The following is a 72,089-nucleotide window of genomic DNA, read 5'->3' as shown; positions in this document are numbered from 1 at the left end:
TGCCAGCCTCATTCCCATGAAGGCTTTGCGACCTGGCTTACCAGACCCAGTGGCAATTCCCCAGATGTGGCCACTTATAGATTTAAAAGACTGCTTTTTCAACATTTCTTTGTGGCTGACTGACCAACCTCAATTTGCCTTTTATTGGATTAGGCCTAAAATAGGGATAGCAGGTTTTCAATTGCTGAATTTATATGAAATATCACAGGGAGATTTGGATCTTAATTCCCCTCAAAGATTAACTCCAGAGGCACAAAAGGAGTTACAATTAATAGAACAAAGCATACATACCTGGCAGGTTTTTCTTATCAACTCTTAATTATCCAGTTCATTTGTTTGTGCTTAGCACCCCTCATTCACCTACAGGTTTAATAGGACAGTGGTATGAGAAACAGGTCTTTCCCATGGAATGGTGGTTTTTGTCTAACCAGTTAGTGAAATCTCTACAATTATATCTAGAGCAAATTGCAAAAATAGTTTTCTTGGGACATAATTGTACCTGACAGTTATTTGGTGCTGACCCTCATTTCATCATTATCCCAATTGATAAGGCTCAAATGCAGATGCTGCTACAAACTGCTTTGTATTGCCAAGTAGCCTTTGCAGATTTCATTGGACAGATAGATAATTATCATTCTAGTGATCACTGTTTCAGTTTTTTGCACAACATGAATTTATTCTCCCCAAGGTTACTCAATTTCAGCCATTGCAAGGTACCTCAACCTATTTCACTGATGGCTCCTCTCAGGGCCAAGCAGCAGTTTGGAGCTCTTCCTTTAGTTATGTGTTGCCTACACCTGGTCTCTCTGCTCAGAGGCCAGAGTTGCTAGCTATTTTATTTGTGATCAAAAACCTTCCCTCCCAACCTCTTAATATTTTAAGTAATTCCTCTTATGCAGTTTGTTTGACTCGGAGACTGGAAGGAGCTATGGTCCCCTCTACCTTAGAACCTAAATTATTGAACTTGCTTTTAAGATTACAAAAGGCAATATGTCAAAAAATTGCTCCTGCCTTAATAACTTGGGGGAGAGATTTTGCCTGTGTCCTGATAGATAAGGATGAAACCTTGTGGCTGCCCACCCAAAACGTGTCATCATGGGTCATGCTGGTGGAACCGCCAACATCTCGGAGACCAGGGATAGCACCCCTGCTGAGAGTGATGAGCCAGTAGCGCCTGAGTGACCCACCTCACCAGCAACGACCAACAAATCCACAGCAGGGTCCAGGACTGAGCTGATGCCCCCAGAGGGAGAATAATTATAGATTGATGGTAAAAACTAAAAAAGGGGGGGGACAACTTCAAAATGTTCTTTTTACATTTACAAGTATAAAAGCACTTGCATTCCTTTTGATTCTAATCTCAAGAGATCTCTGTTAATTGACTACAAAAGTTTTGGCCAGTCATATACAATTATAAACCTAAATATAATAAAAGGGATATTATAATTCAATGTGGGCAAATATATTTGAGTGGACTCTAGTTTTATAAATTGTTTTATATGTTTGTCTATTGTGTTTGTCCATTTGTACAGTTGAGCTCAAATTTTTTTCCTGTCTTTTCTTTTTCACCTTTTGAAAAGAATTATTTTTTTCCTTAAAAGATATTCACTTATTATTAAATTGGCTTACAGATAAATGTTATTAAGTTAATGGCATGGCTGGGAATTTATCTCAGTGGTTCTGCCACCTGCCCTGCAAGCCCAAGGACCCAAGTTTGACCCCCAGTACCAAAAAAATAAAAAATAAAAAAATAAAGGCATGCCCTTCCCCCAGATTGCTAACTCATCAAAATGCCATCATGATTTATTTTACAAAAGTAATGTGTATTGTTGCTTACTTGCAATAAACAAATTCCAATAAGTAGTTGTAAAAATAAAAAAATATATATTTTTATTATTTGTTTGTCAAAGTAAACAGAGGACATGGGTACTCCCTTTGGTGAATAAAGAAGTGGCCACATAGAAAATAATTATTCTGTTCTTAATTCACTAAACAGATCTGCTAATAATTTTCCTAATCTTATGGGAGATATCACAATAAATATTGTCTCAATATGTTATTATAAATTGATTATATTGGTTATCATTGAAATTTAAGTTCTAAATATGTTATTATAACATGTTTACATTGGTTAAGTGCTAAAAATGTTATTGTGATATGTCTAGATTGGTCATCTTCAAAAGATTAATTTCTGTGGCACAAACGAAAGAGTGTTATTAGAAAGATGCTTTTGGTATCAAACTACACTGAAGAACAAAAGGTTTTATATAATTGTGATATTTATGACTGCTCCTTTTCTGGTGTGCAAAGTGTATTCATGCCCTCTAATTGTATGGGTCTTCCAACATATTGTTTATGATAATAGCCTTTTGATTCAGATATTTGCCTTTCTCTTATGCTCCAGCCACCTATGATAATAAGCACACTTGTAGGCTGATTTATTTTCCTTAGATGACATCCTATAAAAAGATAGCTACTTAGGGATTCAACCACAAGAACAACCATAACTGGCAATAATAACAGACTTTTAACTATATTTTTATTCCAAAATGCTTAATATCCAGGTAGAATTATAATAGTTGAGTTCACTACTCCTCTTATAATGCTAATGTTATTGATCTTCTCTTTTGGTTCAACAACCAAAGTTTAGAGACAAAAACTAAAAAGGTATCTGGGCTAAGAAGGCAGCCAATATTGTGGCCCTGGCCCTACAAGGTCAACAACAATAACAACAAAAACATTCAGGTCATGAGGGAATCTTCTCCAAGGTCCTGCATCTTTTGGGAGTTACTCAAACTCCTGAGCAGGGAGGTTGCTAACATCAAAACAGTAAGATCCAACAAAAAGTGTGCCAGAGGACTTGTACCTGGAGGAAAAAAATCTCCCATGCTTTTGCAGAAAGCAACATGGTCAAGCAAGTCCATGACATATCCTGATGGCTGACACTGACAGAGGAGTTAAGAGGCTCTATGAATGGTTCCAAGACAGTGCATGTGGAGACTTAATTGGCCTTGTTAGATATCAAGAGGTTGATTTTATTTAATACAGGTCTCACTGTAACTTGGTCTTAAACACCCAGTAGAAAAGTATAACAGAAGATAATATTTATTTGAGTTTAACAAAAGTTTAAAGCTTTTTAGCCAACATTGCTTAAAAAATTATTAGAGTTTTAATCCTTTTACAGCCCCAATTAAGAGAAATTATGATTATTGTAGACAGCTAAGCCAGTCAAACACACTATAGATCCTCACAAAATATAGGGACAAGCCATTGTTGGGTGTGCTCACTTTTCCTAAAAACACCCTCACATAAAATAAAAAGAAAGGGAGATATGTCAGGAGCAATGCTATACAATATTAGGGAAAAATCCTAGTTCTCCTGCCTACAGGCCAGCTATGGGATTTTGAGACATAATTCCATTTTGACCTTCACTCACAACTGAGACCTCAAAGGTCCAGTGATGCTGTGATGCTCCAGGACAAGATTACATCAGCTGAAGACATCCTGGGAGGAACAAAATCTTCATCTACTCAGTTCCTCATTGTTCTTGGATTGTTACACTTTGTTTAACCTCTGATGTACTTAACTCTCTGTCCTGAGTCATTTATCACATCTTTTTGTCCTGATGTACTGAATAAAAGGTGCGGTAAACTGGGGGCTTTCATCTTTGCCACCCAGAGCAGCACGGTTCAGACCCAAAGCTCAGCTTCTTCTCAAAGTGTCATTTTTCTACATTTCCTATATAAATTAATTCACCTTGTGCTGCCATGGGTTGCAGGAGACTAGGACTCACTGCAGAGGTCCTAGTAACATCCCCTTTCCCTGTTCCCTACAGGCATTGACTTCATTAGATTCCTGGATAAGTGAGATTATCCTTTAATTGTTTTTCTAATTGAGTTTATTTACTTTATATAGTGACTTCTGGTTTCATCCGCATTGTCCCATGTGACAGGATTCCACAAATGACTAGTGCTCCACAGTGCACACACCACATTTGCTTGATCCATTCAGGATGGACACATAGTTTGTTTCCATTTCTCAGTACAAGGACTATGGAATCACTTTTGGCATACTGATTTCTTTTCTTTGAATCTGTACTTGGTAGTGGGACAGAGGATCATGTGGTAGTCCTATTCTTAATTTTTTGAGGAATATGATTTTGATTTCCATAATTTTTGTATCCATTTGCATTCCAACCAACAGTGTGCAAGACTCCCCTTTCTCCACACTCTTGTCACTCTCTTTTTAGACTTTTTGATAAAGCCATTCCTGCTGACCTGAGGAGATGTCTATATGTGGTTTGGATTTGATTTTCCTCAGTGAAACTGAGCATTTTTAATATATCATTGATCCATTGTATATTTTGTTTTGAGGAATGTGTACTTAGTTTGTTCATTACCACTAATCAGACTTCTTGTTTTTGTTATTGACTGTTTTGAAGTCCGTGTATATTCTGGAGATTAATTCCTTTTAAATAGTATAGTTTTCAGATATTTTCTCTCCTTCTCCAGGTCTGCAATCTGTTAGTTGTTTCCTAGGCAAGGCAGAGTATTTTTTGTATTCATGCTGGATGAAACCACTTTCTTGGCTTCTATTTCAGACAATTTGATATTGGAATCAGCCAATGTTATCTTTATTTTTATGCTGGGTTTTCATCCTGCAGTTTTGCTGAAATACTGTATTAGTACCAACAGTTTGTTTATTTCTGTAGCTTTAAGTCTCTCTCTCTCCCTTTCTGTTTCTCCCTCTCTGTGCTTCTCCTCCTGCCTCTGTTTCTCTCCCTCTCTGACTCCTCCCCATCTCTCATTGTCATTCAGGTGTTTTTCTTTTGATTTGTTGAATTGGTGTATGTGCTATTAATTTGCATGTGCTGAGCAATAATCCTTTCATCCCTGGGACAAATCTCACTTTGTCTTCCTGAATAAACTCACGAATGTGCTTCTAGGTTAGGCTTTTCAGAATTTTGCTGAGAAATTTTCCAGCTATGTTCTCAAGAATATCAAGCTTTTGTTCACTAATTTGTGTATCCTTATTTCATTTTGGTATCAAGGTAATGTTGTTCTGTTTTAACTGACATAAGGATGGCTCTCCAGGTGTTTTGGATTCTATTTGCAAAGCATGTCTTTCAGTGTGTGTGTGTTCTTCAGATTGAAGAAAATTTCAGTTTAACAAGATGTACTTGGATATTTTTAAAAAATCCAATCATTTTGTGCATTGTATTTGAAGAATTTATTGTACTTATTTTCATGTTAGTTCTTGACAGGGAGTGTATTACTACAGTCATTTTGTAACTTGTTTTCTCATTTTATATTATTTTTTCTTATTTCCCACCTTAGTTTAATGATTTATTATAAATAAATAATAAATCTGTGTGTGCCTTGATTCTTTGCCTATTATATTTGGTTTTTCTATTATAAATGTTTTATTTCTATATACTGCAAAGCTTATGAAAACCTACTTTTACTTATAACAAGTTGTTTTGAAATGATAGCACTCATGATTATTGTGAAAGTTAAGAACAGAGTAGAATTTCAGAAAACTTTGGATATGAAAGCTCTACACTAGCACTCCATTCCTTCTCATTTTATATTCTTGGTATCTCTTACTACTCATTTCAGTATTGTCCATCTTGTAAAATAGTAATGTAGTCAGCATTATTTTTAATTTTTCCAGGCTTCATGTAAAGATATGAGCAGAATTTATAAAATGTTTACAGTATTACAGCATTTTGAATTTGTTCCTATAATTACTAATGTCAGGGAATTTATTATAGTCTCATACTTTTTTCTTATTCACTGGTATATCTTTCAATTTGAGGAATATATGGACATTGATGGAGTATTTATTACAGTCTTCCAAATCTGATTTGAGTCATGTCCTGTCTATCTAGAAATTCTAAGCTGCTTATTTTCTCTGGGCCTGTGTCATTTTCCACATTTCAGCACTGGACCTCGTCTGACTTCTGTTATGCTAGAGGTGTGCTATTGCTGTGTTTTCACTGTTATAGAAGTAGAAGGCAAGCCAAGAACAGATTTTTCCCAACTCACATTTGGTGTCATTTTTAGCATGATGAGGGGACTGCCTGGAAAGAATACCCCATGCTGACAAGCCTTTCAGTAAGTATAAGGTAGCTACAAAGTCACTGTCCATACTCATCAGCTTATGGTGTTAAGGTTGTTCAGCATTCTACCTGGGTCCTAGAAGAGTCAGCATGGATGCACTGACTTAAGCATTTGGGCCAAAGTCTTGGCTACCACCATTGAAATTCTGTGGCCCACTCAAACCCCACAGTCTGCCAATATGAGCACAGCATTGAGAAGGAACAAAGGTTCACACTGCTGTTGACTCTCTATTGTTGAGTTGGACTTCAGTCCAAGACCAATGCTAACAGCCACAGGTTGTACTGGCTGGAAGAGATGTCTGAGAAACATGGGGCATGGGTCTCAGCCCTGTGGCTCTTTCAGATCCTCTGTCCACAGGCAGGCCCCATGGTGCTGTGTTTTACATCAGCCTGTCACATGTTTTCATGAGCTGGTGGCTAGATTCGTTTCAAAGTTCGGAGCTTACAATCTGTCTTAGTTATCTTTCCCTTGTTACTTAGACAAAATAGCCAACATCCAAAGCTAAAGGAAGAAAGGTTTATTTAGCTCACAGTTTTAGAGGTTTCAGTCCATAACTGGCTGGCTCCAAGGCAGGGTGGGACATAAAGGAGGGGCAACACTTCATGGAGTGGAAGAGAGTGAAAACAACAGGAATTTAACAGCACCCTTATGCCTCTTTTACCTTATCCAGACTACTTAGGGTTGGTAGCACTCCACTCTTCATCCAATTGCCCTTGAGCCCAGCATCACATCATGAATCAATTCCAGTGTCACACACTCTAGATCAAGTCACCTCTGAAAAAGCCCATGACCACAGGAGGCTTTGGGGAACATCCAGGGACAAACCCTGACATGACCCTAATCTACTGCCAGAGAATGGCATCTTGCTTTACACTATAAACTCTGAGTAATGGTAGTGTGGGTACAGGCAGTCTCTGGGACAGCCAGGCTGACACTAAACCTGGTTGTTCCTCAATATCACAGTTGTAAGGACAGGCAGTTTCAGGAGCCCACTGAAGCACACGAAGCAGCTAGTGTGTGTGCAGACCAGAGCTGTGCCTCCCATCATGTGCTAGTGTCTTCCTGGCCCTGGGACAATTCTAAGCTAATCTGTAAGTGCTGGCATGTGGGTTCTGCTTTCCCAAGGTTATCAGTCCTTTCTTGGTAGAGGAAAATGTCATGGTTAAATATTTGTTCTGTGTATTTGGGCTGCTTCACCTCAAATTCAGAAAATGGTTGATAACAAGTGCAGAGAATAACTGAGGAGGGGGAGACAGTGAGCTTGGTGACAGGACACTGAGCAGCTGAAGAAGGTGGTCAGGGAAGGGCTCCAGGACAGGGTCCACAGAGTCAGGGTTCTGAGTGGAGAGAGAACAACCACACTGGTCACAGCAAGATCAAAGGTCCTGAGGCACGAACTTGCTTGATGTGAAAAACAGCAAGAAAATCAGTGGAAAAGAAGAGGGGAAAAACAGGAGAATCAACTAAAGGGAGAATTAACAAAAGTAGTAGAAATGAATAGTAAACATTACAGTTTGAAGATCTTATGGAAAATAAAATGGGCAATATTATTAGCTTTTAGGTTGAATTCTTAATCTGAATGTGATATATGAATCAATTAAAAAGATGGCTGTATTTTCTGCATTTTCTTGTTCTCTTTTATCCTTTTGAAAATATGATCATGTTGGATGTTCAGAATGATGATATCAAAAATAAATATTAATTCACATCAGATGTAAGATTTAGTTATTGTTCATTAAATTCCAAAAAAATCTTTCATTCTTAATATATAAGCTGTTTTCTCAAATTAAGACTCTAAGAATATCATAAAAAATTGAAGAAATCTTAGTCAAAATTGTATACTATTACCTAAATCAAATATTAAACTTTTAAAGAGTAATATTTTATTTGTGGTTGTCAAGTGAATCAGAATTAACATAACAGGTATAAACTCGGAGGAGGACGTGTGTTGGAGGCACTGTGATGTATGCCAGGGAGGGGTGAAGTCCCAGGAAGCTCCCTCAGCAATCCTATGTCAAGGCTGGCAGGGGCTCACTGAGTCTGACATGAAGGCCTGGGAGAGAGGATGGGAGGGGCCTGGTGTGAGTGTGGGAGACTGGAGACCAAGAAGTGGTACAGGTCATTCCCTGGTGTCTGAGAGTGTCAGAAGGGAAATCCTCTAAAGGTGAGGGGTGGAGAGAGAGAGAGAGAAAGACAGAGAAAGAGAGAGAGAGAGAGAAAGAGAAACTTGCTCTCTCTTGACTTTTTGTGCTATTTCCAACAATGAAGAGCATAGACTTCCTTAATGATCAACTACATTAAATACCAGACTCTTTGCAAACACTCACAGAGACACACACAGAAAAAGTTAAAAATGTTTCCTGGTTACCTGAGTATCTCATTATTCAGCCAAATGAAGTCATAAAATTAACTGCCACCAATAACATATTCTATTCGAGTCTGATGAAACCTACCACATCCACTTTTGTTTGTCATCATGAGACCCCCATGGACGTTGCTTGTACTTATGGGCATCTTTGAGCCCATGATACACACATTTCCATTTCCATGAGGTACAAAAAAGAACACCTATGTAATGCATGCACACATCAATATCCTTAAGGTTCTTTTAGGCTGCAGACATGGGGATATCATAAGCATTGTCACTCTCTATTTATTTCTGGACATAGTAGCTTTTATCATGTTCATCGACTTTTCCACAAGTGAAAGAATCATTTCAATAATTTAATTTCAACATAGGCCTCAAAATGTAACACAATACCTAGAGGAAAGCTGAAAGAAAGAAACCCAGAGATGGTTCATCTCACAAACTTACAGTCAAAATCCTACTCCTGACTGGGCCTCCAAAAACTGACTGCACTCTTGACCTTTAAGAATGCACTCTTGACCTCCTTGCTCCTCAGGCTGTAGACCATAGGGTTCAGCATGGGGATCACCATGGTGTAGAACACAGAGGCAATTTTTTCAGTGTCCATGGAGTGACTGGAGCTGGGCTGCAGGTACATGGATATTGTAGTACCATAGAAGATGGAGACAGCAGTGAAGTGGGAGGCACAGGTGGACAGAGCCTTGCGATGTCCTGCAACTGAGCGCATTCTTAGAATGGTGCCAAAAATGAAGATGTAGGATGTTGTGATAATCAGGATGGCAAAACAGATATGAAAGCTTGTAAGATAAACAAGAACCAGCTCAGTAACTTTTTTGTCAGAGCAAGAGAGAGCCACGACTGCTGGACCATCACAGAAAAAGTGATGGACCACATTGGAGCTGCAAAAGGAAAGGCTGAAAATGTTGGCAACATGAATGCAGGCATTCAGGAATGAGCTGACATATCAGCCTATGAGGAGACCTACACACACATTTGTGGTCATGGTGGTGGTGTAGTGCAGGGGTTTGCACACTACTGCATAGCGGTCATAGGCCATTGTAGTCAAGAGATAGTTTTCTACACAAATGAGGGCTGCAAACAGGAACATCTGAGCAGCACAGGCATTGTAGGAAATGACCTTGTTTCCTGTCAGGAGCCCTGCCATGACTGAGGGAGTGACAGCTGAGGAGGAGCAAAAGTCCACAAGAGACAGGTTACCCAGGAAAAAGTACATGGGAGTGTGCAGACGAGGGTCCAGGAGGATCATCAGGATCATCCCCAGGTTCCCAGCCACAGTGATGGTGTAGATGAGGAGGAAGGTGATGAAGAGGGGAACCCGCAGGTGTGGGTCGTCAGTCAGTCCCAGGAGGAGGAACTCGGTCATCTGTGTCCTGTTCTCCAACAGTGCTGTCCAGAACCTCTACATGTGCTGTAGCAAAGGGAAAGAAGGTACAGAAAAATAAAGAAACTAAAGAAACTGAACTGAAATCAGAAGGTAAATGCACCATATGTAGTGTGTAATGTTAGATGGATTTGTAAATGAAGATTCTCCAGAAGTAATTTCTTGAAAATGTAGCTCATTCTATTAATTGTATGTCATTTTACAGACTTTAAAATCTTAAAAATTTAATGGATCATCTATGTCATCTCAAAATGTTTAAATATGTAAAATAAAATACAGATGGTTTAATACAGTAGCTTGATCAAAAATTCTTTGGATGAGTCTGTCAGCAGATTCACTCCCCCTGAACACAGTAAAATCTGACACTTTCAAGTTGTTCTCCTGCATAAAATCATCCCTCCACTTTAGATGTACATCCACTATCTCCCTCCAGTGATGTGTGGTTTGGATTTGTTGTGTCTCTCACGTAAATTATGAATCACAGAGCTTGGGTCACTCATCCACAGCTGCACAGATGTGGAATGGCAGTCTCTACTCCACACACACAGTGAACTGTGACCTATGCTGATGGGTTCCTAAGTGATTCAAGTCAAACTGAAATTAACTGAATTCATAATAAGTCATTTTCTCCTTTCTTTCAAACTCAGTGTTCAGTTTTTATAGTGAACTAACTTATAGGTTATGTGTGAACTTCATCTGGAGATAAATCTAACCAAAACATAAAAAACATGAAATGATCAATTCTTCAATGACAAAATGTCTCAGGCAGTTAAGTTCTGAATGAACCTGGAAATTTTTCTGCACTATCTCCTACTTGTTACCATGAGCACATCTATAAATGTTGACATTGATGTTGTTAACAGCATCATCTTTTGCTCAAGTTGAAGAGGAGTTTAACTCCTGACCCTCATGGCTTCTCTCTAGGTACAGGGCTGTGCTGAGGTCACCAGGGTGGAGCATGCACCCTGGCTCAGGGGATTCCAGGGAAGGAGGAACAGCAGATGCAGCAGAGCACAGAATTTAGGATCTGAAGGGACACAGGTCAGACCACACATTGACCATCCAGCAGTTTTTAGCCCTCCAGGAACCACAGTGAACATAACATTGGCATCTGGATAATAAACGGAGCAAGGACACTGACTTTCAGGCATTACTATGAGAATTAAAAAGTAACTAAAGGACAGTAAAATGGTGGGTGTAAAGCTAATCCTGATAAATGGCAGCTCTCATGTTATTATTAGGATGGAATAATGGTTTTGAAGAAGTTGTTAATCAGGTCTGTAACACTGAGGGCTCTGGTTGCAGGTGACCTGGAAGTCTTTAGTTTCCCTCCCCAGTTACCTTTCTCCCCACAGAGGACTCTTTGATTTTCTGTGTTCACCAGGACTTCAGGGTCTCGTTCTACTCCATGGATGTGATTGTGGCTGCTGGAACTCCACGTGGGACAGGCTTTGTCAAAATTTCTTCCTTGAAATCCATATTTCAGTTTGAGACAAATATCTTTTGTTCTTAAACTCAGTCTTTCAGTCATTACTGTCATCATATAGCAAATTTACAGAGAGCTAGGACTTAAAATTTTTATTTGAGTCTCTTTCTGTGTGGAAAGAGCATTTAATATTTGTAAATTTATATTGCAATCTTTGGAAGGAAATTATTATTTCCTATCATCTTGTTTTTCTCAGCTTTTTTCAAATTACATTTATCAACCATCTCAATGAAGATATTATTTCATCAAATTTGTCACACATGTCTACTTTTAACATATACTATGTTTTACAACATTTGGTAAGCAATTTGTATGGAAACAGTGTGGATGTATTACATATAATATGGTTACATATCCATGAATAAACAGCAGAACTGGGAATTTATGTTATCCTGCAAGATTATATAAGTAATAGGTAACTTGAGATTCAAGAGTGAAAGAAACCTACCAAGAATGAGCATTCAGGATTTTACTAATTCAGCTAGGCACCTTTTGCAAATTAAAGAAGTATCAGTTCACTATACTGAGTTTATGTTTGTGCTTTTTTGAAACTCCAGGTGAGATACAAATATATGGCAAGACAGATAATGTCAGTATCCACTCAAAGCATCATCGGTCTTCATTTTTGTTCATATTTTATGGCAAAGAAAAATTATTTGACTTATGAATGACCAAAGTCTCTATGAAAGCCATTTATACCACTGCCTCATTCAACATTTAAGCAATATTTAGAAAACATCTTTATTGTTTAATAATGTATCATATGTAGAGTTAGGACACATTGCATAAATTACATTTGCGACTAAAATGTTTGTGGCATGTAGAAGTTTACCTGTTTGCTAAGGGAGGAACAGCAGTCAGTACAGAATACTGCTCTGCGATCATAGAAATATTCCCTGAACATTGCTGATGTTCTAGAAGAGGAGCTCCTTTGTCTCAGACAGTAGTCACCCTTTCCAATGTCCCTAAGGCAAGGTTGGAAAAATGGAAAAGAGGATATTCACATGGATCATGATGCACAGGTACCATGAGTTCCTTCTGTGTTATTGGAAAAATGACGTCTTTTTTATCTGTAAAATAAACATTGTGATTACTTCTTTCACAGAAGTGTGTCTGTAAATAACGAGAGATCTTTAAATCTCCTCTCCAACAGTTCATCCTTTAAAAGTCCCTCCATGTCACTTCCCTTTCATAGATTTCCCTGGCTGCAGCTGCAGGCTCCCAGCCAGTCCTCAGGTGAGAATCTGTCCTGAACTGGTGACATGGACTTTCTCTCAGATGGGTCAGTGACATCCAATAGCAAAGGCAGCAACACATCCATTCTCAACTGCTGTCAGCTGGAGTCAGGTTCCCAGAGGCTTCTACATGAAGATTTGGAGACAATTATGAGCCACTGTGATCTCTGGAGATTTCCCCCTGAGGATACATACAGCTCCTCATCCCAGACTCTTAGGGAAGAAGACATTAAGCTGTCTGCAGGGACCAACATGGCTACATGTTTTAATTAAATGTATTTCACCCTGATAAATGAAGACTTATGTATTTTAAATATTACAGTTATTTTGAGATACATGGTTATATTAATAACTTTGTAGTACTTGAAGATAAACAAGTATGTTTCTTCAAATATTTATTGTGTACAGTGAACTCTGCTTTTCTTCTACCTACCTGAAGACTACAGTATATAATTGCTAGTGATTATCATCCTACTCTGTAATACACACAGGCGTTTCCATCCTCACAATGACTTAGTAACAACTCACTAACCTTCCCTATCCCTCCTTCTCCCTGCTCTCTCCAGCCCAACTCTGTTCACCTAGCAAATTTTTTTTCTTAAATTCTTTTACTGGTACATTTTAGGTATATGATACATTCACATTTATCATTGGGTGCTTGTACCTGTACATGATGTATCATGGTTTTTATTTTTTCCCCATTACCTCTGCACCCTTCACCCCCTCCACCCTTCCCTATTTACACAGACTTTGTTTCCATTTTTTTCTCATAATTTTTCCTTTCCCATTCCCCTCCCACTTCCTCTATCCCAAAGAACCTTTTCTTCCTATTTCATATTATCAATTATTCATTTAAATTGTTTTAATCCTTATTTACACTTTCAGTTTCTCACACAAGAGAAACTATTCAGTATTTACACGTGTATCCTATTTACTTTAGTTAAGAGTATGGCCTCAATATGCATCCATTTAGCTATAAATGTCTCTAGTTTCTCATTCTTTCTGATTGAGTAGTACTCGATTTTATTAAAAAAAGCACATCTTTATCCAGTTTCCAGTTGATGGACACTTGGTCTGTTTCCAAACTTTAGCTATTATGAACTGTGCCACTATAAACATGGGTGCACATATATCACTGTGGTATGATTCTTTTAATTCTTTTGGAAAGAAACCCAGAAGGGGAATAGCTGGGTCAAATGGGACTTCCAGCCCTAGTTCTTTGAGGTATCTCCATACGGATTTCTACAGTAGCTGCACCAGTCTGCACTCCCACCACCAATGGAGAAGGGTTCCTTTCTCCCCACAACCCCAGCTGCATTTGTTATTGATTGATTCTTTGATAGCAGCCATTCTTTCTGGAGTGAGGTGTAATCTCAGCATTGTTTTCATTTGCATCTCTCCAATGACCAGTGATGCTGAACATTTTTTCATCTGCATATTTGCTGCTTTTACTTCTTTTTAAAAAATAACTTTATTATCAAACACACACACATACAAAAAAATTAAAACCACTCAAAGAAGAAAAATGCAAGGGCAAAAATCTATAATAATATTCAAATACAGTGGAACTCAATAAAAAAAAAAACTGAAAAGCACTTAAACATTTTCCCATATAACTTAAAAAAGCATCTCTAGCACCAGCAAGACACCAGAGGATGTGATTTGTTTCAGAAAGATCCCCCAAATCAACATTAAACAAATAACGACCTGGAAAAAAAACTCCAGTTACTTAGCCGACTTCACATAAGCCAAACTTCTCCCTAATTTAAATTTCAATACAGTCATAAGACACGATGGAAACACAATCTGAGAAATATGTTATTAGACCATGTCATCCGTGTATATCCTTACTTACACTTTCAGTTTCTCACACCAGAGAAACTATTCGGTATTTACACATGTGTGTCCTATTTATTTCACTTAAGAGGATGGCCTCAATATGCATTCATTTAGCTATAAATGTCTGTAGTTTCTCATTCTTTATGGCTGAGTAGTACACCATTTTATAAAAAAACACATCTTCTTTATCTAGTCTCCAGTTGATGGGCACTTGGGCTGATTCCAACCTTTTTCTCTTATGAACTCTGCAGCTATAAACATGGGTGCACATTTATCGCTGTGGTAAGATTCTTTTAATTCTTTTGTGAAGATAAACGGCAGGGGGATAGCTGGGTCGAATGGAACCTCTAAGCCTAGTTCTTTCAGGTATCTCCATACTAATTTCCACAGTGGTTTGAATCAATCTGCACTCCAACCAGCAATGACCATTTTTGAATTGCATCTTTGAATTTGGGGTGTCTGATTTTTTTCAGTTCTTTATATATTCTAGATAGTAGTTCTTTGTCTAAGGTACTGTTGCTGAAAATTTTTTTCCACATTGTAGGTTGTCTCTTGGCTCTGTTGGTGGTTTCTCTTGAAGTGCAGAAGTTTTTTAATAAGATAAGATCCCAGTTGTTGATTCTTTGTGCAAGTTCCCATGCCATTGAGGTTTTGTTCATAAAATCTTTTCTTATACCAATATATTCAAGAATTCTACTTAACTTACCTTTCAGCAAATTAGATTCTCTCCTAATATTTAAATTTTTAATCCACTTTGATCTTAATTTAGTGCATGGTGATAGGCATGGGACAAGTTTTAATCTTTGGCAGATTGAAATCCAGTTTTTCCAACACCATTTATTAAAGAGGCTATCTTTCCTCCAGTGAGGATGGTTGGCTCCTTTGTCAAAGGTGAGGTGGCTGAGTATGTCTGGAGTTGTTTCTGCATCTTCTAATCTATTCCACTGATCTTTGGGTCTGTTTTTGCCAGTACCATGCTGTTTTTATCACAGTAGGTTTGTAGTATAGTTTCAAGTTGGTGATTGTGATACCCCTAGCCATGTCTCTGTTGCCTAGAATTGCTTTTGCTATTTTGGGTCTTCTTGTTCCAAATGAATTTTTGGATTGTTTTCTCTAATTCTGTGAAGTATATTGGTAGAATTTCAATCGGAATTACATTGAATCTATATAGTAGTTTTGGAAGTATGACCATTTTCACTATATTGGTTCTTCCTATCCAGGAGCAAGGGATGTCTTTCCATTTTCTCATGTCCTCTTTGATCTCTTTTTTCAGAGTGCTATAGTTTTCAGTGTAGAGTTCTTTTGCTTTCTTTGTTAGATTGATTCCTACATATTTCATTTTTTTGGATGCTATTGTAAAAGGAATTGCTTTCCTAATTTCTCTCTCAGTGAGTCTGTTATTTGTGTACAAGAAGGCTATTGTTTTTTGAGTGTTGACCTTGTATCCAGCTACTCTACTGAATCTGTCAATTAAGTCTACAAGTCTTTTTGCGGAGTTTTTTGGGTCTTCTATGTAAAGTATCATATCAGCAAATAACGACAGGTTAACTTCTTCCTTTCCTATCTTTATTCCTTTTATTTCTTTCTCTGTTCTAATTGCTGTGGCTAATATTTCCAGAACTATATTGAACAGGAGTGGTGATAGTGGGCATCCTTGTCTTGTTCCTGATTTTAATGTGAAAATTTTCAGTTTTTGACCATTTAGCATTATGTTGGCTATTGGTTTTTCATAGATAGCCTTAATCAAGTTGAGATAAAGACCTTCTATTCCAATTTTCTGTAGGTTTTTTTAAAAAATCATGAGTAGGTGTTGGATTTTGTCAAATCCTTTTTCTGTATCTGTTGAGATGATCATATGGTTTTTGTCCTTGAGTCTGTTAATATAGTGTATTATGTTTATTGATTTACGAATGTTGAACCATCCTTCCATCACTGGGATAAATCTGACTTGGTCAGGGTGTATGATCTTCTTGATGACCCTTTGTATTCTATTTGCCAGTATCTTGTTGAGGATTTTTGCATCAATATTTATTAGGGAGATTGGCCTGTAGTTTTCTTTTTGGGTTGTGTCTTTCCCTGGTTTTGGAATCAAAGTAATAATTGCTTCCAGGAATGAATTTGGAAGCTTTGTTTCTCTTTCAATTTCCTTAATGAGTTTAAAGAATAATGGTGATAGTTCTTTAAAACTCTTGTAGAATTCAGCAGTGAAGCCATTAGGACCTGGGTTTTTCTTTGTTGGTAAACTTTTTATTTTTCTTACATTTTTCCATTTCACTCATAATTGGGGTGTTTAAAATTTCTATATCTTCTTCATTTAACATTGGTAATTCTTATGTGTCTGGGAATCTGTCCATTTCTTCTGTGTTTTGCATTTTATTAGAGTACAGGTTCTTGAAGTAAGAATTGATGATGTTTTGGATATCTCCTGGATCTGTTGTGACTTCACCTTTTTAATTCTTGATTGCATGGATTTGAGCCTTTTCTTTCCTTTTTTTTTGATAAGGTTGGCTAATGGTTTATCTCTTTTATTTATTCTTTTGAAAAACCAACTCTTTGATTCATTAATTTTTTTGCATCCTTCTCTTAGTCTCCAGTGCATTGATTTCTGCTCTAATCTTTATAATTTCCTCTCTTGTATGAGCTTTGGGTTTGTTATGCTCTTTGTATTTTTATTTTTCTTTAATTCTTTAATTGGTATATTTTTGGTATACAATATATTTACATTTATCATTGGGAACTTGCACCTTTACATGATGTATCTTGGTTCTTTTTTTTTTTCCCTATTCCCTGCCCTCCCTTCACCCGATCTACCCTTCCCTATTTACAAAGACTTTGTTTCCATTTTTTTCATTTTCTCATATTAATTCCATTCCCTTCTTTCCTTTCCCCTACCCCTCCAACTTCCCCTTCCACTTCACTCCTTTTCTTCCTACTTCACATTATCTATTGTACTTTTTAGTCCTTATTTACACTTTCAGTTTCTCACACCAGAGAAACTATTCGGTATTTACACATGTGTGTCCTATTTATTTCCCTTAAGAGTATTGCCTCAATGTGCATCCACTTAGCTGTAAATGTCTCTAATTTCTCATTTTTTATGGCTGAGTAGTACTCCATTTTATACAAAAACAACATTTTCTTGATCCAGTCTCCAGTTGATGGGCATTTGGGCTGTTGCCAAGTTTTAGCTATCACAAACTGTGCTGCTATGAACATGGGTGCACATATATCCCTGTGGTATGATTCCTTTAATTTTGGGGGGAAGATACCCAGCAGGGGAATAGCTGGGTCAAATGGGACTTCCAGTCCTAGTTCTTTGAGGTATCTCCATACTGATTTCCACAGTGCTTGCACCAGTCTACACTCCCACCAGCAGTGTAGCAGGGTTCCTCTTTCCCCACAGCCCCGCCAGCATTTGTTGTTGGTTGATTTCATGATAGGAGCCATTTTCTGGGGTGAGGTGGAATCTCAGCATTGTTTTCATTTGCATCTCTAGAACGACCAGTGAAGTGGATCATTTTTTCATATGTGTATTTGGCATTCCTACTTCTTTGTCTGAGAAATGTCTGTTCATTTCAGACACCCATTTTTAGATTGGGTATTTAAATTTGGGAGGTCTGATCTTTTTAAGTTTTTTATAGATTCGAGATAGTAGACCTTTGTCTGAGGAACAGCAGGTGGAGATTTTTTTTCCCACATTATAGGTTGTCTCTTGACACTGCTGGTGATTTCTCTCGCTGTGCAGAAGCTTTTTAGTAAGAAGAGATCCCACTTGTTGATTGTTTGTGTTAGTTCATGGGCAACTGAGGTTTTGCTCATAAAATCTTTTCCTACACCAATGTCTTTTAAGAGTTTGACCTAACCTCTGTTCCAGCCAATTCAGAGTTTTTACTTTAATATTTAGATCTTTAATCCATTTGGAGTTCAGTTTAGTGCATGGTGAAAGATATAGGTCTAGTTTTAATATTTGACAAGCTGAAAGCCAATTTTTCCAGCACCATATATTAAAGAGGCTATCTTTTCTCCAGTGAGGATATTTGGCTCCTTTATCAAAGATGAGATGGCTGAATGTGTCTGGAGGTGTTTTGGCATCTTCTAATCTGTTCCACTGGTCCTGAGGTCTGTTTCTTTACCAATACCAAGCTGTTTTTATCACAGTAGCTTTGTAGTATAATTTCAAGTTGGGGATTGTGATCCCCCCTGCCATGTCTCTGTTATCTAGAATTCCTTTTGCTATCTGGGTCTCTTCTTATTTCAAATGAATTTTTTGATTGTTTTCTCAAGGTCCGTGAAATATGCTGCTGGGGTTTCAATTGGGATTGCACTGAATCTGTACAGTAGTTTTGGAAGTATAGCCATTTTCACTATGTTGATCCTTCCTACCCAGGAGCAGGGGATGTCTTTCCATTTTCTGACATTGTCTTCAATCTCTCTTTTCAGAGTGCTATAGTTTTCAGAAAAGAAGTATTTGATTTCTTTTGTTAGGTTGATTCCTAGGTACTTCAGTTCTTTGGATGCTATTGTGAATGGAATTGTTTGCCCTATTTCTGTCTCAGTGGGTGTGTTGTTCGTGTAGAGGAAAGCTATTGATTTTTGTGTGTTGACCTTGTATCCAGCTAGTCTGCTGAATTTGGTTATTAAGTCTAGAAGACTTTTGGTGGAGTTCTTGGGGTCTTCTATATAGTGTATCATGTCATCTGCAAATCATGACAACTTGACTTCTTCATTTCCTACCTTTATTCCTTTTATTTCTTTCTCTTTTCTAATTGTCATGGCTAATGTTTCCAGAATTATATTGAAGAAGAGTGGTGATAGTCGACATCCTTGTCTTGTTCCTGATTTTAGTGTGAAGGATTTCAGTTTTTGACCATGTCATATGATATTGGCTGTTGGTTTTTTATGGAGGGCTCTGATCAGATTGAGGTAGAAATCATCTATTCCAATTTTTTGTAGGTTTTTTTAAAATCATACATGCATGTTAGATTTTATCACATGCTTTTTCTGTATGTATGGAGATAATCACATGGTTTTTGTCCTTGGCTCTATTGCTATTACATTGATTGATTTACATATGTTGAACCATCCCTGCATCCCTGGGATGAATCCCACTTGATCAGGGTGTATGATCTTCTTGATGATCTTCTGCATTCTGTTTGCCATTATCTTAAGGATTTTTGCATCTATGTCCATTAGTGAGATTGGCCTATAGTTCTCTTTTTCAGTTGGGTCTTTCTCTGCTTTGGGGATCAAGGTGATGCTTGCTTCCAGGAATGAATTTGGGAGTATTGCTTCCCTTTTAATTTCATTGAAGAGTTTAGACAGTAGTGGCAGTAGTTCCTCTCTAAATGTCTTGTAGATTTCAACAGTGAAGCCATGAGGACCTGGGCTTTTCTTAGTAAGTTTTTAATTACATTTTCAATCTTATTGGGTGATATTGTGTCATTTAGACTTTTTAGGTCTTCTCCATTCAACTTTCATAATTCATATGTATCTAGGAATCTGTTTCTTCTGTGTTTTCCATCTTATTGGCATGCAGCTTCTTGAAGCAGGTATTGATGATCCTCTGTATTTCTGCTGATTCTGTGGTAATTTCACCTTTTTCATTTGTAACTGTATGAATTTCGGCCTTTTCTTTCCTTTTTCTGATAAGGCTTGGTAAGGGTTTGTCAATTTTGTTTATTCTTTTGAAGAACAAACTCTTGGCTTCATTAATTTTTTGTATCATTCTCTTTGTCTCCAATGAATTGATTTCTGCTCTGATCTTTGCAATTTTCTCCCTTGTATGAACTTTGGGTTTGTCCTGCTCTTCTTTTTGTAGAAGTTTGAGGTTCAGCATCAGGTAGTTACTTGGGTTCTCTCTGTTTTCCTTATATGTGTCTTCACTGCTATGAATTTCCCTCATAAGACTGCTTTCATTGTGTCCCATAGATTCCAATATATGTATTGTCATTGTCATTTAATTGTAGGAACAGTCTGATTTCTTCTTTAATTTCCTCTGTGACCCTTTGGTTATTCAGAAGTGTGTTGTTCAATTTCCATGTGTTTATGAAGTTTTTGCAGGTTCTTTTGCTATGGATCTCCAATTTCATTGCACTATGGTCTGATAATATACAGGGGATAACTTCAATTCCTTTGCACTTACCTAAATACATTCTATGAGTGAGTATGTGGTCTAGTTTGGAGAATGACCCATGTGTAGCCGAAAAGAATGTGTATTCTTATTTTATGGGGTGGAACACTCTGTAAACATCTGTTAATTTCATTTGTTGAAGAGTTCAATTGAGTTCTAGTATTTCATTACTTATTTTTTGTCTAGTTGATTTATCTCTTTGTGACAGTGGGGTATTGAGGTCCCCCACTACAATTGTATTAGTGCATATATGACTTTTCATGTCCATTAGTATTTGTTTTATCTAGTTGGGCGCACTAGTGTTTGGTGCATAGATATTTATGATTGTCATCTCTTCCTCTTGGATTCTTCCCTTTACAAGGATGTAGTGTCCTTCTTCATCTCTCTTAATCAGTGTTGGTTTGAAATCTACTTGGTCTGCAAAGAGGATAACTACTCCTGCTTTTTTTCGGGTTCCTGTCACATGGAGTATTGTTTTCTACCCTTTCTCTTTCAGTCTATGAGTTTCTTTTTGAATTAAGTGTGTTTCTTGTATGCAGCATATTGTTGGATTTTGCTTCTTGACCCATTCTGCCCATCTTTTTTTTTTGATTGATGAATTGAGACCATTAACATCTATGGTTTTAACTGATATGTATTGGCTTATCATTGTCATGAGTTTTTCTTTTTGTTGGATTATCCCCCTTTACATTTAATTTCCAGTCATGCCAGATGAGTTCATTCAGCTGTGCTTCCTGGAGCTGTGATCCTCATTGTCTGATCCTAGGATAATGTCTAAAATTTTTTGGAGTTCTGGTTTGGTATTCATGAAGTTCCTAAGGTGCTGTTTGTCATGAAAGTATCTTCTTTCTCCATCAATTTTGAAAGAGAGTTTTGCAGGGTACATCAATCTGTGTTGGAGGCTGTTTTCCTTTAGGGCTTGGAGTACATCACTCTAAGCTCTTCTTGCCATGAGGGATTGCCTTGAGAAGTCTGCTGTGATTCTGATGGGCTTTACTTTGTATGTGATTTGTTTCTTTTCTCTAACTGCTTGGAGAACTTTGTTCTTCTGTTGATTTTCTGGAATCTTAACAATTATATACCTATGTGTAGATTTTGTTTTTGATCAAGGCTATTTGGAGTCCTATATGCCTCACTTATCTCTATGTCAAGTTCTTTTGCCCTGCTTGGGAAGTTTTCTGCCATCACTTCTGTGAACAGTTTTTTTTTATGTCATCTGCACTCTCTTCTCTTTCTTCTTTGACTCAAATCAGTCTTATGTTATTCTTCTTTGCATTGTCTAGCAGCTGCTGGATTGATTTCTCATGTTCCCTTATAATTTTGAAGCAATTTTTCTTTTCCTGGTCACTAATTACAATCTTATCTTCTATATCTGAAATTCTATCCTCACATGACTCATTCTGCTGTGTAGACCTTCAGTGGAATTTTTGATCTCCTGGAAATCTGTTTGCATCTGTTTGATGGATTTCATTTATTGCCTATGTTGGGATTCCATCATGTTCCTCAGCTCCTCTCTAGATTTATTAATCATGTCTTGCAGTACAAGCACAATCTCTGCTGTTACCTGAGAAATTATTTCTGATTTCATTTTTTCCAGATCCTCTTTTGTTGCCAGTTCAGGGATTCCAGGTGATTGAGTATCAGAGTTTTCCATCTCATTTCCTTTTGGGGTTGCTGTGGGTGATCTGGAAGTCTGGTTTTGAGACTTATTTATGTGTCTTCTCATTTTGACCCAGGGAGGGGGGTGCTGTTGGTGCCTGCTCCTCTCAACTCCTCTGAGCTGGGAGCGTGTGATGGTGGCTCAGAAGCCTCTACCTCTGGGCCAGGAGTGGTGGGATGAATGGTGGCCTGGAAGCCCCTCCATAATATTTTCTTTAGAAGAAAAGTTACTTGCATGGTCAGGGCAGCCAGTGTTGCGTGGGCACAGGAATTGGGCTGGGAGTCAGGCACAGGTGACTGCCTCAGTGCCTCAGTTGTTGTCACTACAATTGCCACTTTTCTGAGCCAACTTCTGGTTTTATAGAACACTCAAAACTTTTGGCACAGTCATTCCAGGATCTGCACCTCTTTTAAATCCCAGGTAGGTCACAAGAGAAATAAAATCCCAGCAGAGAGCAAACTGGCTGCCTTTGAAGAGCTGTTGCAGACTCTTCTTAGGCTCTTTACTCAGCTTCACCATAGTGACCTCTCTCAGCAATGTCTTTATGTCTTTCTTTTTGAAGGATAGAGTTTCTGGGCACCATATTCCTGGTTGCAATTTTTTGCCTTTCCTACAGTGCAAATCTTTTGTCACTCTCCTCTCAGTTGGCTTGTAAGCTTTGTGCTGGGAAATGTGCTCTCAGGGAAATTAGGACAGCCTTTATCTATGTGTTTTTTCTTCTCTCTTGTCTTAACCATATTCTCCTGTTGTTTTTCCTTAGAATGATTCTGAAATGAATTGGGGTAGACTTGGTTAAGTTGAATCTGAAAAGTGACCTTTTGATTTCTGATACACTGTACCTTTCTCCACTTTTCAAAATTTTCTGTTATTATTTCTTTGAATAATCTTTCAACTCTTTTGTGTTTTTCCAGAGCCTTTTAAGCACCCCAAAATGAAATACTTATTCTCTACGGCTGTATAACCTTCCTGTATTATTTTTTCATGTTCACGCTTTTTCCCCTGTTTTCTGTAATTGAGGTCCCTCATTTGTTTGTTTTTTTCCCCTACTGATCAGTCCTTCAATCGATGTTTTTCATTGTTTTTAGTTTAATGGAACATACTTTAAATTTATTAATTTTTGTTTATTTAAAAATTGATTCAATCTCTATAAAATTTTTAGTATTGAATTATTTCTTTTATTTGCAAGAAAATTGAGTTTTCTTAAAAGAACATTTTTTAGGGCTGGAGGTTTAGCTCAGTGGTTCTGCTGCCTGCCTCAGACGTGCAAGGTCCTGAGTTCCATCCCTGGTACCAAAAAAAAAAAGAACTTTTTAAATATCTGCTTTAATGTCTCTGAGACTTCTCCTTTATTTATCACTATCTACTCAATTTCTGGCTGTTAATTTTAACTGTTAGATGGTGAGATCATAGATGCCTCAAATTTCTTGTTCTTTCTGTCACTTACTCTCATACAGGCATTGATAGATTAAGTATATGCCAATCTACCTAATCTGATTTGGCCTGTGTCTTTTCTCTCAAGAAATTATAAACTGCTTATTTTCTCTAAACCATTATCTATTTTCAATATTTCTCCTCTTGATGTTCCTCAAGTTCAGCTCTGCCAGAAATGTACCATTGGTGTGTTGTCACTGTTTCAGCTATAGAAGGCCAGCCAAGCATATACTTGTCACAACTCACATTGCTGTGATTTTTAGCATGACCCAGGTCATTTCTTAGAAAGCATGGCCCAACTTCACAAACTGCTCAATGGGGCCAAAATAGTCACAAGTGCTGTCCACAGTCATCAGCTTATTGGGTTCACGCCCTTTGAGTTCTGTGCGGGGCCAAGTAGAGTCACCATAGAAGCACCCATTCAGGCATTTAGGCCAAAGTTTGTGGATAACAAATTTGCATTTCCCTGTTATACTCCATACCCATAGCCTCCTAAAGGAGCACAGCAGAGGGAGGGAACAAAACTTTCTTTCTGCTGTTGACTGTCCCTTGGTGATTTGCAATTATAGCCAAGGAAATACTAACAGCCACTGCTGATTGTAGCTAGATCAGACGTGTGATTTGGGCCACATGTCTTCTCAAGACACTGTGGTTGTTTGAGATCTGCTGTCCACAGGTGGGCTTCATGGTGGGCTCCTTCACATCAGCCCATTGTGTTCTCACCGGTCTGTTGGCAAATTCATTTAGATATCCTGAGATTAAAACACTAATCTACTCCCAGTGAACTGGTTGCTTCACATTATCGTCTGGGGAAGGCCTTCCCCTGGACACCTAGGCTGACACTAAACTTGGTTGTTCCTTAATATCACAAATATAAGGACAAGAAGTTTGGCAAGAGCACACTGAAGCACACTAACCTGCTAGTATTGCTATAGATCAGAATGCTACATTTTGCCTGTTCCCAAGGCAGCTCTAAAGTCTGTCTGTGATCACTGGCCTGGGGATAGTGTGTTTCCCAAGTAATCACTCCTTTCTTGGGACAGACAAATGAAATATCACATTGAAATACTTTTTGTATGCATCTAGGTTACTTCCCTTCAAATTTAGATAAGGAATCTATCCTCTTTTTAAAACTTCAGCTTCTCTTCTGTAACAAAAGAGATAATGATATTTGATCATCTGCTGAGGATTTTCATAAAAATTTTTACATAACATATATGCAAATTGTAACACAATTATTACTATCAATCAGGATTCTGTAGGTCTAATATGAATTAAACATTAAACACTAATTAACATTAAATTTATTGTTTATTTTATTTCCTTAGCACATGTTCATACTACATGAGGTTTACATTCATCTTGGGGAATTGGGTCCATGTATATAATACCTCTTGTCTCTTTTACTAATCCCTTCCCCTTCCCACCACCTCCTGCCTCTCAATCCCCTTTCCCCATTTTCATTCTTTTTAGCTTATACTTATAACACATAATGTTTTCATTCATTGAGGTTTTTAGGTTCCTGTATGTGGCATTTATTAATTCTTCAACTTCTACTTCCTCTCTCACTCTCTCCTCATCCTCAGTTTTCAGGATTCCAACTTGCAAGAGATCTATCCCTTTTGTTCTTTCTCTACAATTCTTATCATACTCTTTGTTTGTACTTTGCCTTATTCACATGAGAGATACCACATGGCATTTAAGCTTCTGTGTCTAATTCATCTGTATTTGCTTTCTTTTCTCTTTGTGGATACAAAATACCCAACACTGAAATTAAAGGAGGAAAAGTTTATTTCACTCACAGCTTGTAGAGATTTCAGGTCATAGTTGGCTGGCTCCAAGACAGGGTGGAATGGGAGAGGGGCATTGCAGGGGACAAACAGTACACTGAAGGCAGAAGGCAGCAAGGCAATAAGCAACAAGCTACAAGTAACCACACCAGCCCTCTTTCTGCTCCTTATTTTATATTCAGACTACACACATTTAGGGTGGGTGGTAGTCACACTCAGGGTGGGCCTTTCCATTATCTACACTCCGAACTATGCCAAACCAATCAATAGTCTAATTTAGTAATTGCACACCCTCAATCCCATAATCACACACTCTAGAAGCAGCCATCTCTGAAAAGCCCCACCTATGACCACATGAGGCCTTGGGGGCACATCTGGACACAGCCATAACATTCTGACCCTGACTTGCCAATCTCTTGTACACATCCCTGTATGAAATGGGCATGTACTCCATCTCCATCTCCAAGAATTGCCAAAGTCCTAACAGCTTCAACATTCCTGACCAGCCTAGGTCCAAAGTCTCCTCTGAGATTTAAAGCCAACTCTTAGTTCTGAGCCCCTGTACAAACACAAAGAAAGTTGAAAACTTCCAGTATTCAGTGGCACAATAAAAACATTACTGTTCCGAAAGGTACAAATAGGAAGGTAGAAAGGAATGTGGCCAAAGCAAGTCCAAAATCCAGCAAGGGAAATAGTACTTCCTATAGTTCAGCATCCAAAGCAATCTGTGGCAAATTGTTAACTCCAAAGGGCTTGGGTATCTCCTCCCCCATGTCACTGCTGCAGGTTGTAACTCCCAGGGCTTCTCTCTTGGGCCAGATCTGCTCCTTCCTTGCAGTTTTCCTCAAATGTTCCACAATCCTTCCTTTTCCAAACTTCTGGAGTCTCCACTCACAGCTTCACACATTGCCCTCTTAGGGGCACCCTGCCTGGCTTCCCAGGCCTTTCCTGAATCTGGGTAGAAGCATTCTTGACCCCAGAGCTCTTGCATTCTGAATACACTTAAAATCAGTACCACACAGATGATGACAATGTCTGCCAGCAACTGGAGCAGTAGCCAGGCTTCCTTTTCTCTTGGCTGTAGGGTATGGGTGTCTACAAACCAAATCCTAAGAAACAACTTGCCCAGGCTGCCACCATTCTCCAACATGGTGCTCTGGGGCTCTCTTCTCAAAGCAAAGTCTTTCACCTTTGCAAACTTGAGGCTGCAAATCCTGAAGTCCCGCTAGTTCTCGTGTTCCACTCAGACCATCTTTTCCATTATTCTGTTCCTTCTCCTCTGCTGTATCTTTGCAGTCCACAGCTTTACTGGAGCTTCGTTCCCAACAAAATGCACAACATTTTAAATCATTCTACTGGGCTCTTCACTCTTGATTTTCAGCATAGATCTAGCTAAAAACACCCTAGATTAGACATGTCACTACTCCAAATTTAGACTGCCTTGAAATTTCTACTGCAAGTTTAATTAGCCCACTGCCCTTTCTCTCATTCTCAGGCAAAATCTGTGGACATAAGCAAAATGCAGGCAAACTTTCTGGCAAGGTATAATACACATTTTCTGTAGTCCAAAAACTAATGCAGTCATCCTTCTTCCCTGCAGAAACCTTCTGAGCCTGGCCTTTCCTAGCAGCATTCTATCAGCATTCTTTTCTTCTGAATTCTTACCAGAATCTCATCAAGTACAGCTTAAGGCATTCCAAGCTGGGATCTTCAACCTTTCCAACATCTTACCAGAAGCCAGTTCCACAGGCTCCTGGAACATGGTCAGTTATACTCACAGCAAAGACCTCACTCTAGGTACCAAATTCTGAAACAAAATATCAAACACTCAAAGTTAATGTCCTGGCAGACAGAAGGCAGCAAATCAGCAAAGTATTGAAGCAACAGCAAGTGATGACCAAAAAGCAACAACACTCTTTCTGTCCTTTATACTCAATCTAGGCTACCCACCCTTAGAGCAGGTAGCATTCATGCTCAGGGTAGGGCAGGCTTAATCGTCACATCACACCATGAATCAGTCCAGCATCACCTCCTGGATCATAGCGTTAAACACCCTAGATCCAGCCACCTCGTAAAGGCCCTACCTAAGACCACGTGAGGCTTTGGGGGACTACTAGACACAAGCCATAACATCAGGAACAGTGTACTTGATGACTAAAGACTGCACAGCTGATGAAAGTGGTCAGGGAAGGACTCTATGATGGAGACACATTGAGTCAGTGCTCTGAATGAAATTAGAACTTTCCACACAGGGAAGAGCAAGTGCAAAGGACCTGAGGCATGAGTCTGGTTGAATTTGTGAAGAAATGGCAAAAAAGAAAATCAATGCAAAAACTGGGAGAGGGGACAAAACTGCAAGGAAGAATGTAACTGACCAACAGTACAAAACAATGGTTAGCATTATAGTTCAAAGCATTTGTAGAAAAATATACAATGTTACTGGATCCCAGGCTTAATTTTTAATCTGAATATAGCAATATATGAATATATTTAAAAGATTGCTATATTTCCTGTATTTTCTTATTCCAATGTATCCTTTTGAAAATTAAAATATGAACATGTTTGATGTATGAAATAACATAGTAAAAAATATGTATTAATTCCCATGAGATTCAAGATTTATACATTGCTCATTAAAATATGGAAAGAGAAACCTTTTCATTTTATAATATATATCGTATTTTCTGAAATTATGACTCTAACAGTATTAGCGAAAATAAAACCTCTTACCCAAAATTGTATTCTCTTAGACAAATCAAATGTTATGTTACAACTTTTAAGCAAGTATGCTTTAGTCAGGGACCTCAAGTAAAAGAATCCACAGAACACATGCAGACACACAAGAGAATGCGTGCTGAGGGCGTCATTGTGCACGACATGGAGGCTGTGAACTCTAGCAATGCTCTGTCCGTAATCTGAAGGACAATGGCGGAGGGGCTCCCTGAGTCAGAGGCAAGGACCTGAGCCAGAGGAGGGGACTTGCTACTGGTGTAGGTGTCCACGAGCGAAGGACAAAGAAGAGGCACAGGTCATTCCATGATGGCTGAGAGTGTCAGAGATGGAGCTCTAAAGGTCAGAGGGAGAGAGAGAGAGAAAACTGGCCCCACAGTGAGGAGCACAGATCCTGTTTACTCCACTGCTTTAAGCACACGGCTCTTCTGGAAACACACTCACTGACACACAGTAACATCATTTGTTGGCTGTCTCTTAGCCAGAAAATCTGTTAATCCAGCCAAAAACACATAAAGTTAACTGCCAAAACCAGCACATTATATTCAAGGATGGCAAAACCTACCACATCCTTTTGTTATCATGAGACATCTTGAGGACATTTCTTCTATTTATGGGCATCTTTGAGCCTGTTGTGCACATATTCACATTAACATGAGGTATAGAAAAGAACACTGTATTGTGTTTGCATACATCAATAGCCTTAAGGATGGTTTAGACAGCAGAACCCAGGATACTTTTACTCTTCACTCTGTATTTATTTCGGACACAGCATTTTTTCAATGTCAAACTTTTGCACAAGTGAGAGTATTACTGTCAGTGTTCACTTCAAATCAGAACCTGGGAAAGATCACAGAGGAAATTCTCCAGGGAAGGTGCATCCCACCAAGTTACAATCACAATGTTCCATCTTATTTGGCCTTGATTTTATCTTTGACTTTCAAGAATGCATTATTGACCTCCTTGTTCCACAGGCTGTAGACCATAGGGTTCAGCATGGGGATGACTATAGTGTAGAACACAGAGGAAATTTTATCAGTGTCCATGGAGTGACTGGATGTGGGCCGTAAGTACTTGAAGATGACTGTCCCATAGAAGATGGAGATGGTGGTGAAGTGGGAGGCACAGGTGGACAGAGCCTTGTGATGTCCTGCAGCTGAGTGCATTCTTAGGATGGTGACAAAAATGAAGAAGTAGGATGTTGAAATAACCAGGAAGGCAAAAAAGCTATGAAAGCTCACAAGATAAACAAGAATCAGCTCATTAGCCTGTTTGTTAGAGCAGGAGAAAGCCATGACTGGTGGGACATCACAGAAAAAGTGATGGATCAAGTTGGAGCTGCAAAAGGAGAGACTGAATGTGTCCCCAGTGTGGACTGAGGCATCCACAAATGAGATAACATAGCAGCCTATGACAAGACCACACACACATTTGTGGTCATGGTGGTGGTGTAGTGCAGGGGCTTGCACACGGCTGCATAGCGGTCATAGGCCATAGAGGCCAAGAGATAATTTTCTGAACAAATGAGGGTTGAAAACAGGAACATCTGAGCAGCACAAGCATTGTAGGAAATGACTTTGTTTCCTGTAAGGAGCCCAGTCATGACTGTGGGAGTGACAACAGAGGAAGAGCAAAAGTCCACCAGAGACAGGTTGCCCAGGAAATAGTACATGGGAGTGCGCAGACGAGGGTCCAGGAGGATCATCAGGATCATCCCCAGGTTCCCAGCCACAGTGATGGTGTAGATGAGGAGGAAGGTGATGAAGAGGGGAACCTGCAGGTGTGGGTCATCGTCAGTACCAGCAGGAGAAACTGGGTCACCTCTGTGCTGTTCTCCATCAGTGCTGTCCAGATCCTCTACATGTGCTGTAGCCAAGAGAAAGAAGAAAGAGAAATATAAAAAACTGAAATGAAACCAGAAATTGTAATTGCCACATATTTTCTGTTGTTGTAAATTAATTTGTACTTGAGGAGTCTCAAGAGAAATTATTTTCTTGAAAATCAAGCTGATTCTATTAATTGTATGCACATTTACATGGTTGCAGATCTGTGGAATTTTAATGGATCATGCATGTAATTTTTAAGAGTGTAAATTTATAAAGTTAGATACACAAATTTTAACAATGTGTGGATAAAACTACCATCAAATTTGCTCCTACTGAACACAATAGTATCTGACATTCCCATGTGCTCACATATTAAAACATGTAGGATGTTGAAATAACCAGGATGGCAAAATACTACAGGCACCTCAGCTATCCATTCAGTGTCTTCATCCAGCCACACTGCTATATTGTTTTGCTATGACATTGATATAGATTATTTTTATTTTTGTTAAATTTTGTTCGTATTTTGGGGGAAAGAATCATTGTCACCTTAATCTCCAGACTCTCTATGAAAGACATTTATAGCACAGGTTCACGTTTCCATTTCAAAGTATTTGGGAAATATTTTGTTCATAAAATAATTCATCTTAGGTATGGTTATGCCCTGTATTTGTATAAATTATAGTTCTGAGTAAATGCTTATGGAATGGAAGAGCTTACCAGTTTTCTGAATGAGGAGCAACAATCAGTACAGAGAGGATTCCCTCTGTCTCAAGTAATATTTTAATTTACCAACATCTCTAAGGCAGAGAGGGAAAAATAGGGAAGAGGACAATCACTTGGACCAAGTTCCATAGGCACCATGAATTCCTCTGTCCCCTTGGAAGAACAATGCTCCCCTCATCTAGAAAATAAACATGATGCGATTACTCTTCTCACATAAGTCACAGAAGTGCCTCTGTAAATAATAAGTCTCTGACTTACTTCTCCAAGAGCTTATCATTAAAAAGTCCATGAATATAACTTACTTAGAGGGATTTCCGTGGATGAGGCTGCAGGCTCCCAGCCAGTCCTCAGGTCAGAAGCTCTCCTGCACTGGTGACAGGGACTCTTTCTTGGATGTGTCAGTGACGTCCAATAGCAAAGGCAGCAATGTGTCCCTTCTCAACTGTTACCAGCCTGAGCCCTGTCGGGGTCCCGGAGGCTCCTATAGGAAGATTTGGGGACAATTATGAGCCACATCATCTCTGGAGATTTCCCCCTGAGGATACCTACAGTTCCTCATCCCAGTCTCTTAGAGGAGAAGACATTAAGCTGCCTGCAGGGACCATGATGGTATATTTTTAAAATAAATGGGTTTTACACTGATGAAGTAAAACATAAATCTTTCCCATAATACAGAGGTATTGATGTGCATGTGTATATGTATACCTTCTCTGATGTTTAAATTCTACCCATCTCCTTCTTCAAATACTTCTTGTTTCTTTACAGTGAAATTTTTCAATCCTTTACACCTTTCCAAATCTCTTAACACAGTAGTATAGTTAGTATTATTTCTTGAAATTGGGGAAAAGTTATAAAGTTTTTTACTACAGCTTTTTAAATTTGTCTGTATGATTAGTCAAAACTGAGTTGATTATATTTTCTAGTTTTTATTCATTAATGGTTCTTTCAATGTGATGAATTCCCTTTACAATTTCTTTAAAAAAACTTTTATTTTATACTACCTGTTTGCAGTATATGAATTTTCCACTCATCTTGGAGTGCATGTAGGTGCATGTAGATAACACAGCTTGTTTCTTTGTGACATCCCCATGCACTTCCCACCACCTCCCTCCCCACATCTCTAAATTCTCTTTTGTCCTTACTTCTGCTTATGTGATGTATTACATTTAATATATTGCATATGTTGAAACATATAAGCATCTCTGAGATGAAACCTACTTGGTCATAATGTATGATCTTTTTGAAAATGTGTTGCATTTTAGTCACCAATAGTATTCGGATTTTCCATCTATGTCCATTAAGCAGATTGGCCTGTAGTTTTCTTTTTTAATTGGGTCTTTATCTGGCTTGGGGATCTGAGTGCTACTTGGTGCCATGAAAGAATTTCAGTGTACTCTATTCCTTTCAATTTATTGAAGAGTTTAAGATTTATTGATGATATGACATCCTTAAATGTTAAATAGAATTCAGCAGTGAATTCCCCAGGTCTTGAGCTTTTTCTTAGTTGTTGGAGTTTTATTACTATCTCAGTTTCACAACATGAATTCTCAGCATTTTTGTCCTCTTAGGTTAGCTTTGGTACTTTACATGCATCCAGGAATCTGATCATTTCTTCATAATTTTCCAATTTATTGGAATACATATTTTTATAGGAGTAACTATCTTTTGGATTTCAATAGTGTTTTCTGTGATTTTGCTTTTTCATTTTTAACTGGACTGAGGTGAATCTTTTCTCTCTCATGGGAAGTTTGGTTAAGAGTTTATCTATTTTTGATTCTTTCACAGAGCAATTCCTTTGATTTGTGGATTCTTTGTATTGAGTTTCAGTCTCCATTTCATTTCCCCCCATCTTTGTTATTTTTTTCCTTAATTTTGATTTGGGCCAGGATTGTTTTTTCTCAAGTTTCATAGCATTCCTCATTAGGTTATTCATTTTAGATTGCTCTGTTTTCCAAATGTGATCACTGATTACAACAAACTTCCCCCTTAGGACTGCTTTGCTTGTATCCCAAATTTTCTGGTATGTCATACTGTCATTAACTTCCAGGTTTTTCAATTTTTTCTTGATTTCTTCTGTGATTCACTGTGTTTAGGATTGTGCTATTAGATTTCCAAGTGACTTTCAATTTTCTGTGGTTTCTTTTGAGTTTGATTTCTATTTTCATTACACAGTGATCTGATAGTAAACATGGGGTGATTTCAATTTGTTTATATATATTTAAGCAGGCTTTGTGGACTAACAGCTATTTTATAAAAAGTTCCATGAACTGCAGGAAAGAATGTAAGCTCTATTGTAGTAGACTGAAATAATCTGTGGATATCTACTAAGTCCATATGTTCAAGGGTGTTATTCAACTCTGATAGTTCTTTTTTGATTTTTTGTTTAATTAATCTCCTTGTGGAAGTGGAGTGTTAAGTTCCCCTACTATCATTGTATTAGTACTTATGTGATTTTGTTATGTTCTGCAGTAATTATATGAAGATAAGTGCCCCAGTATTCACTGCACAAATATTTGGAAGCATTATCTCTACCTGTTGAATTGTTACTTTAACTAGTATACAGAGACCTATTTGTTCCTACTGACCAATTTTAGGTTGACGTTTACATTGTCTAAGATTAAAATTCAAAGTCTTGCTAGTTTTCAGTGTCCTGATCCATGAAATATTGTTTCTGAGCCTTGATTTTCATCTATGAGTATCTTTTTGCATTAGATGAGTTTCTTGAATGCAGCAGACTGTTGGGTTCTGTGTTTTGATCCAGTCTCCCAATTTGTGTCTTTTGGTTTTAATCTGAGAAATCCAACATGGCAGAATAGAAGAGGATTCACCTCTGAGAGACTCAGAGAAGAGAGCATAAAATCGCAGGTAATTGGAAGAGAGGGAAGCACATATGCCTTGGTGGAAAAAATAAAAATAAAAGAAAGCATTTGAAAGAAGAGATGTGTACCTCAAAGAAAACATAAGCATAGGAGTTTACGAGAGGAAAGATATCTGGCAGGACTGGCCAGCATGGTCTCTACCCTTCCTTCCCATGGGGACAGCCATTTTTGAGAAGTTCCTAGCTAACCGGAAGATCCCTAGCAATGCAGCAGAGTCAGGCCTATCAAGAGAGACTTGGAGTTCACAGGCTCTTCATCTCTTGGTCTCCTCTCCAAATGCAGAGAATGCTGCAGCGTGGTGGCATTTTCCTCAGCCCACATAAAGAGGGAGTGATCCAGGATGGGAACTACTCCTTTCCCACCCACTTGTCTTCAGACAGATAGGTATCTGTGTGGGAGTCTACAATATTGGATCCTATGCATACTCAAGCCAAGGCCTGGAGCCTGTAGCATATCCCATGCCAACTGGGACATTCATCTGGCACACAGAGCTAACACAGGTCCAGTTTAATTTAAAACTTAGCACCCAACATTTGCTTGAGCCTATACCCAGTTCTCACTGCCCTGGTCCTATTCAGGATTCACCAGAGACTCAGTCTGACATGTAGCACCAGTGCCCAGGCAACCTGGACTTACACATGGTGTTCCCAGCCCATGTGAATCTCTGCCTGGTTCACCTGGACTGTGGCAGTATCCATTCAGCACCTAGGTGCTCCAGCTCCAGTCCGCACACCAGAATATCCACCCTATACACTGCCAGGTTCCAGGCACGATCCCTGCCTAACACAGTAGGCCAGTCCTCTGCCCAGTTTAGCAGCAAGGGCTAAGGGTCTGCCTGATTTGCCTGGTACTTTGGATGCCTGTGAGACAGTACCCAGAGCCTTGCCACCTTGCTGGGCCTGCAGAAATCTCCCTATGTTTGACTCAGGTGGATTTAGTTCTCTGGGAGTGCTGGGTGCACAGGAGCCTCCACCTGATGTCTGAGCCTGTCCCACAGCCACACCCACCTGAATACACATTGTGTAACCAGCCTTGGTCCCCAGCCAACAGGAATCCATGACAGAAGCCTCAGAACCAAGGCCCCACACCTTTCCTGGTCCAACACCACAGTCTGAACAGCTTCCACAGACAGGAGACTGAGGACAGAGGCCCCTTAAACCGAGTAGATGCCATCCACACTCACAGACTGTACAGAGGGCAAAGAGAAATATGACTCATAAGATTAAAAACTGCTAGCCCTGGAAGCAATTCTGGAATCCCTTCTTTGCTCCTTTTCAGGTACATTTTCATTGTTTACTGTAGTTTTTCTTCTGCCATCTTCGTGACCCTATGGTTGTTCTCCTTCACAAGTGTCTTCTGCCTGCCTCCATGTGCTTGTTTGGTTCAAAATGTTTATGGTAATTTCCATCCCATGAAAAACTTACAGTGAGTCCTCCTGCACCTTCTTCACCAGATCTGTCACTGTCTAACTTCTGACTCTGCATTAAAGTCAAAATGGCTATGAAAGGTAAAACCAAAGAAAGCAACCTGAGATGAAGAAACACCCCACCGCGCTGCCCCCCGTGCTGCTGTCTGTGCTTGGGCCTGTGGCCAAGGGCTTGCACTGCCTGCGCAAGTTGCCGTTGCTGTTGTCCTCGTTGTCCTCATCCAACGTGGTGTAGGGCACTGAGAGCCCGGGCTACTCTTCGTCGTTGTCCAGTGGCACCTGCATAGGCTAGGTGGGAGGTGGAGGCAGTGCTGCCTTCTTCAGCTTGGCAGACTGTGCCCCTGGGCAGAGCATCCCTGCACCCGTGGGCTACCCACCGATACCCCTGCTGTAGCACCCATTCCACCCATGCTGCTGGAAATTTGAGACCAAGGCCAGTACCTAAGGCCTCTACTACCTGATATCTGGCAGCTGCGCCACTCTGGATGGCTGGGGCCCCGGGACCCAGGCGCCATGGCCCAGCATGCCATGGAAGAGCTTCCCGTACAGCCCAGGCATCCAGGGACTGCACGAGGAATTCATTGACTCTTACCACTTCATATCCCCTTGTCCTGAGGAAGCAGCCATGAAAGGGAGGTGGTGTAGCAGATCGAGACTGTGGTGAAAGACCAGTGGCCCATGGGGGACATGCAGATATTTGGCAGCTTTGGCACAGATCTCTATCTTCCAATGAGTGGCAGAGATCTGGTGGTGTTTGGAGAATGGCAGCCTCCCCCTCTGCAGCTGTTGGAGCAAGTCCTGTGGAAGCACAGCATGGCAGAGCTGTGTTCCATCAACACCCTCGACAAAGCCACAGTGGTGATAGTCAAGCTCACAGATCAGGAGACTGAAGTTAAAAGTGGACATCAGCTTTAACATGGAGACTAGGGTCCAGGCAGTGGAGTTCATCAAGAAGTACATGAGGAAATACTCATTGCTGCCTTAGTTGATTTTCGTATTGAAACAGTTCCTTCTGCCGAGGGATCTGAAGGAAGTTCTTCCAGGTAGGATTAGCTCATTCAGCCTCATCTTAATGGCCACCAGCTTTCTACAGTTGCACTCAAGAATTGACGCCTAGAGAACTGATTAAAACTTTGGAATGCTTCTCATGGAATGTTTTGAACTGTATGGAAGAAATTTTAATTACTTGAAAACTTGTATTGGAATAAAAGAAGGAGGTGCCTATATTGCCAAAGAAGTGATCCTGAAAACCATGATCAGTGGGTACAGGCCGTCCATGCTGTGCCTGGAAACGACATTGGCTGGAGCTCCTACGGGGCAGTGCAGGTGAAGGAGGTGTTCAACTATGCCTAGATTGTCCTCAGCCACACCATGTCACCTCTCTCCAGGTCCTACCCCAACAGAGACTCAGAAAGTAGGAAGAATCATCAAGGTGACTCAGGAAGTGATTGACTACCGGAGGTGGATCCCAGAGAAGTGGGGCAGCAGAGTCCACCCACTGGTAGATCTGGACAACAGGATTAAGATGAAAGAGCAAATCTGCACGTGCAGTGGGGAGCAGACACAGGGCCAGGAGCTCGGGTCACCCTAAGCCAGTACCTGGCTTTGTCCCTGTGCACCCTGCACCATGCCCAGCATCTACCAATTCAGCTTGCAGCTGCCCATGGTGCTCATGGGCAGCTTGACCGCTGCCCTGCCCACGCCTAGCTCCAAGCCTCAGACCACTCCCTCCCCGATGGGATCATGAGGACCAGCAATCAGACCAGGTTTGCCAGCCCTTCTCCAACCCTCGGGGAGGTGCCTGTCCCTCGCAGGCAGGCTGGTGTGGAAAGGACTGCATCCTTGAAAGCTGGGCACCTCATGTCCTCCCCGGCCGTGCCCTCAGTGCCCCTCAACTTGCTGCCTAGCCCTTGCCTATACCACAAGCAGCACAGTGGCAGGAAGTTGTCCATGAAAGTTTCCCACGGCCACACCCAGGGAGGTGGCTATGGCTCGGTGAGCAGTGGAGGCATCTGGCCCCTGTGGGCAACTGGGGCCACCACCAGTACAACCACCCAGCTGGCGGGAGCTTCTGTTTCCTGTCATCAGAGCCATGGGGTCCAGGCTGTACCCACCTCTCCCGGCTGTAGGGCTGGAGGCCGGTGTGTTACTGCCCTTGCATTTTGTTTGAGACTTCAGAACTGTTTTTCTATGTAAGTATCGAAAACTTATGACTTGTGCAATAGTCAGATATTTTTTAATCTATATTTTCACATAAGTTATATTTAAGGGAAGAGGGAATTTTTTTTTAAACAAGTTTAGATACTTTCCCCAGTTGCATTTTCTAGGTTGGGTTCACTGTGTTGGCTGCTGTCGGATAAGCATCATCCTGAACACCATGACGGGAGGGTTGGAGTTCATTTGCTGTGTTTTCTTTTGGTCAGAGGCTCTGCAGTTTGTCAGGTCTGGGGCCTCCGACCCCATGCCTTGGTGCTGCCCTGGGATGCAGACCATCAGCTTCTTTGACTCCAAGTTCTAACGTATGGGTTTCGGTTCTTTCAAACTAGACAACAAATCTAGCATTTACAGTGCCAGAAGTATAACTTTCTAGGGGGAAGAGGTGGTCACATGAGAAAATCCCAAAAGCAGTGTGACCCTGGAATGCCTGTCAAGCTCCCGGCATGGCCTGTGGTGATGGCCTGGGGACACTGTGGACAGTGGCGCCCTGGTTAGGAATGTGGAGAAAGGAAATCCATTGATTCTGTTGAGGAATCTGTCTAGCAGGATGCCTTCATTCTGTTAAGAGCAAATACTTGAGAAGTACCTCTGCCATGCAGCCACTGGGTGTGCTTCCAAATGTCCTGGAGGGCACAGCCAGCTGGCACAGAGCATGCACACAGGTGTGCTGCACAAGTGTACTCTGCCACTGCATCCACTGTCCTTCTACCTTTTTTTTTTTGGTACCAGGGATTGAACTCAGGTCCTTCCGTTTGCTAGGCGGGGGGCGGAACCACTGAGCTAAATCCCCAACCCCAACTCTCTACCTTTTTTTGAACGTGAATACATCCACGCACCAAGCCTGAGTTTTCCAGTGCTGCAGCTGCCCGGGGAGGTGGCTGCATCATGCAGGCCCCCTGCCTCCCTGCCTCTCAAGAGAAGTGAGACCAGCCCTGTGGCCAGTGCTGAAGTGGGGTGGCTGCACCACAGGTTCAAGGTCAGCGCTCCTGGTCCCGTTGTGGTGGATGGATGAATTGGCCTGGCTGCCACAGGGTCGTGCACGACAGGCTTAACAGAGATACCATGTTTAGATTTTTTTGCTGTGCAGACAACAATGTGGAACATAAAATTGACATATTATTATGTAAAGTTTTTCTATTCTTTGATTTTTAATAAACTTTGGAAAGTAAAAAAAAAAAGAAAAAGAAACAGTAAAGATGACTTCCTGAGAGAGAAGCCCCAGTGGTTTCACTAGTGAATTTACCCAAACAAATGTTCCATAATTGAATAAGACCATAACACAGAAGGAGCCAGCCAGGGTTTTATTAGATCCCTATCCTGCTGCCATCAATTGCTACAAATGTGGAGGTTACAGTAATGCGAACTGATTCCTTCACAGTTCTATGAACCAGAAGTCTGCACTCAATGGTCTTTCAGGGCCATGGGCTCTGAAGGACTCTCCACTTCCTGCCTCCTCCATCCATCAAATAGTAGTTATTCGATGTCATTTGCCACTTAACGAGTCGTGGCTTTTAAGGAAAAAAAAAGAAAAACAAGAGGTTTGAGGTGATCCATGTGATGATGGGATTTCCAGGAAATCCTTTTGTCTGCAAGTGGGAAGTGTGAGAATGTAGGGAAAAGCATTTTGGCAAATCCTGAAATGAGCATTGTCTCTTCAAATGCGCCGAATGTTGATCCAGAAGGTTTTGTTCTGGAGGATTTACTGTCACGACCAATGTGTCAAGGGCCCAGTGTGTTTGCACAATTAGTCATAAACCTCTGTATTTTTTCATACATTGAACAAGTATTTATGGAGACCCTACAGTGAAATAGAGATGTTTTCAGCTACTGGTCATCGTGTTATGAAAATCAGATAAAACCACTGCTCTTGTGGAGTTTGCATTCTCTTTGGGGAAGGTAAATAAACAACACATAAGCATGTATAGTAGTGAATGGCTGACAACAAGTGCAGAGAATGATTTCTAAATAGGGGACAGGCTACTTGATGACAGGAACCTGAGCAGCTGAAGAAGGTGGACAAGGAAGGCCTCCATGACAGGATCCCATGGAGTCAGGGTACTGAATGGAGTGAGAACCTCCACATCAGGAAGAGCAAGTGCAAAGGGCCTGTGGCATGAGTTTGGTTGAATTTGTAAGTAAATGGCAAAAAAAAGATTAATGAAAAAGAAGAGGGGGAAAACAGTAGTAAGGGGAAATGCAACTGAACAAAAGTACAAAATACCAGGAAGCATTATCTTGGGTGTGTTTGTAGGTTTAATTTTTAATCTGAAAGTGTAGTAATATATACATAAATTAAAAACATGAGCATATTTCTGACATTTTCTTATCTTTTTTGTCCTTTTGAAAATCAAAATATGAAGATGTTAGATGTAGCAAATGACAGTGAAAAAGAAATCCTAATTCATATGAGATGCGAGATTTACACATTGCCCACTGAAATATGGAAAGGGAAACTTTTTCATTTTATAAAAATCATATTTTTTCAAAGTAAGACTCTAGCATATTATCACAAAATGAAGTCTTAACAAATATTGTATTTATTGCACAAATCAAATGTTCAATTGTAACTTTTAAACACTAGGGTTTAGGTAGGGATCTCAAATGAAAAGAATCAACAAAATACTTGTAGATATGAAAGCAGATTTTTATTAAGGGCATCGTGGGATATGACAGGGAGAGAGTGAAGTCCCTTGATGCTTGCTCAACAATCCCAAGGATAAGGGTGACAGGGGCTCACTGATTCTGAGCTACAGGCCTGGGACAGAGGAGGGGAAGGGCCTAGTGACAGTGTGGGAGCCCAAAGACCAAGAAGAGGTACAGGGCATTCACTGGTGTCTAAGAGTTTCAGAAGGTGAATGCCTTAGAGGTCATGATAGAGAAAATTTAAAGTACAGGTTAATTATTAAGGTACCTGAAGTAGAACAAGTAATGCATTCCTTTTTGCTTTATCTTTCCTGTAACTCTTGTTGTTTAAGGTGATGGCTAACTGACCCTTTGACCTGTAACCTAGCTGTAGATAACATTTAACCTGGAGAAAAACAAAGTAGAAATGTTTGGGTAGTTGACAATGTACGTGTTTTAAGTGCCATCTGTTTGTTATTTGTCTGTGATTATAACCATTAATAGGAACGAGCTATAAAAGGGAAAGAGAAATTTTACTGACTAAGACCACCAGGAATGAGGTAATGGCTAAAAGAAGATATAAAAGGAAATGTTAAAACAAAGGATGGCATGGACTCCGACCAGACCAGTTTCTGGTAGTCCTGCCTGCTTGCAAGTAAACTTTTATTATTTTACTTGAATTCTGTGTCTCTGTGTATTTCTTTCCTTGATTCTGGAACAGTCAGAGAGGGAGAGAGAGAGAGAGAAAACTTGCCCTACAGTGAAGGGAACAGATCTTCCTTATTAACCCACTGCTTTAAATACTAAACTCTGCTGGAAACACACTCACAGACACACAGTAAGATCATTTCCTGGCTACCTACATACACCTTAATCAAGCGAAATGAACACATAAATTTAACTGCCACAAAGAGTACATTATGTTCAAGTCTGGAAAAATCTATGACATCCATTTCTATTTGTCATCACAAGACCACTGTGGACATGGCTTCTATTTATGAGCATCTTTTTGCCTCTTGTACACAGGTCTGCAATGACGTGAGGCATGCAAAGGAAGACCTGTATTATGCATGGACATTTCAACATCCTTAAGGATGTTTTAGACAGCTGACCTCAGATAGCTTAATATTTCAAACTCTGTATTTGTTTCTCAACATGGAATTTTTTTCATGTCAAAAGGTTTTTGCACCAGTTAGAATATTACTTCAAAAATTGAAAGTTAGTGTGGGCCTCAAAATGGAGCACAGCACCTGGAGAACTGAGAAGGAAATACTCCAAGGATAGTGCACCTCACAAAGTTTTAATCTAATCCTACAGCTTATTTTTCCTTGATAAAATGAATGCATGCTTGACCTTTAAGAATGCACTCTTGACCTCCTTGTTCCTCAGGCTGTAGACTATAGGGTTCAGCATAGGGACCACCATAGTATAGAACACAGAGGCAATTTTATCAGTGTCCATGGAGTGTCTGGAGCTGGGTTGTAAGTACATGAAAATACCAGGCACATAGAAGATGGAGACAGAAGTGAGGTGAGAGGAACAGGTGGACAGAGCCTTGTGATATCCTGCAGCTGAGTGGATCCTTAGGATGGTGCCAAAAATGAAGATGTAGGATGTTAAAATAACCAGAATGTGAAAAAAGATTTGGAAGCTCACAAAATAAAGAAAAAACAGCTCAGTAACCTGTTTGTCAAAGCAGGAGAGAGCCATGACTGCTGGAACATCACAGAAAAAGTGATGAATGAAGTTGGAGTTACAAAAGGAGAGACTGAATGTGTTTCCAATTTGAATGCAGGCATTCAGGAATGAGATGGCATAGCAGCCTATGAGGAGACTTACACACATATTTGTGGTTATGGTGGTGGTGTAGTGCAGGGGTTTGCACACTGCTGCATAGTGGTCATAGGCCATGGAGCTCAAGAAGTAATTTTCTGCACAAATGAGGGCTACAAACAGGAATATCTGAGCAGCACAGGCATTGTAGGAAATGACCTTGTTTCCTGTCAAGAGCACAGTCATGACCATGGGAGCGACAACTGAGGAGGAGGAAAAGTCCACCAGAGACAGGTTACCCAGGAAACAGTACATGGAAATGTGCATACAAGGGTCCAGGAGGATCAGCAGGAGCATCCCCAGGTTCCCAGCCACAGTGATGGTGTAGATGAGGAGGAAGGTGATGAAGAGGGGAACCTGCAGGTGTGGGTCATCGGTCAGTCCCAGGAGGAGGAACTCAGTCACCTGTGTCATGTTCTCCATCAGTGCTGTCCAGAACCTCTAAATTCACTATAGCAATGAGAAAGAGTAATAGAAAAGCAGAGAAATTGACTTAATTGTATGACCTCAAGGTGCATACATTTAGCTATAAATGTCTCTAGTTTCTCATTCTTTATGGCTGAGTAGTACTCCCTTTTGTAAAAAACCCCATATCTTTATCCATTCACCAGCTGATGGGCAATTGGGCTCTTTCCTGGTTTTAGCTGTTACACACTCTCCCACTATAAACATAGATGCACATATATGGCAGTGGTATGATCCTTTTAATTCTTTTGTGAGAATACCCAGAAGTGGAAGAACTGGGTCAAATGGGACCTCTAATCCTATCTTTTATGATGGACCATGAGGCCATACTCTTAAATTAAATAAATAGAACACACATGTAAAAACATTTTCTCTGGTTTGAGAAACTGTAAGTGTAAATTAGGATCAAAATGTAGAATAGATAATGTGAAAAAGGAAGATAAGGCCCAAGTGGAAGGAGCAGTGGGAGGGGTAGGGGAAGGGAAAGGAATAAATATGAGAAAAGGAAAAAATGGAAACAAAGTTTTTGTAAACAGGGGAATGGTTGAGGGGTGGAAGGAAGGGCAGGGGAATGGGGGAAAATAAGAAACAAGATACATCATGTAAAGGTACAAATTCCCAATGATGAATCTCATCATATTCTATACCTAAAATGTACCAATAAACTTAAAGGACCAAAAAAAATCACATGAAGTAAATATCAAAGTTAAAAAATTACAAAAACAGAGAAATTGAATTAAAACTGGAAAATATAAGTACAATATGATTTCTGTCATTGTGTCCCTATTCTTGGAAATCAAATTTATTCCACTTACTTGCACATAGAATTATATGGTGTCCAACCAGAAGAATTGCAGTGGGTCATGTAGGTGATTTGTCAACATGTCAATTTATAAACAGAGATGTGCACAATTTAATTACCTGAAGATAACTGTGCAGAGGCGTCTATCAGACCAAGCACCTCTTCAGGATACAGTGAAAGCTGACTTCCCCATCCTCACCACGGAGAACTGCCGCCCACAGGGCAGACATGTGTTCCTGTCTCCCATCAGCTGTATCGTGAACTGGGTGTCAGGTGGGATCAAATCAAGTAGAATTTACCTTGATTGAAGGTACAATTATTTTATAATATTTTGCTTGAATCAGATCTTGTGTGATATGTAAAATTTCTTAGTAAAATTGTGTCCTTTAGAATTATCTACATCAATAAATAACTATTTTCTACTACCCTTTCCCCGTAAAATTTTAGCAAGTGTATTTTAAGAGCAAATCTCATGAAGGTACCATACTCACCAATCTGAAAATACCCAACTATGTTAGTCTAAAATTTTCATTTTTAAAATGTTTTTATCACTATGTGTTTGCAGTACATGCACTTTACAATCATCTTGGGGAGTGGGTCCATGTTGTACACCATACAGCTTGGTTCTTTGTTTCTAATCTCCATCCTCCTCACTCCTACCCCCTTTCCTCCACCTCTAAATTCCCTTTCCTCATTTTCATAATGACCTCAATGAATGTAAACATATTAAGTCATAAACAAGAGGGAAGATTCATCATGTCAACACAGTTATTTTACCATGTACTGTGTTCTACAACTAAGGATAAGTGCTTTATACAGTAATGGCACGTGTATAGCTAATGTTTGTACATGACCCACAAGGAAACTAAAGAACTGAAAAGTTGTGTTAACCCTCAAGATTGCAGAGAGCTTATGGGATAAATCCAAGCTCCAAGGATTAAAACTGTCTTCCCAGAATAAGGAACTCAGATTTTGCTAGGTCATTTAAACCATTTTGTATTTTAATGAAGAATTACATTTGTTGTGTCTCTGTTTGGAGATATACAGTGAGAAAGATGTCACTAATTGTTGAAAGCATCATCTTTCTCTATTTTTATTCATTTTGGAGGAGGTTAATAAGTATATTTTGTTGTGAATCACAGAAATGCATTTGATAGATATCTTGATATTTGTAACCCAGGTTCACCTCACCATTTAATTTTTGAAAACATCTCTAGTTTTAAACAATTTTTAATAACTATAGTTAGGCCCCTGCTTTTGCATACATTACATTTTTATTTATTTATTTATTTTTTGGTACTGGGGATCGAGCTTAGGTCCTTGCACTTGCGCAGCAGTCAGCAAAACTACTGAGCTAAATCCCTGGCCCATAAATTACATTCCTAACAAATGTTTATGGGCTATAGAAGCTTACCAGTTTGCTGGAATAGAAAGAAGAGTCAATCCAGAATAGTAACTATGAAATCACAAAAACTTCCATGGAGACTCACTCTCAGAGGAGACCCCTCTCTCAGTCGATGGACAAAATGTTCCCCCTGCTTTAAGGCAGGGAGGGAAAAGTGAGACAGAACATTAACATAGATCAAGTTCCAATCTATCATGGATGCTCTCTGTGCCACTGGAAGAATCACTTTCCTTTTCCTTATATATAAAATAAGTAAGACAAGAGATTCATTCTCTCTCATAATACTCAGAAATGCATCTAAACATTGCACGGTCTGTAGACCTTTTCTCAAAGGACTTATTATCTAAAAGTCCATCAAGAACTTTTTTCACTTTAAGTGTTTCCCTGACCTAGGATCCTACCTCCCAGTAAATCCTCAGTCAGAAGCAGTCTGTGTGGAGAGGCAATGACTCTCATTCAGGTGGAGAAATGACACCTAGTGGAGCATGAAGTATAACATGTACTTCTAGAAAGATTTCATCTTGGGTTCTGTTGGGATCCCAGGCCCTTTACAGTACACCCTGGAGATGATTACAGAAACATGTGCTCTCTGGGGAATTCTCCTGAGAATACCTACAGACTAGCTCATCTCACTCTCTTAGGAAAGAAATCATTAAACTGCCTAAGGGGACCAAGACAGTTATTGTACTTTAAAAACGAAATGTAATTGACAAAGGAAAATGGAAAGTAAACATTTTACACATGAATCAATTACCCTGAGTTGTATCTATGCATGTATAACTCCTGTAAAGTTTAAATCAGTTTTAAAAAGTCTGCTTCCTAAAATAGTTTTCATTTCTTTACAGTGAAGTCTTTCAAAGTTCTGTCATCTTATTTTGCAATTATACAGTAAATAATTGTTATCTACATAACTCATGAAAAACACAATAGGCTGGGCCCTGGCCTTTCTGCTATACAATGGGCCATGCTTCGACTTGCAAAGTGACGCATGATCTTTCTACCTTCGGTGGGCCATTGAGTTTTCTTCTGTGAATGAAGTCAGCATTTTTGGGAGATTTACAAATTTTACAGATGTGCGCTCCCAAAACACAGAAATACCCAGGCTCTAGACTCCATCTTCCATCTCTCTGGAAGGCCCACACTCTCTATTCTTTGAGTGTGTACTCACATTCTGCCCATCCAACCTCTTCATGACTCTCACAAAATGGGATCTACAGTTCTCCTACTGTGCACAGCCTTCCAAAGTTTCCTGCTCCGCAAAATAACCATTGCTCAAAGTTTCATCCACCCCTCCTACCCTGTACTCTGGTGTCTCTGGTAACCACTGTTCAACTCCCTTCTTTCAACATCAACTTCTTAGATTCCACAAATGAGTGAGAGCATTCACTACTTGTCATTCTAACCTGGCTCATTTCCTTAGCACAATGACTTTCAGTTACACCCATGTCGTCCCAGTGATGGGATTTCATTCTTTTTATGCCTGAAGAGTGTAAAATGCTCTACAGCTTCTACTTTTTTTCCCACTCATCAGCTGTTGGATCCTGAGATTGTTTCCATTTCTTGAGGTGAGGATCCTCATGAGCATACACAGTTCATGTCTTATGCATTTACACTGAGTAATGGGATAGCTGGATCGTGTTTTAGTTCTGTTCTTTATTTTGAAGAATAGCCATCCAGATTTCCACAAAGCTATACTAATTTCCATTTCACCAACAGTGTGCAGGGCTTCCCTTTTCTCCACATCATTGCCAGCCCTGCTTAATGTTTAGTACTTTTTTAAAAGCCATATTTTTTCTGGAACAACTCAATGTTACTTTGACTGGCACTTCCCCAGTGATTTCTAAGGTTGATCCATTTTTCATATGTCAGTTGGTCTCTTTGTGTCTTCTTTTGACTGATGTCTGTATAGCTCCACTGCTCAATTTTAATCAGATTATTTTCTACATGGACATTTAAAATCATTTTTTAAATGTATAATTTTGTGCATATAGTAATTGCTGCAAATAACCACCAATGGACTCCTTATTTGCTATGTAATACATGTTTTTTTGGTGTGTGTGTGTGTGTGTGTGTGTGTATGTTTGGCTTTTTTTATTGGTACATTTTAGGTACACAACACAATTACATTTCTCATTGGGAATTGTAACTTTACATAACTCATCTTGGTTATTTTTTCCCCATTCCTAGCCCTCCCTTCACCCCCTCCAGCCTTCCCTATTTACAAAGACCTTATTTCCAATTTTTCCATTTCTCAGCATTTTTCCTTTCCCTTCTTTCCTTTCCCCTGCCCCTCCCACTACCCATACCCCTTTGGACCTTTTCTTCCTATTTTGCATTATCGATTATTCATTCTAATCTTTGGTACCTTTTAGGTATACAATATAATAACATTCATCATTGGAAATTTGCACCTTTACATGATCTCTCTTGGTTCTTAGTTTACACCCTTGCCCAGCCCTCCCTTCAACCCCTCCATTCCTCCCTATTTACAAAGATTTTGTTCCTATTTTTCCATTTTCTCATATTAATCCCATTCCCTTCCATCCTTTCCCCTAGCCTTCCCACTTCCTTCCCCTTTGCCTCTTTTCTTCCTATCTCACATTACCTATTATATATTTTATTCCTTATTTACACTTTCAGTTTCTCACACCAGAGAAACTATTTGGTATTTATACATGTGTGTCCTATTTATTTCACTTAAGAATATCACCCCAATATGCATCCACTTAGCTATAAATGTCTCTAATTTCTAATTTTTTATGGCTGAGTAGTACTCCATTTTATTAAAAAAAACACATTTTCTTTATCCAGTCTCCAATTGATGGGCATTTGGGCTGTTTCCAAGTTTTAGCTAACACAAACTATGTTGCTATGAACATAGGTGCACATATATCACTGTGGTATGTTTCTTTTAATTCTTTGGGGAAGATGCCCAGCAGTGGAATAGTGGGGTCAAATGGGACTTCCAGTCCTAGTTCTTTGAGGTATCTTCATACTGATTTCCACAGTGCTTGCACCAGTCTACATTCCCACCAGCAGTGGAGCAGGGTCCCTCTTTCCCCACAGCCCTGCCAGCATTTGTTATTGGTTGATTTCATGATAGCAGCCATTCTTTCTGGAGTGAGGTGGGATCTCAGCGTTGTTTTCATTTGCATCTCTCGAATGACCAGTGATGGTGAACATTTTTTCATGTATTTATTTGCTATTTCTACTTCTTTGTGTGAGAAATGTCTGTTCATTTCAGATGCCCATTTTCAGATTGGGTCTTTCAATTTGGGAGGTCTGATCTTTTGAATTTCTTTATAGATTCGAGATAGTAGACCTATGTCTGAGGAAGAGCAGGTGAACATCTTTTCCCACATTGTGGGTTGTCTCTTCACACTGCTGGTGATTTCTCTTGCTGTGCAGAAGCCTTTTAATAAGAAGAGATCCCACTTGTTGATTGTTTGTGCTAGTTCACAGGCAACTGAGGTTTTGTTCATAAAATCTTTTCCTACACCGATGTCTTCAAGGGTTCTACCTAACCTCTGTTCCAACTGGTTCAGAGTTTCTATTTTAATATTTAGATCTTTAATCCATTTGGATTTTAGTTTAATGCATGGCAAGAGAAATAGGTCTAGTTTTAATCTTTGGCAAGTTGAAGCCCAATTTTTCCAGAACCATTTGTTAAAGAGGCTATCTTTCCTCCAGTGAGGGTGTTTGGCTCCTTTGTCGAAGATGAGATGGCTGAGTGTGTCTGGCTTTGTTTCTGCATCTTCTAATCTATTCCACTGGTCCTCAGGTCTGTTCCTTTGCCAGTACCATGCTGTTTTTAATCACAGCAGCTTTGTAGTATAGTTGCAGGTTGGGGATTGGGATACCCCCTACCATGTCTCTGTTACCTAGAATTGCTTTTGCTATTCTGGGTCTCTTCTTATTCCAAATGAATTTTTGGATTGTTTTCTCGAGGTCTATGAAGTATGCTGCTGGGATCTCAATTGGAATTGCATTAAATCTATATAGCAGTTTTGGAAGTATGGCCATTTTCACTATATTAATCCTTCCTACCCAGGAACAGGGCATGTCTGTCCATTTTCTGGTATCATCTTCAATCTCTCTTTTCAGAGTGCCATAGTTTTCAGAGAAGAGGACTTTGATTTTTTTTGTTAGGTTGATTCTTAGGTATTTCAGTTTTTTGGATGCTACTGTGAAAGGAATTATCTGCCCTATTTCTCTCTCAGTGAGTCTGTCATTGGTGTAGAGGAATGCTATTGATTTTTGTGTGTTGACCAGCTATTTGACTGAATTTGGTTATTAAGTCTAGAAGACTTTTGGTGGAGTTCTTGGGGTCTTCTGTATAGAGTATCATGTCATCTGCAAATAATGACAATTTGACTTCTTCATTTCCTATCTTTATTCATTTTTTTTCTTTCTCTTGTCTAATTGCTGTGGCTAATGTTTCCAGAACTATATTGAACAAGAGTGGTGATAGTGGACATCCTTGTCTTGTTCCTGATTTTAGTGTGAAGAATTTCAGTTGTTGACCATTTAGTATGATATTGGCTGTTGGTTGTTCATAGACAGCTTTTATCAGTTTGAGGTAGAAACCATCTATTCCAATTTTTTGTAGGGTTTTTATCATAAATGGATGTTGGATTTTTGTCAAATGCTTTTTCTGCATCTATGGAGATGATCATATGGTTTTTGTCCTTGGCTCTATTGATATAGTGTATTATATTGATTGATTTGCATCTATTGAACCATCCCTGCATCCCTGGGGTGAATCCCACTTGATCGGGGTGAATAATCTTCTTGATGATCTTCTGCATTCTGTTTGCCAGTACCTTATTAAGGATTTTTGCATCTATGTTCATTAGTGAGATTGGCCTATATTTCTCCTTTTCAGTTGGGTCTTTCTCCGCTTTGGGGATCAAGGTGATGCTTGCTTCCAGGAATGATTTTGGGAGTATTGCTTCCCTTTCAATTTCATTGAAGAGTTTAAACAGTATTGGCAGCAATTCCTCTCTAAATGTCTTGCAGAATTCAGCAGTGAAGCCATCAGGGCTTGGGCTTTTCTTAGTTGATAAATTTTCAATTACATTTTCAATTTCATTGGTTGATATTGGGTTGTTCAGAATGTTTAGGTCTTCTTTGTTCAACTTTGGTAATTCATATGTATCTAGGAATCTGTCCATTTCTTCTGTGTTGTGCATCTTATTGGCATATAGGTTCTGGAAATAGGTATTGATGATCCTCTGAATTTCTGCTGGGTCTGTTGTCATTTCACCCTTTTAACTGCATGGATTTGGGCCTTTTCTTTCCTTTTTCTGATAAGTTTATCTAAGGGTTTGTCAATTTTGTTGATTCTTTCAAAGAACCAACTCTTGACTTCAGTGATTTTTTTGTATTTTTCTCTTAGTCTCCATTGCATTGATTTCTCCTCTGATCTTTATAATTTCTTCCCTTGTATGAGCTTTGGGGTTGTCCTGCTCTTCTTTTTCTAGAAGCTTGAGGTTCAGCATCAGGTTGTTTAATTGGGCTCTTTCTGTTTTCCTAATATGCGTATTCACTGCTATGAATTTCCCTCATAAGACTGCTTTCATTGTGTCCCATAGATTCCGATATGTTGTATTGTCATTGTCATTTTATTGAAGGAACTGTCTGATTTCTTCTTTAATTTCCTCTGTGACCCATTGGTTATTCAGAAGTGTGTTGTTCAATTTCCATGTGTTTATGAAAGTTTTCCAGTTTCTCTTGCTATGGATCTCCAATTTCATTGCACTATGGTCTGGTAATATACAGGGGATATCTTCAATTCCTTTGCACTTACTTAACCATGTTCTATGTGTGAGTATGTGGTCTATTTTTGAGAATGACCCATGTGCAGCTGAGAAGAATGTGTATTCTGATTTTGTGGGGTGGAAGACTCTGTAAACATCTGTTAAGTTCATTTGTTCAAGAGTTCGATTGAGTTCTAGTATTTCATTACTTATTTTTAGTCTAGTTGATCTATCTCTTTGTGACAGTGGGGTGTTGAGGTCCCACATTACAATTGTATTAGTGCATATATGACTTTTCATGTCCGTTAGTATTTGTTTTATATAGTTGGGTGCACTAGTGTTTGGTGCATAGATATTTATGATTGTCATCTCTTCCTCTTGGATTTTCCCTTTACAAGGATGTAGTGTCCTTCTTCATCTCTCTTAATCAGTGTTGGTTTGAAATCTACTTGATCTGCCAAGAGGATAGCTACTCCTGCTTTTTTTCGGGTTCCTGTCCCATGGAATATTGTTTTCCACCCTTTAACTTTCAGCCTATGAGTTTCATTTTGAAGTAAGTGTGTTTCTTTTATGGTGCATATTGTTGGATTTTTCCTCTTGACCTATTCTGCCAGTCTATTTCTTTTGATTGGTGAATTGAGACCATTAACATTGATGGTTATAACTGAAATATATTGACTTGTCATTGCCATAACTTTTTCTTTTTGTTGGGTTCTCCCCCTTTATATTTAATTTCTTGTCATGCCAGATGGGTTCATTCTGCTTTGCTTCCTGGGGTTGTGATCCTCAATGTCTGTTCCTAGGATATTGTGTAAAATTCTTTGGAGTACTGGTTTGGTATTCACGAAGTTCCTAAGGTGCTGTTCATCATGAAAGTATCTTATTTCTCCATCAATTTTGAAAGATAGTTTTGCAGGGTACATCAATCTGGGTTGGAGGCTGTTTTCTTTCAGGGCTTGGAATATGTCACTCCAAGCTCTTCTTGCCTTGATGGTTTGTGTTGAGAAGTCTGCTGTGATTCTAATGGGCTTTCCTTTGTATGTGATTTGTTTCTTTTCTCTGACTGCTTGTAGAATTTTGTTCTTCTGTTGTGTTTCTGGAATCTTAACAATTATATGCCTATGTGTAGATTTTGTTTTTGATCAAGGCTATTTGGAGTCCTATATGCCTCCCTTATCTGTATGTCAAGCTCTTTTCCCCTGCTTGGGAAGTTTTCTGCCATTATTTCTGTGAAGAGATTTTTTTATGTCATCTCCTCTCTCTCCTGTTTCTTCATTGTTTCCATTCAGTCTTATGTTATTCTTCTTTACATCATCTAGCAGCTGCTGGATTGATTTCTCATGTTTCCTTATAATTCTGAAGCAATTTTTCTTTTCCTGATCACTAATTGCAATCTTATCTTCTATATCTGAAATTCTGTCCTCACATTGGCTCATTCTGCTGTGTAGACTTTCAATGGAGTTTTTCATGTCCTGGAAATCTATTTGCATCTGTTTTATGGATTCCATTTGTTTCTTATGTTGGGATTCCTTCATGTTCCTGAGCTCCTCTCTAGATTTATTAATCATGTCTTGCACTAGGGGCACAATTTCTCCTGTTATCTGAGAAATTATTTCTGATTTCATTTTTTCCAGATCCCTTTTGTTGCCAGTTCAGTGGGTCCAGGTGGTTGAGTATCAGAGTGTTCCATCTCATTTCCCTTTGGGGTTGCTGTAGGTGATCTGGAAGTCTGGTTTTGAGACTTATTTATGTGTTTTCTCATTTCGACTTGGGCGGGGGGTTGTTAGCACCTGCATGGATTACCTCCTCTGAGCTGGGAGAAGTGGGACAGGGGCCAGGAGCAGTGGTAGGGATGGTGACCCAAAAGCCCTTTCCTGTGGGCTGGGAGCAGCAGGAGAGATGGTGGCTGGGAAACTCCTTCCTTTGGTCCAGGAGCAGTGAGATGCTGGCTCAGAAGCCCTTACCTCTGGGCTGGGAGCGGTGGAAGGGATGGTGGCCTAAAAGCCCCCTCCTCTGGGCCAGGAGTAGCAGGACAGAAGGTGCCCCAAAAGCCCTTTCCTTTGGGCTGGGAGCAGCGTGAGGGATGGTGACTGGGAAGTCCCTTCCTCTGGACTAGGAGCAGTGGGATGGTGGCTCTGAAGCCCCTACCTCTGGTCCAGGAGCACCAGAACTCAGTACCTTGGTCTGGTGGTCTGGTGTCTTCTGTGTCTTTGTAGTGTGGAACCAGGTAGCTGCCTGTCTACAGTGGGGTGATTCAGCATCTTCCCCAGGACTCGGGACCTCTGTAGGGCATGCACAGACCTGTCTGTCTGCAGCGGGCTGATTTGGCATGTTCTGTGCCACTTGGGACCTCGGCAGTGCGTGGGCAGTCCTGCCAGTCTGCAGTGGGGTGATTTGGCATCTTCTGCACGACTTGGGACCTCAGTAGGGCGTGCACAGACCTGTCTGTCTGCAGTGGGCTGATTCAGAGTGTTCCGTGCCACTCGGGACCTCGGTAGGGCATGCACTGACCTGCCTGTCTGCAGCAGGCTCACTACTCACTTTCTTGGAATTAATCAAGAAAATGAGAGGAGTCAAAATGGCAGCAAGGGAAAGCTGGAGCAGTCCTGGAGACACTGGCTTGAGACTGTTAACTTTGATGGTTATAAAAAACATATTGACTTGTCATTGGCATGACGTTTTCTTTTTGTTGAGTTCTCCCCCTTTATATTTAATTTCTTGTCATGCCAGATGGGTTCATTCTGCTTTGCTTCCTGGGGTTGTGATACTCAATGTCAGTTCCTAGGATATTGTGTAAAATTCTTTGGAGTGCTGGTTTGATATTCATGAAGTTCCTAAGTTGCTCTTTGTCATGAAAGTATCTTATTTCTCCATCAATTTTGAAAGATAATTTTTCAGGGTACATCAATCTGGGGTGGAGACTGTTTTCTTTTAGGGCTTGGAATATGTCACTCTAAGCTCTTCTTGCCTTGATGGTTTGTGTTGAGAAGTCTGCTGTGATTCTAATGGGCTTTCCTTTGTATGTGATTTGTTTCTTTTCTCTGACTGCTTGTAGAATTTTGTTCTTCTGTTGAGTTTCTGGAATCTTAACAATTATATGCCTATGTGTAGATTTTTTTTGATCAAGGCTATTTGGAGTCCTATATGCCTCCCTTATCTGTATGTCAAGCTCTTTTCCCCTGCTTGGGAAGTTTTCTGCCATTATTTCTGTAAAGACTTTTTTTATGTCTTCTGCACTCTCTCCTGTATCTTCATTGACTCCAATCAGTCTTACGTTATTCTTCTTTGCATCATCTAGCAGCTGCTAGATTGATTTCTCATGTTTCCTTACAATTTTGAAGCAATTTTTCTTTTCCAGGTCATTAATTGCAATCTTATCTTCTATATCTGAAATTCTGTCCTCCCATTGGCTCATTTTGCTTTGTAGACTTTCAATGGGATTTTTCATCTCCTGGAAATCTGTTTTCATGTGTTTTACGGATTCCATTTGTTTCCTATGTTGGGATTCCATCATGTTCCTGAGCTCCTCTTTAGATTTATTAATCATGTCGTGCACTAGGGGTACAATTTCTCCTGTTATCTGAGAAATTATTTCTGATTTCATTTTTTCCAGATCCCCTTTTGTTGCCAGTTCAGTGGGTCCAGGTGGTTGAGTATCAGAGTGTTCCATCTCATTTCCCTTTGGGGTTGCTGTTGATGATCTGGAAGTCTGGTTTTGATGCTTATTTATGTGTTTTCTCATTTTGAGTGGGGGGTGGGCTGTTGGCACCTGCACGGATTACCTCCTCTGAGCTGGGAGAAGTGGGATAGGGGCCAGGATCAGTGGTAGGGATGGTGGCCCAAAAGCCCTTTCCTCTGGGCCGGGAGTGGTGGGACTCAGTACAGTGGTCTGGTGGTCTGGTGTCTTCTGAGTCTTTGTAGTGTGGAACCAGGTTGCTGTACAGAGGAGTGAGGGCGGGTGTCCAGTGGATTGTTTCCAGGGTGTGGGCTGATTTGGCGTGTTCTGCTAGACTCTCAACCTCAGTAGCACATGCGCAGACCTGCCTGTCTGCAGCGGGCTGACTCCTATGTAATACATCTTTATGAATTATCAGTTAGTACTTATTTGAAGTCATATTCCACTGAATGAGACATCATTTTATGCAGAAATTATGAGAAATTTTAAGATGATCTATTTGAATATGGGATTTTAGAGGGAGAAGAATGAGCTGGTGATTTTGAAGTTAAACTAATTAGTGTAATTCTCTATGAGGAGAGAAGAGAAAAAATGTAATCCTCTATGCAGCACAAGGCCTTTTTGCACACCTATAAGTACACCAACAGATGTAAAATTTGAGTTCCAGATGGAGCAGTTAGGTACAAAAAGGAATAAAGAACAATTTAATACTAAGTTCGTAAGTTCAAATTTGATGGAAGACATGACCTTTCCCTTCCTAAATGATTGCAAATGTCAAGAATATAAATGTGAAGAGATCCACACATGCTTTTTATTCAGACTGTTCACCACCAAAGAAAAGATTCACAGAAGAGCAAAACATAAGCAACATGTTTTCCCCATAGAGAAACAAGGGAGTTTCTGAGTCGGCTTCATAGTGGTTTTCTCCTGGACACCAAGGAGGCTAGAAGACATCATAACTAAGAATATGTCACTAAAAAACAAAAACTTGTGAAATAACTCTGGGGTCAACAGGATTATCCTTCAGGAATGAAGGAGGTCATGAGAGTTTCTGAAATAAATGAAATTAGAGGGTCAGTTACTGGCAGAACTGTTCTGCAAGAACTGTGAAAATATTCCCTGTAAGTGATAGATTCCAGAAAGTTGCTCCAAATCATGTGATCACCATGTTGTACACCATAAACATATGGAATGACTGATTTTCAATTTGAAATAAAATAAAAACTTAATACCAATAATAAATAAAAACTGGTAAGGGTAACAACATAAGAATATAAAAATAGTGTTTTTGTTTAGATTCATAACTTCTGTTATTTGTAGTTTTACAAATGAATAAAAATTTCATAGTAAATCAGTTTAATTTAATCAAATAAAAAAAGATCTACTTTGTGATAATAGCAACATGAAGAGGGAGAATGTAACTCTACAGGAACAGAGATATCTTGGTATGATATTGAAGCAACTTTTTCACTATAGAAATATACAAGCCAGGATAGCCCCTGTTCTCCAGACCCTGAGTATGCAGGACACCTCAAGATTTGGATTTCACGTAGGTCATAATCACAAGAGTCAATTAAATTCATCTTTTTTGTAGTACTGGGGATTGAACCTGGGACCTTCCCATTAAGCTACATAGCAAACACTTGCTTAAATTTTTTTATTTTGAGAAAGGAACTTGCTAAATCACTAAGTTTCCCAAGCTGGGCTCAAATTTGTGATCTCTCTGACTCATATCCCAGAGTTCAGGAATTGTAGATATGAGCCATGAAATTGATGAGTGGAGAGAGACAGAGAGAGAGAGGGAGAGAGAACATGGATATATGTTAGGCATATTCCATTGGTTCTGATTGTGTAGAAAACCTGTAAACATGATTTTGGATTTAGAGGAACAGAATATTAAGGACAAGTTTCTGAACTTGTTCTTGAGTTTCTGTATTTGGCTTTTTAACCTTATGATATTTAAAAGCACTAATGACACTGTTTTCAGTAGTAGGGAGAAGCGGGTTGTCCATGGCCTGATCTGGCCATACAGATACACACAATATCACCATGCTAAATCCTAATGAAAGGTTCCAGAGACAACAAGGACAGAAGGAACTTGTGCTATGGGAGGGAAGCATGTGCTCCTCACCCATTCACGGGGCACTTGCACCCCAATGTGATTATATTACATGGTGGGACCCTAGGGGGCCATGAAGTCTAGGTTAGGAGCTAATTGATCACTGCCCCGTGGCAGAGATTAGCACCCTCATAGAAGGGCTTGCAGAATTCACTAGGCCTTTGGCTCTTTCTGCCTTGCACTGTCTGAAGCACAGTACTCTGTGCCCTGTGAATTTACAACAGCATTGTTCTTCCCTCTGCACCCTGTGAAAATACAGCAGAAGGTCCCAGAGGAGGAACAAGCCCTCCCAGGATCTGACTCTGCTGTCATCTCAGGTGGCCCTCGCAGCTATCTGAACTCTGAGACATGAGTTTTTGTGGCTTATGAACTATCTAATCTGAGCTGTTTTGTAATAGTGGCCCCAAGTGAGGAACACACCATGTCTATGGTTCTTTGGAATATTTGTCACATTTTTTAATGCAGTGACTTTGACTTGGTTTCTCCTGATATCGTTGGCTAAAGTGCAGGACACTTTAAAGAGTTGAGTTACTATCTTGACTCCTCTGTAAATAACCCAAAGGCTTACATATCTGTCCTAAAAGAGGCCCTTATCTCCTGTAAGTATAAGATGTGGTAAAAAATAAAGGTTGGGTGATTAAATTTGGAAAACAATGTATTATAGTAAGCTCTACACTGCCATTAATTGTATACAAGTCAGCACTCCTTCACTTGGAACACATTAATCACACCCTTTCTGGCACCTGCTGAAGTCTTTTACTGTTATTTGTGTATTTTAGGTAAACAATCCAGTTATATTCATCATTGAGATCTTGAAAGTTTACATGCTGTATCTTGGTTCTTACGGTTTCCCCATTCCCCTGCGTGCTGAAGACTTTATGGAAGTCCTCTTCATGAGCATCTTTGCCTGCCTCCATGTGCTGCGCTAATTCAAATGTGTGTGGCAATTTCTGCCCAACAAAATTTTCCATTGTGTCCTCCTCCTCCTCACTCACCACATCTGCCACCTGGTGACTTCTGGCTGGTCTCATAGTCAACATGGCCAAGAAGGGTAAACCATAACAAGTGTAGATAAGCAAATGATAAAGAAAACTGCCTGAGAAAGGAAAACCCAATTCAGGTGGCTTCACTGGAGAATTTATCCAAATAAGTGTTACACAGTCAATATGATTAGAGCACAGGAGAAACAATAAGGGCTTTTATCACATGCTACCATGACTTCTGTCATAAACTTCTGCAGTCTTGGAAGTTACAACTCATGCTGATTCCTTCATAGGTCTATGAACCAGAAGTCTGCAAGAATCCCAGGGAACTGAAATCAAGTCTGTCAGTACCATGGTCCCTTCAGGTCTCCAGAGGACTCCACTTCCTGCCTCTCCCATCTGCCAGGGGCTGCAGGCTTCCATCCCTGTGGCCACATCACTCTGACTCTGAGCCACTCAGCCATCTCCCTGCTGTCTGTGCGAAACATTTCTGACTCCACTTCAGCGGGACTCATGGGGTTTCTCTGAGGGCACACAGATAACCCTGATGGTCTCTAGTTCGTAAAGTCTTGCAGTTACTGACATCTCCATAGAGCCTTGGGGTCTCATTGAGTGAGTAATATTGAAATGATTCAGAATTAGGACTTTGATCATTTGAGGACTATCATGACCCTACCCCAGGGATGCATGGGAACATTCTGCAGTGTCTAAAAGTTTTGTGACTCAAAAAGATTCCAGGGCCAAGTTTGTAGCTTAGCAGTACAGTGCCTGCCTGGCAAGAGAGAGGCCCTGAGTGCTATTACTGGTACAAACATAAATAATAAAATAGTGCAAAAAATTAAATAATACAAAGATTCTAAATTCAGTACCTATTAACCTAAGAATTAGGAATGATTCCAAGTGCACAGTCACCAGTGGCACAAGAGTGAATAGGAACCAATTGTGGAAGGACACACGTAAGTGGGCTTGGGTTTTATAGATGACTGAGCTCTGGTAAGATCCAAATGCAAGATGGAAAGGTACACTTTTACTAGCAGGTTGAGTGTATTTTGTTTTTCACTCACAAATATTATTATGTGTATTTTCTACACGGACCTTTAAAATCATTTCAATGAAGTGCATACCTTGTGTGTTTGTAGAAATTGCTCAAATATAACCAGGTATGGACTGTGTTTCATATTTAATATATCTTTATGAATTACCAAATAGTACTTACATGATGTTATTTATCACTTAATGAGTCAGCAATTTTAAGTAAAAAGAGAATGAAAGTTTTGAGATGATCCATGTAATGATGAGATTTCCAGGAAATCATTTGTCTATAAGTGAGAGGATACGAGTGTAGGAAAGAATGCTTCAGCAAATCACAAATGAACATGTCTCTTCAGACGTGCTGAACATTGATCCAGAAGGTTCTGAGTACGCATGATTCACTGTCACAGCCAATGAGTCACGGGCTCAGCATATCGGCACAATTCATATCAATACTCAGTTATATTTTTGTACATTTAACAACCATTTCTTGAGAATTTATGGTGCAACAGAGATGTTTTCAGCTACTGATCATCATGTTCTACAAAAACAGTGAAATTCTCTGCTCTCCTGGAGTCTGCATTCTCTTTGGGAAGAGAAATAACTACACATAGGCTTGAGTAGAAGTGAAGGGTTGATAACAAGCGCAGAGAATGACTGAGGAGGGGGGGACAGTGGGCTTGGTGACAGGACACTGAGCAGCTGAAGAAGGTGGTCAGGGCAGGGCTCCAGGACAGGGTCCATGCAGCCAGGGTCCTGAATGGAGAGAGAACATTCACACTGGGCACAGCAAGAGCAAAGGGCCTGAGGCATGAACTTGCTTGATGTGAAGAAACCGCAAGAAAATCAGTGGAATAGAAGAGGAGAAAAACAGGAGAGTGAGGAGAGAACAAGGGAAAATTAACTAAACTAAGTAGAAATGAATGGCAAACATTACAATTTCAAGAACTCACAGAAAGAAAAGTGTGCAATATTTTTTACTTCTATGTTTAATTCTTAATCTGCATGTGTAGTGAGATATGAATAGATGAAAAAGATGGCTGTATTTTCTGCATTTTATTGTTCTATTTTATCCTTTTGTAAGCACGATCATGTTGAATGTACAGAATTTTGACATCAAAAACAAATATTAATTCACCTCAGATGTAAGATTTACTCATTGCACATTAATTTCTAAGAAAAAGATCTTTCTTTCTTAATGTACAACATGATTTCTCAAATTAACACTCTAGGAATATCATTAAAGATTGAATAAATCTTAGCCATAATTGTATACTATTGCCTAAATAAAATATTAAAGTATAGTTTTTAATAAGTACTACTTTATTTGTGGCTCTCAAGTAAACCAACATCAACATTACAGGTATAAGCATGGAGGAGGACGTGTGTTGGAGGCACTGTGGTGTATGACAGGGAGGGGGTGAAGTTCCGGGACTCTCCCTCAGCAATCCTAAGGGCAAGGCTGGCAGGGGCTCACTGAGTCTGACAGGAAGGCCTGGGAGAGAGGAGGGGAGAGGCCTGGTGTGAGTGTGGGAGACTGGAGACCAAGAAGAGGTACAGGGCATTCACTGGTGTCTAAGAGTGTCAGACAGGAAATGTCCTAAAGGAGAGAGGGAGAGAAAGGGGCAGAGAGCAAGGGAGGGAGAGAGAGAGAGAGAGAGAGAGAGAGAGAATGAACTTGCCCTCTCTTGATGTTTTGTGCTATTTCTCACAATGAAGAGGACCGATCTTCTTTACCAGTCCTCTACATTAAATACCAGGCTCTTTGCAAACACTCATAGACAGTCAAAAACATTGAATATGTTTCCTGCCTACCTGAGTATCTCATTGTTCAGCCAATTGAAGACAAAAATTAACTGCCACCAATAACATTCTATTTGAGTCTGATGAAACCTACCACATCCACTTTTATTTGTCATCACGAGACCCCCGTGGACATTGCTATACTTATGGGCATCTTTGATCCTGTTGTACACACATTTCCATTGCCATGAGGTCTAAAACAGAACCCCTGTGTAACGCATGCATACATCAGTATCCTTGAGCATGGTATAGGCAGCAGACATGGCAATATCTTAAACATTCTCACTCTCTATTTATTTCTGGACACACTAGCATTTTTCATGTCAAAACGATTTTTGCACAGGAAGGAATTACTTCAATAATTTAATTTTAATATAGGCTTCAAAATGTAACAATATTCTTGGAGATGAAAATAAAGAAGTAACCCAGAAATGGTTTATCTCACAAAGTTACTATCAAAATCCTACATTTACTGGGCCATCCACAATTCCATGCATTCTTGACTCTTAAGAATGCACTCTTGACCTCCTTGTTTCTCAAGCTATAGACCATAGGGTTCAGCATGGGGATCACCATGGTGTAGAACACAGAGGCAATTTTATCAGTATCCATGGTGTGACTGGAGCTGGGCTGTAGGTACATGAACATTGTAGTCCCATAGAAGATGGAGACAGCAGTGAAGTGGGAGGCACAGGTGGACAGAGCCTTGCGATGTCCTGCAGCTGAGTGCATCCTCAGGATGGTGCCAAAAATGAAGATGTAGGATGTTGAAGTGACCAGCAGGGTAAAAACAATATGGAAGCTCACAAGATAGACAAGAACCAGCTCACTAACCTGTTTTTCTGAGCAGGAGAGAGCCATGACTGGTGGGATATCACAGAAAAAGTGATGAATCACATTGGAGCTGCAGAAGGACTGACTGAAGGCTTCCCCAGTGTGGACGCAGCCATTCAGTAAACCAAGGACATAGCAGCCTGTGAGGAGACCTACACACACACTGCTCCTCATGGTGGTGGTGTAGTGCAGGGGCTTGCACACTGCTACATAGCGGTCATAGGCCATTGCAGTAAACAGATAATTTTCCGCACAAATGAGGGTTGCAAACAGGAACATCTGAGCAGCACAGGCATTGTAGGAAATGACCTTGTTTCCTGTCAGGAGCCTGCCAATGACAGAGGGAGTGACAACTGAGGAGTAACAGAAATCTACTAGAGACAGGTTACTCAGGAAATAGTACATGGGAGTGTGCAGACGAGGGTCCAGGAGGATGAGTAGGAGCATCCCCAGGTTCCCAGCCACAGTGATGGGGTAGATGAGGAAGAAGGTGATGAAGAGGGGAATCTGCAGTTTTGGGTCATCGGTCAGTCCCTGGAGGAGGAACTGGGTCATCTCTGTCCTGTTCTCCATCAGTGCTGTCCAGAACCTCTACATGAGCTGCAGCAGTGAGAAAGAAGATACAGAAACATAAAGAAACTGAACTGAAATTAGAAAGTACAAGCACCACGTGTAGTGTGTAATCTTAGATGGATTTGTAAATGAAGATTCTCCAGGAGTATTTTCTTGAAAACATAGCTGATTTTATAAATTGTATGTAGTTTTCCAAGCTTTAAACTCTTAAAATTTTAATGGATCATCTATGTCAGCTGAAAATGTTTAAATTTAAAAATGAAAAACACATGGTTTAATACAGTAATTAACCAAAAATTCTGTGGATGCGTCTGTTAGCAGATTCACTCCTCCTGAACACAGTAAAATCTGACACTTTCAAGTTGTTCTCCTACCATAAACTCATCCAGCCACTTTGGATGTAGATCTACTGTCTCCCTCCAGCAGTAGTGTGGTTTGGATTTCTTGTTTCACTCGTGTACATTATGAATCACAGTGCTTGGGTCACTCATTCACAGATGCACAGATGTGGAATGGTAGTCTCTACTCCACACCCACACTGAACTCTGACCTATGCTGATGGTTCCCTAACTGGTTCCAGTCAAACTGAAATTAAGTGAATTTATAATAATTCATTTTCTCCTTTTCTTTCAAACTCAGGCTTCAGTTTTTATAGTGAACTGACTTATTGGTTATGTGTTCATTTCATCTGGACATAAAATAACCAAAAACACAAATAGTGTGAAGTGATCAATTCTTCAATGACAAAAAGGAAGAGCAGCAGATGCAGCAGAGCACAGAATTTAGGCTCTGAAGGGACACATGCCAGAGAGCACATTTGCCACCTAGCAATTGCTAGTCCTCCATGAACTACAGTGAACATGGCATTGCCATCTGCACAATAAACAGAGCAAGGAGACTGACTTTCAGGCATTATTATGAGAATTAAAAAGTAACTAAAGGACAGTATAATGATGGGTGTAAAACTCATCCTGATGATTGGCAGCTCTCATGTTATTATTAGGACGGAATAATGATTTTGAAGAAGTTGTGACCCAGGTCTGTGACACTCAGGGCTTTGGTTGCAGGTGACCTTGAAGTCTTGAAATTTCCCTCCCACTTTACCTTTCACCCCATAGCGGTCTCTGTGATTTTCTGTCCTGTCCACTGCTTCAGGGTCTCACTCTACTCCATGTATGTGAATCCAGCTGCTGCAAGTCCATGTGGGTTTTTGTTTGTTGAAATTGCTTCATTGATATCCATAATCCAGTGTGAGAAAAAGTATTTTGTTCTTCAACTCAATCCCTCATTCATTGCAGTCACCACATAGCAAACTCAAAGAGAGCAAGCATTGAAACTGTCTAGTTTATGGGCTATGCTTAGTTCACAAGTGTGTTTTAGAAGGAAGTTGTTTGTTTTAAATCTTTCATTTGAACCGTTCTTGTGTACCAACACTTATAAACATTTCTTTATTTATACCATAGTCTTTTGGAGGATATCAACCTAAAACTACCTAATATTTCCTACCTTCCTTTCTAAACCTTTTGCAAGGTAAATTTATGAAACAGCCCCAGGAAGATATTCTGTTCACCAAACTTCAAACACATGGTTACTTTTCACATACGCTATGTTCTAGATCACAGGGTAAGCATATATGGCACATATATACCATATATATGGTATAAACATAACATATTGCATTATGTGCAATATTCTTATACTCTCCAAAATTGCAATGCAGAATTGAGAAATTTTGCTGCAAGGAAATATAAATAGTAGGAAAAAGACTCAGGACCCAAGCCACCTTCTAAGAATAAGCAGTTTAGATTATGTTAATATGTTTAGGAATCTTTGCAAATTAAAGAAAATCATCTATTTAGTCTGAATTTATGTTTATGTGTTTTTGAAACTCCAATTAAGATACAAATACAGGGTGAAAGAGATAATGTCAGTAATCATTCAAAGCATCATCTACCTTCATGCTTGTTTGAATTTTAAGTAGCATTAGTTTTCACATGAGGCAACAAAGTCTAAATGAAAGATATTTATACCACTGGCTTGCCTCCCCATACACAAAAATATTTAGAAAACACCATTATTTTTCAATAATTCATCATAAGTATAGTTAGAACACAGCATTTGTTTAAATGACATTTCTCACTAAAAGGTTTTTGAAGTATAAATGCTTGTCCGAGTGCTAAATGAGAAAGAATACTCAGTACAGAAGAGTGATATGAAAGAAAACATATCCAGGGGATATTGCTGAAGTCCTATGAGAGGAGCTCCCTCTGTCTTGAGTAATGTTCTAATTTCTCCAATACTTCTAAGGCAGGGGAGGAAAAATGGAGAAGAGGACATTCACATGGGTGGTGTTCCAAATTACCTTGATTCCTTCTTTGCCATGGGAACACCACCATGTGATTACTCCCCTCACATAACTCACAGAAGTGCAACTGTAAACAAGGAGGTCTCTAAATCTCTTCTCCAACAGCTCATCCTTGAAAAGTCCCTCCATGTCACTTCCCTCTGAGGGATTTCCCTGTCTGCTGCTGCAGGCTCCCAGCCAGTCCTCAGGTCAGAAGCTCTCCTGCACTGGTGACAGGGACTCTCTCTTGGATGGGTCAGTGACATCCAATAGCAAAGGCAGCAACGTGTGCCTTCTCAACTGTTGCCACCTCAAGTCCTATTAGTATCCCAGGAGCTTCTACACAGAGATCTGGAGGCAATTATGTAGTCATTGTGATCTCTAGAGAGTTCCCCCTGAGAATAGGTCATTTTCTCCTCTCAGTGTCTTATGGAAGAAGACATTAAATTGCCTGTAGGGACTGTGGAGAGCGAAAGGTTGAAATAACCTTGAGAGACCTCTGAGTCTCTTGAGAACATAATGAATCCTGGATATGCAGCTGGCACAAAAACAAGGATGGTTACTTGTAACGAGAGTGGTTAAATAGAAAGAGTTCGAATGTCTGCAGTGCAAGGGAACGTTATTCCCCGAGTTGTAAGGATACATTTGACCTTTTCCCTGGAAAATAATTAGTCGCCGAATTATGTACAGAGGAGGGGTTGGGGGTTGTGGAAAAGGTATATAAAGGGCAATAAAGTGGGAAGAGGGGTCTCTCCTCTGCCTCTCTCTCCTTTTTTTTCCCCTCAGAGGTTGTGTTTTGCTTTCATCCTCTCCCCTCCTCTCAGGTACTGTTCGACTAGTGACGGCTGGCACCGTCAAGGGACCAAGGTGTTTATAGTTTTAAAAATTAAATGTGATTTTAACTGATAATGAAAACGTAAAAAATCAAATATTAAAGATTTACTCCGATGCAAGCACAAACTTACACTTTCTGTAATAAGTCAAGTTAGACAAGTCTGCCTCTTGAAATATTTATTGTTTCTTTAGAGTAGAAACTTCCAATTCCGCCCCCCCATTTGAAGAATACGGTATACACTGTTACCTGTGGTCCTCCTAGCGTGCAGCACTTCTTGCTCCTCACAATGACTTAGTAACAATTCATCAGCCTTCCCCAACCCTCCCACTCCCCACTCTCTCCAGCCTCTCAGGACCACTGTTCACCTCCCAAATTCTGGGACATTGACTTCATTAGATTCCTGGATAAGTGAGATTATCCTGTAATCGTTTTTCTAACTGAGCTTATGTCCTTCATATAGTGACTTCCAGTTTCATCTGCATTGTCCCATGTGACAGGATTTCACAAATGACTAGTGTTCCATGGTGCACACACCACATTTGCTTGATCTATTCAGGATGGACACACAGCTTGTTTCCATTTCTCAGTACAAGGACTATGGGATCTCTTTTGGCATACTGATTTCTTTTCTTGAATCTGTACTCAATAGTGGGACAGCAGGATCTTGTAGTAGTCCTATTCTTAATTTGTGAGGAATATGATTTTGATTTCCATAATTTTTGCATCTATTTGCATTCCAACCATCAGTGTGCAAGATTCCCCTTTCTCCACAGTCTTGCCACTCTCTTTAGTCTTTTTGATAAAGCCATTCCTGCTGACCTGAGGAGATGTCTAGATGTGGTTTGGATTTGATTTTCCTCTATAAACCTGAGCATTTTTCATATATCATTGGTCTGTTGTATGTGTTCTTTTGAGGAATGTGTACTTAGTTTGTTCAGTATTTTCAATGTGACTACTTGTTTTTGTTATCAACTGTTTTGAAGTCCGTGTATATGCTGGAGATTAATTCCTTTTAAATAGCATAGTTTTCAGATATTTTCTCTCCTTCTCCAGGTCTTCAATCTGTTAGTTGTTTCCTGGGCAGGGCAGAGTATTTTTTGTATTCATGCTGGATGAAACTGCTTCCTTGGCTTCTATTTCAGACAATTTGATATTGGAATCAGCCAATGTTATCTTTATTTTTATGCTGGGTTTTCATCCTGCAGTTTTGCTGACATAATGTATTAATACCAGCAGTTTGTTTGTTTCTCAAGTTTTAAGTTTCTCTCTCTCCCCTTCTGTTTCTCCCTCTCTGTGCTTCTCCTCCTGCCTCTGTTTCTCTCCCTCTCTCTCTGCCCCCTCCTCCTCTCATTGCCATTCAGGTGTTTTTCTTTTGTTTTGTTGAAGTGGTTTATGGTTATTAATGTGCATGTGCTGAGCAATAATCCTTTCATTTCTGGGATAAATACTACTTTGTCTTTCTGAATAAAGTCTCTAACATGCTTCTAGGCTAAGCTTTTTAGAATTTTGCCGAGGAATTCTGCAGCTACGTCCTCTAGGATATCTAACTTTTGTTCACTTATTTGCGTACCATTATTTCATTTTGGTGCCAAGGTCTGTTTGGAATTTGGTCCTTTTAAACTGACAAGTTTGGCTCTCCAGGTGTTTTGGATTCTATTTGCAAAATGTAGCTTCAGTGTGTGTGTGGTCTTTAGATTAAAGTGAGTTTCAGGTTAACAGTATGTAGCTGGATCCTTTTTAAAAATCCACTCACTTGCTGTTTTTTATTTGAGGAATTTATTCTATTCATATTCAATTTAGTTATTGACAGACACTGTATTACTACAGTCATTTACTCATTTCATTAAAGTTCCTTTGTTTATTTCTTACTTTAGTTTAATGATTTATTATAGAAAAGTAGTAAGTCTGTGTGTGCTTTGATACTTTGCTTATTACATTTTGTTTGGCTATTGTTAAATTTTTATTTGTATGTACTGCAAAGCTGACGAAAACCATGTTTTACTTATAACATTTTTTTTAAATGATAGCATTTAAGATTATTTTGAAAGTTAAGAATGGAGTAGAACTTCAGAAAAATGTGGAGAAGTAAGTTCTACCCTAGCACTAATTTCCTTCCTATTTTGTAGTCCTGGTATTCCATATTACCACTTTCACTTTTGTTCATTTGTAACACAATAAATTATTTAGCATTATTTTTAATTTTTTCCAGCCTTCATGCTAAAGATATGAGCAGTATTTATTATGTTTCCAATATTAAAGCATTGTGAATTTGTCTCTATAATTACTAATGTCAGAGAACTTATTATAGTCTCAATTTTTTTCTTATTCATTAGTGTCTCTTTTAATTTAATGAATATGGGCACTGATGGACTTTTATAGTCTTCCAAATCTGATGCGAGCTGTGTCCTGTCAATCTAGAAATTCTAAGCTGCTTGTTTTCTCTGAGCCTGTATCATTTCCCCCATTTCAGCACTGAACATCATCCAAGGTCAGTGCTGCCAGAGGTGTGCTGTGTTGTCACTGTTTCTGAAGCAGAAGGCAAGCCAAGCACAGATTTGTCCCAACTCACATTTGGTGTGATTTTTAGCATGATCAGTGGACTGCCTAGAAAGCATAGTCGTTGCTGACAAGCCTTTCAGTAACTATAAGGTAGGTGCAAAGAACCTGTCCACACTCATCAGCTCATTGTTTTAAGGCAGTTCAGGGTTCTACCTGGGTCCTAGAAGAATCACCATGGATGCACTGACTTAAACATTTAGGCCAAAGCCTTGGCTACCACCATTGCAGTTCTGTGGCCCACTCAAAACCCACAGTATGGCAATACGAGCACAGCAGTGGGAAGGAACAAAGGTTCACACTGCTGTTGATTGTCTATTGTTGAGTTGGACTTCGGTCCAAGACTGATGCTAGCAGGCACAGGAGGTAGCGGCTGGAAGAGGTGTCTGAGCAATTTGGGCCACCAGTCTTATACCCCTGTGGCTCTTTCAGATCCTCTGTCCACAGGCAGGTCTCATGGTGCTGTGTTTTACATCAGCCAATCACTTGTTTTCATGAGCCAGTTGCTAGATTCATTTCAAAGTTCTGAGCTTACATTCTTTTTTTTCCATTTAGTTTATTGGTACATTTTAGGTACACAATACAGTTACATAGATCATTGGGATCTTGTACTTTTACATGTTGCACCTTGGTTCTTATTTTTTTCCCCATTCCTCTGCCCTCCCTTCATCCCCTCTACCCTTCCATTTTTACAAAGACTTTCTTTCCATGTTTTTCTTTTTCTCATATTTTTTCTTTTCTCTTCTTTCCTTTCACTTACCTCTTTGACTTCCCCTACTTGTTTAGACATTTTCTTCCTTTTCACAATATCAATTATACATTTTGATTCTTATTTACACTTTTAGTTTTTCACATCGGAGAATCTATTTGGTACTTACACATGTGTGTCCTATTTATTTCACTTAAGAATATAGCCTCAGTGTGCATCCACTTAGAAACAAATATCACCAGTTTCTCATTCTTTATGGCTGAGTAGTACTCCATTTTATAAAAAAACCACATCTTCTTTATCCAGTCCTAGTTGATGGACAGTTGGGCTGTTTCCAAGTTTTAGCTGTTATAAACAATGCCACTATAAACATGGGTGTGCATATATCACTGTGGTATGATTCTTTTAATTCTTTTGGGAAGATACCCAGTAGAGGAATAGCTGGGTCAAATGTGACTTCCAATCCTAGTTCTTTGAGGTATCTCCATACTGATTTCCACAGTGGTTGCACCAGTCTGCACTCCCACCAATGTGGAGAGCGAAGCGTTGAAACAACACTGAGCCTTTCGAGATTCTTGAGTCAGTTAAGAGCATAATGAGCCAGGATAGCCTTTTGAGATTCTTGGGTCAGATAAGAACATAATGACTGCTGAACAAGAAAGTAACATTCCCGGAATTGTAAAAATATAATTGACCTTTTCCCTGTAAAAATAATTAGTCACCTAGTCACGAGGGGAGGAGGGGAGGGAGGCTGTGGGTGATGAAGGAGGATATATAAAAGGCTCAATAAAGTGGGAAGGAGAAGGCCCTCGCTCTCTCCTCCTTTTCTTTTCTCTGGAGTTTGTGTTGTTTTTCTTAATCCTCACCCCTCTCCTCAGGTACTGTTCGACTAGTGACCGCTGGCTCCAACACACCAACTATGAAGAAGGGTTCCTTTCTCCCCACAACCCCATCAACATTTTTTGTTGGTTGATTTCATGATATCTGAGCTTACATTCTGACTTAGTTACCTTTCTCTAGTCACTGAGACAAAATAGCCAACATCCAAAGCTAAACAAAGAAAGGTTTATTTAGCTCACAGTTTTAGAGGTTTTAGTCTGTAACCATCTGGGGCAAGGCAGGGTGGCACATAAAGGAGGGGCAACAGTTCATGGGGGTGGAAGAGAGCAAAGGCAACAAATAATTTAACAGCACCCACCTGCCCCTTTCATCTTATCCATACTGCTTAGGGTAGGTAGGGCTCCACCCTTCATGCTCTTGCTTTGAGCCCAGCATCACATCGCAAATCAATTCCAGTGTCACACACTCTAGATCAAGTCACCTCTGAAAAAGCCCATGACCACAGAAGGCTTTGGGGATCATCTAGACACAAGCCCTGACATGACCCTAATCTACTGCCAGAGAATGCAGTCTTGCCTTACACTATAAACTCTGAGGAAATTTGGTGTTGGTGCCAGCAGTCCCTGGGACAGCCAGGCTGACACTAAACCTGGTTGTTCCTCAATATCACAACTGTAAGGACAGGCAGGGTTTCAGGAGCACACTGAAGCACAAGAAGCAGCTAGTGTGTCTGCAGACCATCCTGTGCTAGTTTCTGCCTGGCCCTGGAACATTTCTAAGTTGATCTGTAAGCACTGGCATGTGGGTTCTGCATTTCCCCAGGTTATCAGCCCTTTCTTGGTAGAGGCAAATGTCATGGTTAAATATGTGTTCTGTGTATCTGGGCTGCTTTAGCTCAAATTCAGAAAAGGGTTGATAACAACTGCAGAGAATGACTGAGGAGGGGGGGACAGTGTGCTTGGCGACAGGACACTGAGCAGCTGAAGAAGGTGGTCAGGGAAGGGCTCCAGGACAGGCTCCATGGAGTCAGGGTCCTGAATGGAGAGAGAACATCCACACTGGGCACAGCAAGAGCAAAGGGCCTAAGGCACGAACTTGCTTGATGTGAAGAAAGGGGAAGAAAATCAGTGGAGCAGTGGAAGAGTGTCAGAGGGGAAAAACAGGAGCCTGAAGGGACAGTTAACTAAACTAAGTAGAAATAAATGGCAAACATTCCAATTTGAACTTAGAGAAAGAAAAATGGGTCACATTATTGGCTTTTAGGTTTAATTTTTAATCTGAATTTTTACTGATACATTAATAAATAAAAAGATGGCTGTATTTTCTGTATTTTCTTGTTCTAGTTTATCCCTTTGAAAATATGATCATGTTGAATGTACAGAAGGATGACATGAAAAATAAATATTAATTCACCTCAGATGTAAGATTTACTTATTGCTCATTAAATTCCAAAAGACCTTTCTTTTTGATATATAACATGTTTTCTCTAATTAATACTCTAAGAATATCATAAAAAGAACTTAGCCAAAATTGTATACTATTACCCAAATCAAATATTAAACTAGAGTTTTTAAAGAGTACTGTTTTCTTTGTAGTTCTCAAGTAAATAAGAATCAACGCAACAGGTATAGTACAGGAGGATGTGTGTAGGGGGCACTGTTGTGTATAACAGGGATGTTGAAGTCCCTTGATGCTCCCTCAACAATCCAAAGGACAAGGCTGGCAGGGGTTCACTGAATCCGACATGAAGGCCGAAGACAGAGGAGGAGAGGTATGAGTGTGGGAGACTGAAGACCAAGAAGAGGTACAGGTCATTAACTAGTGTCTAAGAGTGTCAGAAGGGAAATGCCCTAAAGGAGAGAGAGAGAGAGAGAGAGAGAGAGAGAGAGAGAGAGAGAGAGAGAGAGAGAGAGAGAGAGAGAGAGAGATCTTGCCCTCTCTTGAATTTTTGCTGTATTTCCCACAATGAAGAGGACAGATGTTCCTTACTAATCCATTGCTTTAAATACCAAATTGTATGGAACAGGGAAAGGGGACATTACTAGAACCTCTGCAGTAAGTCCTACTGTCCTTTGAGCCTGGACAGCACAAGGAGTATTTACTTATTATGCAGGAAAGGTAGAAAAAATGAAACTTTGAGAAGAAGCTGAGCTTTGGGCCTGATCATTGCTGCTCTGGGAGCTAAGGAGGAAAGCCCCCAGTTTGCTGCACCCTTGTTCAGTACATCTTAAGAAACAAATGTAACAGATTTATCAGGACAGAGAGTTCAATAATTGGGAGAAACAAATGTAACAGATGACCGGGTTGGGGGGAGGGAGCGGAAATCCTGGAACAGTGAACTATGCAGATGAAGATTTTGATCCTCCCAGGATGTCTTCAGGTGGTGTAAGCTTGTCCTGGAGCATCACAGCATCACCAGACCATTGAGGTCTTAGCTGTGACCAGAGACCATAATGGAGTTAGGTCTTGAAATGCCATAGCTGGTCTGTAGGCAAGAGAACAAGGCCTAATCAAATAATTTTTCCCCAAAATTGTGTAGAATTGCTCCTGACACCAGACCCTTTGCAAACACTCAAAGACACAAAGAAAAATATAAAAATGTTTCCTGGCTACCTGAGTATCTCATTATTCAGCCAAATCAAGACATAGAATTAACTGCCACAAAAAACACATTATATTTGAGGCCAATGAAACCTACCACATCCACTTCTATTTGCCATCATGAGACCCCCCTTATGGACATTGCTTGTATTTATGGGCATCTTTGAGCCCTTTATACACACCTTTCCATTGCCATGAGGTCTAAAAAAAGAAAACCTGTGTAATGCATACAGCAATATCCTTGAGCACGGTTTAGGCAGCAGACATGGGAATATTTAAGGATTCTCACTCTGTATTTCTAGACACAGTAGCTTTTTTCATGGTCAACGATCTTTGCACAAGTGAAACTATATTTTCACTAATTTAATTTCAACATGGGACTCAAAAAGTAACACAATACCTGTAGAAAAACTGAAAGAAAGGAACCCAGAAATGGTTCATCTCACAAAGTTACAATCAAAATGCTACACTTTACTGGGCCACCCACAAATCAATGCATTCTTGGCTCTTAAGAATGCACTCTTTAATCCATTTCGATCTTAGTTTAGTGCACGGTGATAGATATGGGCCTAGTTTTAATCACTGGCGGGTTGAAATCCAGTTTGTCCAACACCATTTATTAAATAGGCTATCTTTCCTCCAATGAGGGTGGTTGGATCCTTTGTCAAAGATGAGGTGGCTGAGCATGTCTGGAGATGTTTCTGCATCTTCTAATCTATTGCACTGATCTTTGGGTCTGTTTCTTTGCCAGTACCATGCTGTTTTTAACACAATAGCTTTGTAGTATAGATTCAAGATGGGGATTGTGATACCCCCAGCCATGTCTCTGTTGCCCAGAATTGTTTTTGCTATTCTAGGTTTCTTCTGCTTCCAAATGAATTTTTGGATTGTTTTCTCTAGCTCTGTGAAGTATATTGTTGGAATTTCAATTGGTATTGCATTAAATCTATATAGTAGTTTTGGAAATATGGCCATTTTCACTATATGGGCTCTTCCTACCCAGGAGCAAGGGATGTCTTTCCATTTTCTTA

At 39.8% G+C, this 72,089-nt stretch overlaps 2 protein-coding genes and 4 pseudogenes across 2 annotated transcripts; 1 reads left to right on the top strand and 5 right to left on the bottom strand.

The window, feature by feature from the left end:
* Positions 1-8,372: 8,372 nt before the first annotated feature.
* On the bottom strand, positions 8,373-9,892 carry LOC101725409 (olfactory receptor 5B2-like; annotated as a pseudogene).
* A 12,707-nt stretch (positions 9,893-22,599) lies between these two features.
* Positions 22,600-22,761, bottom strand: LOC101716151 (mitochondrial import receptor subunit TOM7 homolog pseudogene; annotated as a pseudogene).
* Positions 22,762-29,104: 6,343 nt separating this feature from the next.
* On the bottom strand, positions 29,105-30,032 carry LOC101725798 (olfactory receptor 5B2-like; annotated as a pseudogene).
* Positions 30,033-35,156: 5,124 nt separating this feature from the next.
* LOC101726154 (terminal nucleotidyltransferase 4A pseudogene) lies at positions 35,157-37,179 on the top strand (annotated as a pseudogene).
* A 4,021-nt stretch (positions 37,180-41,200) lies between these two features.
* Positions 41,201-42,145, bottom strand: LOC101726518 (olfactory receptor 5B2-like). The gene has a single exon (XM_004869834.3). The coding sequence runs from the start codon at positions 42,143-42,145 to the stop codon at positions 41,201-41,203; it is 945 nt and encodes a 314-aa protein (XP_004869891.2).
* Positions 42,146-54,845: 12,700 nt separating this feature from the next.
* Positions 54,846-61,173, bottom strand: LOC101696380 (olfactory receptor 5B2-like). Its single transcript, XM_004869835.2, has 3 exons — positions 60,267-61,173; positions 57,801-57,935; positions 54,846-54,880 (listed from the first exon to the last, which is right to left on the bottom strand). Exons 1-3 carry the CDS (start codon positions 61,171-61,173, stop codon positions 54,846-54,848), a joined length of 1,077 nt encoding a protein of 358 aa, XP_004869892.2.
* Positions 61,174-72,089: the final 10,916 nt, after the last annotated feature.

This window comes from Heterocephalus glaber, unplaced genomic scaffold, assembly GCF_053883595.1.
Source record: "Heterocephalus glaber isolate CG9 unplaced genomic scaffold, H.glaber_assembly_v1.0 deba00001805, whole genome shotgun sequence".
Classification (NCBI taxonomy): domain Eukaryota; kingdom Metazoa; phylum Chordata; class Mammalia; order Rodentia; family Bathyergidae; genus Heterocephalus; species Heterocephalus glaber.
The sequence above is the reverse complement of the archived record's forward strand: the minus strand, read 5'-3'. Positions and strand labels throughout refer to the sequence as shown.

What these genes read in the sequence shown, in the direction of transcription:
- LOC101726518 (XM_004869834.3), bottom strand. Translation starts at nt 42,145, where the DNA reads ATGGAGAACATGACACAGGTGACTGAGTTCCTCCTCCTGGGACTGACC.
- LOC101696380 (XM_004869835.2), bottom strand. Translation starts at nt 61,173, where the DNA reads ATGGAGAACAGGACAGAGATGACCCAGTTCCTCCTCCAGGGACTGACC. An exon ending in GAGTGCATTCTTAAGAGTCA is followed by an intron (nt 57,936 to 60,266) that starts AGAATGCATGGA and finishes TCCATCTTGCAT; the next exon opens with TTGGATCTTACCAGAGCTCA. An exon ending in CCTAATTCTTAGGTTAATAG is followed by an intron (nt 54,881 to 57,800) that starts GTACTGAATTTA and finishes CATTTATTTCAG; the next exon opens with AAACTCTCATGACCTCCTTC.